The 54,626-nt window shown below is 41.8% G+C and overlaps 1 protein-coding gene across 1 annotated transcript; it reads left to right on the top strand.

Annotated features, from left to right (window-relative positions):
* Positions 1-9,078: 9,078 nt before the first annotated feature.
* On the top strand, positions 9,079-18,994 carry tnfsf11 (TNF superfamily member 11). Its single transcript, XM_084908629.1, has 4 exons — positions 9,079-9,498; positions 11,949-11,984; positions 15,141-15,264; positions 16,014-18,994. The coding sequence occupies exons 1-4, from the start codon at positions 9,295-9,297 to the stop codon at positions 16,451-16,453; spliced, it is 804 nt and encodes a 267-aa protein (XP_084764755.1). The 5' UTR covers positions 9,079-9,294; the 3' UTR covers positions 16,454-18,994.
* The last annotated feature ends 35,632 nt before the right edge of the window (positions 18,995-54,626 follow it).

Below are 54,626 nucleotides of genomic sequence, written 5' to 3'. Positions count from 1 at the left end.
TTTGCGCACATACATGGCCAATAAACGTGATTCTGATTGTGATTCCAGTGGTGACATCCTACATGGCGCCACATTCATATGGATTTGCCTGGATCCCTTTCAGCAGAAGAAGGAGAACCCACATTCATCTGTACTACAACCAGTTCTACTCACAGTAGCTTCAAGAAACCACCACTCCTATTGACACAGCTACTGACATCTACTGGTGGGATTTTACACACTGTAACTTCATATGGTAAAAGGGCTGATTCCTATGTAATGCTTTTATACCAGGAGCAATCAAAGTGCTTTATAAAACATGACTCATTCACAATGATACTCACAAGCACTTTTTTCACTTAAGTGCTATCTATCATTTTTTTGTTATATTTCTAACATTCAGATACATTCATACTCTGATGGAGGCATTGGAGAGCAAGTTGTCGTATCTTGTCCAAGGATATTTGGCATGCAGACTGGAACAGCCAGTCCACCAACCTTCTGATCAGTAGATGACCTGTTCGCTCTACCCCCTGAACTTCAGCCACCCACTCATGACTTGTGTTCTCCCAAGTCTAGGACTAGAGTGGAATCACTGACAAGAATTCACAACTATTTACATTGCCCAAACTATAGTATCAAAAGTACTTTCTGTGATGAGAGGTAAAATAATCTCTTTCTCATCACATAAGAAGAAAGAAGAAAACAAAAAAATTCAGGAACTAGAGAAAAACATCAAATCCTTAGAAAAAGCCTATGTGTCACACCAAGATCAAGAAATATTAAACAAAATACGCAAGACAAAACTAGAATTAAATGAAATTATTAATAAAAAGACTAAATTCTTAGTACAAAGACTTCGCCTGCAAAATTATGAACACGGTAACAAATCCGGACAATTTCTTGCTAACCAGTTAAAAATCAATAAAGAAAAAACAACTATATGTGCTGTTAAAGATTTATCTGGGAATACAATATATGATCCTAAAAAAATAAATAAAATTTTTAGGGATTTCTATGAAACTTTATATACACCACAAATAAACCCATCTAAAAACGAAATTGATCAATTTCTCGACAACATAACTCTTCCAAAATTATTAGACACCCAAGCAATGGCACTGGATTCGCCACTGACGCCAGGTGAACTCCAGGAAGCTCTGATAAGTATGCCCAATAATAAGGCTCCAGGTCCAGATGGTTTTCCAACAGATTTTTACAAAGAATTCTGGACAATTCTGGCACCAGTTTTTCACAGGATGTTGCAGGAAATCAAAGAAAATGGTAGACTACCACCAAATATGAACTCTGCAAATATCAGTCTCTTACAAAAACCAGGCAAAGACCCTGTATATCCCTCAAGCTATCGTCCAATATCCCTTATTAATGTAGACCTTAAAATAATCTGCAAAGCTCTCTCAAAGAGATTAGAGAAAATAACCCCCCTTTTAATTCATCCTGACCAAACTGGTTTTATAAAAGGTAGGCACTCATCAACAAATACACGTAGATTACTTAATTTAATAGACTACTCATGCAGTAAAAACACTGAAACCATAATATTTTCTTTAGATGCAGAAAAAGCATTTGACAGAGTTAACTGGAAATTTCTATTTGCAACTTTACATAAATTTGGTTTTGGACCCTGTTTCATAAACTGGTTAAAAATATTATATAACTCCCCAACAGCTTGTGTCAGAACAAATGACCAAACATCCTCCCGCTTCTCTCTTCTGAGGGGCACCAGACAGGGATGCCCACTCTCCCCTTCACTGTTTGCAATTTTTATTGAGCCATTAGCAGCAGCAATTAGACAGGCTACAACAATTAAGGGCATAAAATGTAAGAATATAGAACATAAAATCAGCCTTTATGCAGATGATGTGTTACTTTTTCTCCAAAACTCACAAACCAATATCTCTGGGGTAATTGCATTGATAAATTCCTTCTCAAGTGTCTCAGATTATTCAATTAACTGGTCGAAATCAACAGTTCTTCCGATTAATTGCTCCTTCCATAATTCTTCTCCTTCCCCACTGCAATGTGGAAATATAAAATATTTAGGTATTAATGTCTCTCCTAAACTTTCAGAATTAACTAAATTAAACCACATCCCACTTTTAAAGACAGTAGAAGGCGACCTGGCTAGATGGCAATCTTTACCCATATCACTCATGGGAAGGGTCGCCGCTATAAAAATGATGATCTTGCCAAAAATAAACTATTTATTTTCAATGATCCCAAATAAGCCATCACAAGATTGGTTCAGATCTCTAGACTCGTACATTTCTAAATTCCTTTGGAAAGATAAACCCCCACGTATCAGCTTAAAAACACTACAAAGGACCAAGGATAAAGGAGGATTAGATCTGCCTAACTTTAATCACTATTTTTTAGCCAACAGGCTTCAGTTCATCTCTAGATGGTTTAAACACACCCTCTTAGATGAACCTTGGATAGATGTAGAACAGGCACTATGTAATAACCTAGAAATTTCAGACCTACCATTTATCAGCTCAAACATCAAACGACATGAATGCTTTAAAAGCATCAATATTAGCTCTTCTCTGACAGCATGGTGGGAGTTTCTAAAAATGACAGAGTCTTCATTAATCCCATGCAAACGTACACCTATCTGGAACAACCCGGACATATTACAAAACAATAATATGATAAACTTTTCAGATTGGAGTTGCAAAGGAATTAAATACTTGGAACATATATTGGAAGGAACAGACTTTATTTCGTTTGACAGACTAGTTATACAATATGGGATAACGATTTTTGGAATATCAACAAATTAAATCCATAGTAAAAAAGAAATTTAATCCCAGTGAAGCTGAATTACAAACACCACCAAGTGTGGTACAGTTTCTTAGTCTAAAACCCCCCAAATTATTGTCTAAAATATACAGAACACTTTCTAAAATAGATGAATCAATATCCCTTCCTATTGCAAAATGGGAAGCAGATTTATCAATCAACTTAGACCCAAACCTTTGGTCTCAGATATGCTTAAAAACCTTTCAATGGATCAGAAATCCCAGTTTGCAATTAATACAATACAAAATATTACACAGAGTGCACTATACTGGTCATAGGATGTTCAAGATGGGCTATACGCCTTCCAACAACTGCTCACACTGCACAGCAAATACACCGGACAATTACATCCACGCTCTTTGGTTCTGTCCACCAGTTCAGAAATTTTGGCGTGAGATATGTGAAGACTTATCAAAGTGTCTGAAATGTAACATTCCAGCCTCCCCTTTAGTATGCTTGCTGGGCAACTTGGATGAGGTCACTGCAGAAATAAACACAGCCCACGTTGTTTTTACGGCCCTATGCATTGCCAAGAAAATGGTCCTCATTAACTGGAAAAATAAAAATAATCTTAATTCTAACCAATATAAAAACCATCTAATAGATCACATTAGTCTTGATACAACCTCTGCCATCACATTTGATCAATCCCTTTGGGCTCCTTTGATCGGCTTCATCACCTAGTGGGGGTGGGGGGTCATGATTTGGTCCTGCCTTCGCTATTGTGGTTGATGTGGGGGTAGGGACGGCCTTGGGGCGTCTGGGGAGTCCCTAGGGACGTTTCCCTGGAGGGCCTAACCTGGGGGCTGTGGCCATGACCTGGTTAGAAGCTCTGGGGCTCTTGGATGGTGTTTTCCTTGTGGCTGCGTACAGCGGAGATGGGGGAGGGTCTGTGCTGGCGGACGTTGGTTACTGGCCTGGTAGCCTGGCTGCCCCTGGGAGGGTCCGGGACGGGCGTGGAGGCTTGGGGTTCTGGGGGTGCTCCGCCCCCCGGTCTGGGGTGCTGGCCGGGCCTTGGGGGCTTGGGTCCTGGCTGTTGTGTCGCCGGAGCAGTGGGCGGGTGGGTGCAGGGGGGCTCAGCCCCAGTGCAGGGGACCTCTGGTGCATCGGCCCAACTAGGGGGCTCTCTAACTGGTGGGGAGGTTGTTACATCTTTGCAGGTGGTCTCCTCACTACAGGAGCTCACTCTGCAGGTGGGGGGAGAGATATAGGAGAGGGGGAGAATGAACTCAACCTGGGTGTCTATTGTCTTGTGTAGTTTGGGAGATGATTGGATGATGGGGTGGGTGCAGTTTTCTCTGGGGTGGAGTCGGGTGGGCTGCCCCGGACTCTGTGGGGCTGGGCAGTGCTGCTGCTGCGGGCCCCGGTCCGGATGGGCCTGGGCCCCCTTGCCCTGGTGGGTTCCAGAGCGTGGGGGTGCCTACTGGGGTCAGCGGGGGAGCTGGCCCCAAGGAGGGGCCGCTTGCCCCTCCCTTTCTTCCCTCCCCATCCTCAGCTGCCTCCCTATTCCCGCTCTACCACACCCACCCACACACGCAGGGCTTGGGGTGCAGGTATGTCACCAGGGTGCAGGGGAGGCACTCCCCCTCTGTCCCCTTCTGGCCGCCTGTGCCTCAATTTTATTCTGCAACCTAGACATCCACATTACTCACACTCTCACATAACACATACATATAGGGCCTTGGGGGTGGGCACGTTTTACAGCATCCAGAGGATGGTCGTTGTACTCCAACCCACCTCTGGCGCTGGTGCCCTACCCTCAATTTTAAATGCATTTAGACACTGAGGGTTTTCGGGAGGAGCCGTGCTGCTCTCTGAGAGGAAGCTAGTACCATGCTCTCCTGAGTTTTAAATGCACTTTAGAACAGCACACAACAACATTACATATGAGCGGGCGTAGGGAGGTTTGAGGTCTTCACTCACCCCGGTTCTGTTAGCCGTCAGGGCTGGGGGGCTGGGAGGAGGTGCTGGCCGTCAGACTGGGGTCTGGGATGCGGGGCCTCCCTGCTACTGCAGATAAGGAGGTGGTCCGCTTGCCTCCACCCCAGAGAGAAGGGTTACATCTCCTGGGTCTAGGTGCGGCTTGCCCCTCTGGGGGCGGGGGTACCTGGACCTGGGATATAGAGTATGTTTGGGGAGTGCGACTGTCTGTGCAGTGTCTATTTGTGTCTGTCTACACGTTGGGTGAGTGCCGAGTATTTGGTTGTGCATGTGGGGGTGGGAATGCACGTCTGTGTCCGCGTGTGCCTGTTTGTCTGTGTCTATATGTCAGGTTGGGTCTTAGACTCAACCTCTCTGGGTACATCTCAGGCCCTCTAAAGTACGGAGGCCTATCTCCCCTCACCACACTCCCTGCCGGTGGCTGATGCCCTCAGACGTTGGTGTGTTGGTGGTCCTTGTCGTATGGGGCTGGGCGCTCATGCATGTACCGGCTCACTCCTGGTGGCCGATTGGCGGGGCTGGGCGCCTGTGGCCCGGCTGGGCTCCTTCCGGGGGGTGGGATGCCCTCAGGCCTCTGGCCTCTGGGTCTGAAGCTCGGTCCTCTCTGGCACAGCTGGCTGCCGGCAGAGCCCGCGGGCACGCCACTGCAACCCCCTCTGGCCTCTGCTCCGTAGCTGCGGGGTGACCTCTCGTTTGGGGCTCTACTCAGCTCTTCCCAGGAGGGTGGCACGGTTCCCCCCCCCTTTGGTGGTCCTCCTCGGGTCCTTGTACTCTGGGGCCTCTGGATATCTGGGGCCTGGATCTCCTCCATACCTGCTTCATACCCTGGTGGATGGGGCTATGGCTCCCCACACTCCCTAGCAGATCATTACATGGAGAAACCTTTGGAATACAAGCGTGCTGATCCACACAGGTATGCACACAGGTGTACACACGGGTGTTCACAGACGCGGACTACACCTTTCTTGGCTGCTGCCTCAAAGCACATTGTGCGCTGTCTATCTTGCGTGCTGCACAATATCGTTTATTATTTAGTATCTACTGTTATCTACTGCTAGCTAGTTTATTGTGATGGTGCTGTTTTTATTATGTTGCTCTTTGTTGTTTTCTTTCTCTTCTGTTTTTTTTCTCCATACAGGTGATCCAGGCGTTTTGTTTGTTTGTTTGTTTGTTTGTTTTTTCCTTTCTTCCCCCCTTCTCACCGTCTTTTCTCCCCTTTGGTTTTCTTTCTCTCCCTCTCTTTCTTTCATTCTTTCTCCCTGTCCTATCCCACAGTCACGTCTGTCCCGTTTGTAGCAACCGAAAATAAAATAAATACATAATTATAATAAAGGTCAATCAAATGGACCAATATGGCAAGGCCATGATGATCCACTTGGTAAAATAAATCCACTTGGCATCTTTCTTGGCCTTAAGACAACAATTCTGATGGCTAAAGATCCAAACGGGACACAAAAAAAAAAAAAGTACTTTCTGCATGTCTCCAAAATATAGGGTTAGTTTGGGACTAAGGCTTGGACAGTCACTGATTAAGAGTTAGACCACAGAAGGTTAAAAGAGAAATAGTTGATCTGCAGTTCCAGATGAAATGGAAAAAAATGTGAAAAATGTTTTCTTACATGTTGTTTCATGTCTCCTCCATTGCAGTTTTTACACACAAGCCCAAATGGCATTGAAACCCGCGAATACACATACTCAAATTCTTGCTCCATTATGTTTCGGTCGATCTCGCATCAAGCTGATAAACTTATCTGATATCACTCTTGCATTGACGTTGCCCCCATCCATCTAAGTGGCATCTTTTTGGCATGACATGGGATTGTTTTGCAATCAGATTAATGAAGTCTTTGAAGTTCTTCATGTCAAACCAATACTGAAACTGACAGAGCATCAGGAGGATGCTAAAGCTTGATTCTAGACACCATGGGATGCCCTGCTTGCCTGTGTTGACATATCAGCACTGTCTTGCGAAAAATTTTTGGAAGAACAGACCCAACTATACCTTAAACAGCAGCTTGAAATAACTAGATTATGCAGAAAAAAATGCTTACATATGCACTAAAATAACACTTCAAACAATATTTATTACAGAGTAAGAAACACAGGGCTTGACCATAATGTAACACGTGGGAATGAGGCTGGGGAAGATGAAGCTACAGGAAGTATGAAGTCTCTAAAGATGTTAATAGTGTAAATCAGTGCACACTGGAAATTTACCAACCCTAGCTAATGTTGTCCAATGTTGTTTTGCTAAACAATAATGTGAATTTGCCTCTAATGTGTTTCAGTTTAACAAAACTGACATTTTAATAGAGTATTAAGGCATCTCTAAACAAAATTAATGAGAGGATCAGCTGTTGTCGATCAACAATACAAAGTGACATTTCTTTCTGGAAGAGAAAACAGCAGAATAACAGCTAATTTCCAATATTTTTTAAGACAATGAATCAATATCACCCCTTGCTTCAGCTGCACAGAACACCCGGGTAGGAAAAAAAGCTCTTTTCCTTTTCCTATCAGGAAAACTGTGGAATCAAAGTCCTGTAAGGCCCGGGTTTGTCCAATCTGCACATACACATAATTCACCATGATGAAACTCCGAATAAAAAACACCAACTCACTGCCTCACCAACTCATCAAATTACTACAGGGACAGAGACAACTTCCTAGTGTGATGTAATATGATGCATGTTCACAAAAAAAGCGTAAGCGCTCTGCTTCAAATGCACCTTTTCATCTAAATTTTAGCCTTTATGTTTCGCAAAACATGTCAAATCAAAAGTACATTTCCAAGAAATATTATGCATGACTCAAAAGAAAAAAAAAAAGACTTACAAGCTGCTCTTTACCATAACAAATATACTGAAAAAACACATCTGATTCACAAGAAGTGAAGGGTTGCGTTGAGTGGGCTGATTTCACAAGTTTACTGTCGTGGTGCATTTCTGTGGTGCCAACCAGGAACTTACAAAAAAACAACAAAATTCCAATGCAGAGATGTGATAAATGCATGATTAAGAGTTCCCGTGCATTTTACACAAAGGAATGTCTTCAAATGTGACCTCTTTCCTGTGTTACAAGAAACAAAACCACATCACTTTATCAGTTATGCTGGCCCAGCCAGAGACCTCTGTGCACACAGACCCTAGGTTATTACATTAGACTAAAGCAGGACTAAAGCATATGGTTAAACACCACCAACAAGTGAGGGACCAAGAAAAAAAATCAGTTAAGTAACCATGGGAAATCAGAAACTGCTAATAGAAATAAAACACCAAACTGAATCACTTTAAAAATATGCTGATAATTTAGAAAGTTCTAATCATTTTAGCAGTGGTCAGACCCCCAGCCTCCATATACATGCGTCCGAGGACATGGTTGCCCAATAGTAATGTGGCGGCAGCAATGAAGCACAGGATTCACAGAATGTTATACTTCATTCAGCCAGTAATCTGCACCACTGTTCATCACAACTCCCTCTCTGAAAGACATGACGATGGCTGAACAGGACCAAAAAGCACCACTGAATCTGTTGAGCTAATGAGATCTGACACACAAAGGCTCACTATCTCAAAGCAGAATGTGTCTTGTATATGTTTGACTTCACTGAGGTGCTGGAGCTTAGTTAACTGTTTAAGTTCAAGAACTTTTTGCCCCTCAGTCCGGACCCATTATGCAACTTCCATAAGTGGATGTGAGACCTTGAAGCCTCCCTCTACTGGATAAGGAAACATCTTATATATCCAGTAGGTCAGAATAGACTCTGCATTAAAAGCTACTCTCGGGTTCTCCCTTTTATTCCGAAGGCGTCGGCACAGCAGGCAGCTTTGCCTGTTTTGTTTTGGACAGATTTTTATGCCGGTTGCATGTCCTGTCGCTACCCCCAGGGAACCTTTGGCTCCTCTCGAGATCAACCCAGAGAGCTTTCACTTTTTAGGTGACTGTGTAAACCAGTACATGTGGAAACATAGCGGTGTAAAAACGAGGAAGATCATATCTGAATACTTTTAAAATCACTCAGACAAGTTTTTTTTTTCTAAGAAAAGCCCCCCCCCATTTTTTTTGTATTTATGTCAAAAATGAATGGATGAATGAATGAATGAATGAATGGCTGAATATGTTTGTATTTTATTTGATCTTTTTCTCGGTTTTCTTTAAAAACAAAACAGGAGTGCCCACTGATCACTGATGGGTTGGATTTTTTTCTTTTTTAAACCCATCCTCTTTGCATCCCTGCTGTGCGCCTAATTCATGGTCACGGGGTGTAGACGGGAAGGGGAGGATCACACATTAACGCGTCTCCACAAAGGGCCAGACATAAAGGGCTCGCTTTACCTGTCATGCGCTCAGGTCGATCCGGTTGACAGTCCTGCTCGAGTCTGTTTCTCTCCGGGCTACCGGAGGATCCCTCTGATTGGCTGCAGACGCAAACGCGCTCTCTCAGCCCACCCACTGCTGATTATAGGGACTCTTGCAAACTCGGTTTCCTTCCTTGCATTGAGTCTGGGACCTGGCCCCGGGGCTGAACGGCACACACACAAAGCGCGCAGCATGGCAGCTACCCACAGCGAGTACAGAGGCTACCTGCGGAACACCGTCGACATCGAGGTGGGGCAGCAGCACCGCTTCCACCCGGTGCAGAGTTCGGAACCCACTTACCGGCCGCTCCTATTCGGGACCCTCGCTGTTATGGGATTGCTTCAGGTGGCCTCCAGCGTGGCGATCTTATTACACCTGACGGGTTATCTCCAAGAGGTAAGAATCTCAGAGCAACAGCGTGGTGTGATCTACTGCATAGTTCGCTCCTGTACTGCTTTCATTGTGTGTGTAGCTTCACTCAAACTTGGGGTTTGTGTGTAAATATTTACTTCTAAAAGACTGTCAACAATTGCTGGCCGTGAGCGAGGTAGGACCGGGTCCAGGGATGTTTGCGCAACTTTACAATACCATAAAATGTCAGATAACCTTTCTAGCTCTAGATGTAAAGCAACCTGTGAAGATAAAGAGAGAGAGAGAGGGGGGGGAAGCAGCTTTCAGATCAAGCCACTTGTGCTGTTCTCCGCGCAAAGCTTTGGTGCACTTTGGTGTTCCTTTGAAGGTGCTGCGCCTCGGCGGCACGCAGTTAAACTGCTGCCTCGCTGCAGAAACACCCTGAATCGCTGATAGCATCTCACGAACCCCCCTTAAAGATTTTTTTTTTCCTTTCCACGAAGATTACCTGTTTTTGAGACGATAACATCTCAGCAACTGAGGCTCGGCTGCGAATCCAAATGTCAGTCTCGCATGATGTCTTGTTTGCAAAATACAGATGTTTTCACTTGAGGCTGCCGCTGCTGCAGCTGAAGTTCTTCGTGCAGCGTGTTTACATGCCGTCCGCGAGCTGTATTTGTAATCTGTATGTGACATTAGCTGTAAACGTTTGAGGATAAGCAGAAACGCAGTGGAGGCAGGGGAGTATGGCAAAGTTCAAGCAGGACCCTGTGGATGTTCCGACGTGCTGCCATGTGTGACAGCGCAGTGACATATGATCTGGGATCGCTCATATTCCTTGAAGACGCGTGTGTGGCATCTTGTAGGTTGCGTGTCTGCGATGATGTGAAATAATAATAATAATAATAGTATTAATAATTGTTTTTTCTACTTGATGGCGGTTTTAGAGTTGAATAATCGTCGTGTTTGAACAAGCCGAGAGGGCAGACCGCATCTCTGCTCTGTCAGGATGCACTAAGTTCACCTGGCGAGCATCTCTCTTCCTCCTTTCTCCCTTTTCCCATCTCTTCCACCTGTTTATGTGTGAATTTCGGGGGCGTTTTACAGGGCTCATAAAATCGTAATCCTATAAAAGTAATGGTACAAAAATTATGGCAGGTACTAATTATGCAAAATCATACAGTTCATCAAAGTCTATATAATTTTAATGCTGCAGCTGGAAATGATTTAAAATACTCGCACTGTTGGATAGCTTTAGCTCTAACAACACAGCTACATGTATTTGTACATTTATTGGAGAAATTGTATAAGATAATAATTCAGTTCAGTTTTAATTATATAGCGTGAAATTACAACAGTCGCTTTAAGGCACTTTATATTCTAAGGTAAAAACCCTAAAGTAATACAGAGAAAATCCTAACAATCAGATGATCCCCTATGAGCAAGCACTGGAGGACAGTGGGAAGGAAAAACTCCCTTTTAACAGGAAGAAACATCCTGCTGAACCAGGATCAGGGAGGGGCAGCCATCTGCCAAGTCCGGTTACAAGTGAGGTGAGGAAAGTAAAAGTAATAAGTAACTAAAGTTTTAAAATAAACAAGGTGGTACCTCAGAGATATAGTGGAGTATAAAGTAGCATAGCATGAAAATACTGAAAGTGGTAGTTTGAGAGCCAATCATATTTCCAGAGGGGGCCAGTGCCACCCTATGCCTCCATTCTCTAGAGACACCCCTGATTATTATTTTTGGCTTGTCAATAAAGGAACACTAAAGAAAGGCAGGGTTTTTATTATACAGATATGGATTTAATTCCATAGCTGTACAATAAAAGTGTGTGGAATTGTCTGAGAAGATGACAAGAGGGGAAGGCTGTCTTAAGTACCCAGCAGCACAAGAGGCCCTGTGGTTGGTCAGGGCTTTTTTCCGATGACAGATGCATATAGCAGCAGTCTGTGTGAGTCATCAGTATGGTGCTGGGCCATCATCTGACCACAACACCTGTAAAACTTCCTGGAGATGGTGAGGAGACCTGGGATCGGCACAGTGTCATGCAGAGATAGGAATGTGCTGAAGAGACTATTTTTAATTTTAAAAAGCTGATTGGAATGTGAAGGTTAAAGTGTGTTTGCGTGCATGGGAGACTATTGGTTGTTATTTAAATAACACACAGATAACAGAACAGCAGCAACTGAGAGCCAAAGCTCAAGTTACAAAACAGACTTTTTTTTCCCCCTGTTGCGGTGGAATGCAAAATGACATGCGGAAAATAGCCTCCCACTCTCGTACTCTCACAGACACACACACACACACTGATGTGTACTGTATGTGTGAGTCTTAATCTCATTTTACAGGACAGCCTATAGAGCCTGAGATATTTCTCCTATCTTGACCTGTCAGAGAATCATTATTGAGATAGATTGGGCTCATTAAATATGATGTTATCACTGCATTAAAAAAAAAAAAATCTCTATAACCGCTTTTGTTTCTTTCTCCAGGTAGATTTGTCCACAACTCCACATCGGCCCATGGAGGTGAGTCTGACCCCTGGGTGACCCCAGGCAACATGCCCTCTGACACATTCCACTCAGATATTGTGCATTTTCACACGTCCCTCCTGCTGCAACATTATACACATGCTACAGTTAATCAGACTTGATCATCTGTAGATTTTGATTTCCTCTAATCAACTCTGAAATTGTCATTAAAGTAAAGCTTAAGAAAGAAGTAGTTACACTTCTGCTAATTAGAGATAATGCCACAGAGGCTAAAAGTAATCTGCTTTAAGAATACGCCAACAGTTGCAAGGTATTTCCTTTTGTCACTGCAAAGGGGGAAGTACATGTATTTTTTTTTTAACAGAGAAGAGCCTAAAGCACTTGGAAAACAGGATAATCATGTGCAATTTCTGCAGTGACAGGAGTTATGATTTTCCCATGGGTATGTTTTTCAGTGCACACCACAGCTTCTGTAAAGCAAGCACAAAAACCTAGGTGGTCACACAGGCTGGAGAGAGGTCAGACCACAGCAGGAAAAACACCTCTCTGCCTTTGATATAGCATTGAATAGCTTCTTGGGGTTTTTTCCCCCCACAAGTTTGATTAATCTTCGATGTAGAATGTAGTTTACAGCATTGGCCATTACTGAGTCACCCATTGGCGTCAGTGGTCGCAGAGTGTTTGTTCGATGATCGGGAGAAGCATGAGGGAGTTGTAAAATGGAAATTCTTAATCGCTGAAGTCATATTTTCTAATCCCTCTATAGAAGTTGCCGCCCATTTTTTTTTTAAAGTAGAGCAATAGCAAAAAAACAGTCCAGGAAGTAAAATAACACTGGGTTCCCATAATGTTTTAATTTCCTTTGAAATTATGTATTTGTGTTTGGTATCCCTGGCGGAGTGCTTGCACAAACCACCCAGCCTGTCTTGTACTGAGGAGTTCATTGTGTCAGCCCTGCGGCTGTTTCCCATGTAGCACAGGAAGACATGCTGGGAGTTTTTATGAGGTGTCAGGATGACAGGTCCTCATGGCCAGTGCTGTGTTGTGTCGGGGTCAGCACCGAGACTGTTGGTGATCCCTGCAGACTATAGAAGAGAGTTGGTGCTCTCAGGCCTCAGCTGGACAGCTATCGGCTCATTTTTGATGTGAGACAGGATGTTCAGGCTTGGCCTGCACTGGGGCTGGGCCTGTGGTCAGTAAGATCTGGGGAGTGGTGAGAACACAGTGCCATGAATCAGACATAGCTCATGATCTGAATGTTTAGAGATCTGTGTTAGGAGTCAGATGCAGTACGAAATACAAAGAGACAATCTGCTTTGGTGGCCAAGTTCTGAGTGAGAGGACTTTTGTTCTAGTGTAGCATCACAGAAACCACTCATCAACATAATAGACATGGGGAAGGATGGATGCGGTGTGTTGTTAAAAGGCTGAACTGAAGCCTGCATTCACTGTGGTGTTGCAGGACCAAGCATGTGCAATCCAGTCAGCCTTAGCTGCATGAATATTTTCTAAGCACATGTCTTCATCGTGTAGCAGCTTAGCCTGGTGCAGAGTGGCTGCCATCCTGCACACTTTACTTCTAGGTCCCTGTGTCGCTCAGGTAGCTGCCAAGCTGCTGTTAACTTTGTTTAAATAATCTCTTCACTATGGTTAAAGAGGTATGACTTGGTCTCACCACAAATCAAGATAGATCCCACAATGTAGGGCCAACTGGGAGAGCATTTACAATTACTTTGTAGCCTTGGCAAGGCCTTGTTTACCCCTGTCTCATTCCAGGGCGCTGCACTATAAACATGTTTGTGCAGCAAATTGTTTTTGGGGGACAGAGACTGCTAATCTTAGCTTGAGATCCGTGCAAATTTGTCTAGACTTGGGCTGTGAATAAATACTTAAGAGCAATATTAGAGTGGTAAAGGTGTGACGTTGCCAGACTGGCTTTGTACTAGAGTTTATTTGGAATGTGCAACTGTGCTCATGTGTGGTTTCACAACTGGTATGTTTAAAACTTTCAACACTCTCCTTTTCATTCGATTTTTTATTTTTTTAATCTTGGCTCAGAGTTGAGGTGAGATAATACTGCCATTATACCTGCATTCTTCCAATCAGAGAAAACTGCTAAAAAAAGTTTAATAATCTTCACCCCAGTGATATATATATATATATATATATATATATATATTCCACCTTATCCCTGGGATCTCTTGAGTAAGAGCAGTCAGAAAACAACACTCACACCTGATATTTTAATTTCATGCCAGATGTGTAGGAGAGTTGGCAGCTCCTTTGCAACTGTTTACTTGCTTGGAAACCATGTTTTCCTTGACTGTATATGCTCTGTCTTGCCTGAGGACAGCCCGGTTCAGACAGTGGATGGCGGCGTCATCGTGGCCTTGAATAGAATCAGCAGTCAGTGACTGAATACAGTCCAGACACTATTGCTGCCAAATCCCTGAGAAGAACAATCTTTCTGAAAGTTTACACTCACCAGGAGGTCACACACATCTTCAAGTATACACACATGCTCAGCTCCATGGAAAGAAGCAGTTATTCAAACAGACAGCAGAATAAAGCTGTGGGTAAAAAAATGTCAAAATCTTTTTAAAAATATTACAGCTTTATAGTGGGCCTATAATCGGATCTTTATTATATGTCATATATATATATATATATATATATATATATATATATATATATATATATATATATATATACTGTGTACTGTTCCAGTGGTCAATGTTTATAGTAAACTTGGCTAAAGTTTCATATAGTGAGGTCATTGTATGTACAAATAGTCTCTCTTAGCCAAAAGTTCAGGCTCCAGACTGTTCTGTTTCAGTCATCTTTTTCTACTCTTAGCTTTGTATGATGTCATCAAGAGTGGATGCACTTAATACGGTTGTCACAAGCACTCATCCTCACCCACCTTTAACCTTCTGTTTACAAGAGGCAGCCAATCACAAGAAAGCTGGCTCAGCTCACATGGCTCGCTTTCAGACCGAAGATTGACTGAGAGGCTGTATACTGATAGCATCATGTAATAGGCCCTGCTTAGTTCTAACCATGCTGGTGCAAGTTAATTGTGACTGATTATATGAGAGTTCAAAACCTCACAATGATAAGCTCAGGAACACTTTCATGTTTGATCTGTAAATTTGTCAGTTTGTTATGTCAGCTTTTCCACTTTTTCTGCAGGAGGTGCAGACAGAGCCAATGCTGAATGCGCTGAAAGATCCAAAGAAAAACAGACGATGCAAGAATAAAGATGGCATGGCTTCAGCCCATCTACCAATCAGAACGCATCAGGAGTTCCCAAAGAGTGAGTCTTAATCTAAATGTCTTTTTTTTTTTTTTTTTTTTACAGTTTCACATTTATAATAAATAAAATGTAAATGAAATATGTTATTTGCCCCATATGTTTTGATATAACTATTATATATATGATTCATATTGTATGCATCCATCCAGTTTAAAAAAAAAATCGCCAAATGAAATGATTTGTTTTTAAACACTAACCAAAGTGCTCAACAAATGAAACATTAGCTTGCTACTATATGGCATATACTTGTCCTCTGCCTCATCAGAGGCTTCTCAAATAACTCTCTGAAGCCGTTACCAAGATGCCCCGTGAGTGGCGAGACTTGCTCATACTTTTCCATTATGTTTTACTTTCTACTTATTGTAAACTGTGTAAATCTTAGTTGTACAAAAATAGCTACAGCTATGGTTGAATTCATAACTTTTTACCCTTGTTCAGTAGTACAGCATTAAACGTCCTTTAGAAATTACGTTGCATTGGGATACAAAGATGACTTCCTGTTTTAAGTGTTGAGTCTCTTGATGGTGCTATAATGTTAATGCTTAACAGAGTTACAACGAATATAAGTTTTACAATAGAGAGGTTAAGTTTTAATGTTGTGACCTGATTTACTGAACCTTTAGTTTGAAACCAGGTTAGTTAAACTAGATTACTGCAGATATAGGAAGGATGTTCTTGATAAACAACAAAAGTTCTTTAAAGGTGAAGTAATTCATCCAGTTTTTCTGTTGTTCTTTGTCATCACACAGAGAGTGAGCTGACGGCCATCACCATTGAATGGGATGATACACATGCGCACCTCCATAACATGGGTTACCAGAAGGGGAAACTGCTGGTGAGGGAAGCCGGTTTCTACTACGTTTACGCCAAAACTTGCTTTCGCTATTACAATTTCAAAGCGCAAGGGCCAATTTCAGAGGACAATCCCCCAGTGGATGTTAAAAACACCCAGCTCTTCCAGTACATGTGCCATGAGAGCATCAAACACAACAGCAAGGCTGTGGTATTAAGCAAGACGGGCAGCACTATGCGGTGGAACGACACAAGCTTTAATATGTACTGTGCCCAGCAGGGACGAGGGGTCCAGCTGGATGTCGGAGATGCCTTGTTTGTCAATGTGTCCAACGCCTTCATGCTGGACCTGGCAGGAGAAGGGACGTATTTTGGGGCCATAAAGTTTGGTAACTGAAACTTAAATACATGGGGAGCGGACATGCTACTGAACATTTGATATGCCAAAGAACCACTGTTAGTGATGTTAATTTGTCAAAAGAGTTTTTGTTTTTGTTTTGTTTTTTTAAATTGTACATGTGTTTTGTTTTTTGTGTCACATTGGTTTTCATCAGATAGCCTTTTTGGACTCTTATTATGAGGAAAAACTTATGCAAAAGGTAAACACCTTTCAAAAAACAAACTTGTCTTTCCACTTTCTGTTTTTCCTTTCCCAAAAAGCAGAACTAGCACTCTCTACTTCACCCAAAATAGCACTTGAGTTTTATTGGACTTTTTTGTGGTTTGTGTTGGGAAATTTAAATACATTCAGTTTAGATTACAACATTTAGACTTAAGGATTGACATGTGTTTATGCACTAATTAAACAATTCACAAGGGAGCAACTGAGGAAGTAAGTTTGTTGGGAGGAGGTGCAGCAAGAAAGGATTTATCAGTGCTGATTGTTGGAGAAAAATGTCCAAAGAGAAAGTTGGAGTTGATAGAGCATCTGCTTGTACTTAGCAGATTATCACAGGATAAAAATAAGGCCTTGGTATAAGTGTTTTCTTGAAAGTCTTTGGAAGTCAGATCAAGGCAGGCAGTGAAGCATCCTTGCAGTTTAGCAACTTTAGCGGATAGTGACAGTAATAGGTAATTTCACCCAAAAGTTAAAATTAAAATTTAGGTTTAGTATGAGTTTGACTTGGAGCCATGGGGTTATTGCTCCAAAAACATTTATTATCCATCTTTCCGCCCCAAGTGGTCATTTGAAGGTTACAACATGACAATGTCATAAATGACATGTTTGTTTCATTTATGACAATCAGCAAGTGAAGCAGATAGCAGGACTGTCTGACCATGAATGACAGGAATAGACTCCTGTCTCTTCTTTCACTAGACGGACCAAGTTGAGTTTGGTTCATCTTTAACTTAACTTTTTTTTTGTTATTTGTTTTTTTTTTCATTTGGCTCTTCAGTGAGGTAAATGGGAATATGCACTAAATATTTATTTATTAGCTAGAAAAGTACAGAGACGGGCCACTGTTAAAGTGACCTTTCGGCTGTAAAATCATTTATATTTTATGTCTGTATGACATTCATTAAGCAGCACTTAGAGGAAATAGTAGGCACGCTTTTTGTTATTAAAACACAGGGGCTTCCTTTTAAATTCTATATTTATGTATCTCGATTTTTGACAATTCTGTGTGTACTTGCCTAGCCAAAAGCAATATGGTTATATTGTTTCTTCTACAAGATTGTAGCACACCTGTAAGACCTTCATCTGTTTTCATCTGCTAGATTTTTCTATTCAGTGTTCTTTTTATTTATGTTTGTGTATGTTTTAATAAAAAAAAAACCTACTTTTTTACAATTGTTTCAAGTGTATTGGAAAAGATCCAGGCTGTTGTTTGGTGTGGCTGAACTTCACAGGATTAGCTGCCCCAAGCTGTAAGGTGATGAACAGGCCACCCTGACTATGATATGATTGCAATGTGAAATTTGATAATCTCCAAAATCTTTGGAAAATTCAACACCGCTGTTGCCAAAGAATGATGTCACGTTGTTCCTTTACCTCTGCACACCCGGTCACAGTGGCCCACTAGAAACCGCCCACTACTGCTAACTCACAGCAGATATTTGGAGACCTGGCTCGAAACGACCTGCAAAATAAACAAGAAACAGCCTGTATGGGATGGGAGTGATGGCCAGAGTATCGTTACTTCACTGTAATATGTAGGAGTCGTTTTGATCATCGTTGTAATGGGTCTCCCATGAAGCCCTGCGGCATGCAAGAGAAAGAGAAACTTTTAATGTTAGACCCAAAGCCAAACAATTCCTCTATTGTGTGATCTTGGGTGTTCACCAGCATATGGCCAGAGAATGACTGGGGTTCACACGTTTGTTCTGCATGCTGGGACCTCACACGACTCTCAGCTCATTGTTCAAACACTACTTACTGAGGGTCTGAAATGAAATCTGGGGGTGGAATAAAAATACTTGGCTGAGGTGGGTGAGGAGCTAATTAGTTTTTGAGTTTTGACTTGATTGGCATTGCCATATTTCATTTCTGACTGCGGAAAGTATAATATAGAATTTCCCTTAATGAAAGTTCACAGAACAATAATACATCTTAAAGGCAAAAATGGGAATGCTTTTTTTTTAGAAAGCTGTTTTATACAAATAAACAATACTTGTACAAAGTTTTGCAACAACAAAGTAATTCAGCTGTGCTCAGATTTAGCTGAAGCCATAAGTGTAAACAATGGACTTCCGCTGTGTGCCACCCTTTTGATGTGACTTGATTTCTCAATTCTTGGCTCTTAGCTAAAACCATTAAAATGTGTTGTGTCAGTAAACATTATGGATAGCCTGGCATTCACTGGACCCCCACCCTGAGCATGCATCCACGCACACATACACACACACACGTGCGCGCGCACACACACACACCCATATATGTACGCTGACAAAGAAGTCTCGCCTGCTGCACTCAGAGGTTCATAAAATAGGTCATTTTTGGTACACGTGGAGAACTTATTTCATTACTCACATATTTTAAAACGCAAGGGGCCACAGCAACCAATATTAATGTCATATAGGTTTCAACGTACACTACAGGGCACAAGCTGCATCGCTTTCTTCTATTTTCCCTGGTGCCAGTCAGGGGTGTTTATAGAATTTTTTAAATGGGGAGGCACTGGGCCAAGAACCAGTCAGGATGGGGGCTGGGTGTTGAAAATTAATCAGATCACAAGGACTTTCATAGATGTGAGGCCTCCTGCCTCCATAAAGTCACATTAGGTTGCCATGTAGCAATATGGCAAAACTAGGTTCAACCACAGAGTAACAAAATACAAGGCTGTCCAGCTGTACATGAGTTTTATTGTACTGAGTGGTTGTTGGTAACCCCCCCCCACACACACACACACAAACAAAAAACTATGTCTTAGACATCACTGTGAGTCAAAGGGGGAGTCCATATTTCAACTTAACAGCTTAAGAAATGTATTTTCTAGCATCTTGCATTAGTTATATGAGCATGCAGACATAATGTTTTAGTATTTGTCATTATATAGTTACATTTACAATGATGCCCTGAAGATGACAACGCTGTTTTTCCCAGAAAGGGGATCCAGACCCCATGTGTTCCCATGTGAATAAAATTTTGCGGAGGCTCTTGGGTTCAAATCAAATTTCAGACTGTGGTGGTGTCAGCCCAGACCCTAGCCACACCCCTGCTGCCAACAGGTTTTCACATATTCCATGACAGTGTGTCGCAGATGAGCTCCAGCAAACACAAAGTGGATTTTATTTCCATCTTCTGCCGTTTTACGATGCATCTCCATCAGACGTGATTTCAGAGTTATTATTTCCCCATGGTTCAGAGAAGAGGTGGAGCTGTTGATTCAGAAAAACAAAGTCATGTGCTGGAAAATATATCAGGGTGTTTTCCCCCAATAAGCAGCACCAGAGGCATCGGTACTGAAGTTAATGCCATTAGCTAAGTATGGCTGCTTAGTTTTATGAGGCTTTGTGGTTTGGAGGAAATGGAGCTCTGAGAAGTCCGTTTTTACCGAGCAGCTGCAGGGCTTTGTTCTGTGCAGGTCGCTTGGCTCTCTTACATGCACTGAAATATCCACGCACTTACACAATTGCACTATCAGTATACAAATTTGTGCCTACTACTGCCCTTCCTGCTTCGCGCACGCATACACACACACACACACACACACACACTCTCTCTCTCTCTCTCTCTCTCACACACACACACACACACACACACACACACACACACACTCCTTTGCTGAGTCAGCACAGTCAGCTATTTTCACAAGCTGGGCCCTCGCCCTTTGTCTTCACCCCAATATAGCTCAGATGTTTCAGGCTTTTGATGTCTGACGTTTTTACCGCTTGGCTAATACTAACATTAGTGTTATTAAAACAATAACAGAGTGAGATTTACAGGCTATACTGCAGACGCATGGGCGTGAGATAGCTGGAAGGGTTATTACTGTAACCAGGCCTGTCATCTCCTGCTTAAGCTGTCGGCAAAGCATGTGTGTCTGTGTGTGCCAGACTGTCTATGTCTCTGTGTAGGTCAGCAGACCTTTGAGGGGTCTTCAATTAAAGGAAACCCCATAATAAATTAAAAAGTCAAAAGGTCTAAAGGGCATTGTAATGGGTCAGCTGGTCCAAGTAATAATGGATTGCATTTATATAGCGCTTTTCAAGGCACCCAAAGCACTTTACAATTCCACTATTCATTCACTCTCGCATTCACACACTGGTGGAGGCAAGCTACAGTTGTAGCCACAGCTGCCCTGGGGCAGACTGACAGAAGCGAGGCTGCCATATCGCGCCATCGGCCCCTCTGGCCAACACCAGTAGGCGGTAGGGTAAAGTGTCTTGCCCAAGGACACAACGACCAGGACAGAGAGCCCGGGGATCGAACCGGCAACCTTCCGGTTACCTTCATAACCGTTACAGATGAGCTTCCCAACAGACCGTGGCTTAGGGGGCGACCGTGAGCCACGTGGACAATTGGCATTGTACCGATACCGTACAATGTCAGAACAAAGAGATGAAGTCCAGGAGTCCTCTCTATCCTTCTTTCTTTTCTCCCCTGTACCAAATGCTAAATTTTGCAATTTTCTATGGAGACTCTCAAAGGTAATCCCACTTTGGCTATAACTGAGACTCCAGTGACCTTGTTAATATCCGTTTTTGACAATTTTTCAGAACCATGGAGAGCAAATCTAAAATTTGAACCCCCAAAACAAATGCCTTATTAATGCCTTAACAAGCTCAAAATAAGGGAAATGTGTTATACGGCTAAGGTCCTTCAAGAAGCAGGTCATGCAAGATGGGAGCCATTTTGGTTTCACTATTTGGCAGTCATTTTGAAGGTCCTAACTAAACGAAAGGGGAGAGAGCTTCCAACAGACCTATGGCGACATCAAAACTGCAAGTAAAGGATTACATGTTAAATTTAATCAAAAACCAAACTGAGAAAGATTTTTTCCCCCAAACACAAATTTAATACAATTCATACTTTTACTCTGCATGTGCACAGATTCACAACATGATGACTTCAGAAATGGCTCAGTCCAGAGTGCCACGATGAGCAGTATCTCTGCTCTTCCCACTGGAGCATGGAACAATTGCAATGCAGTCAGTAAGTAAGCCAATAAAAAGCACTAAAGCACTCTTGCATCTACACTGCAAAAATGAATGGAGAGACATGTGTGGCACAACACTGCAGAAAATATACCAAACCTTTTCTGTGTGCTAATACAATGAAGCAAACGCTGAAGTGCAAAGTTTATCTGCAGTTTCTCAAAAGGCCACTTACGGCTGAGCCTCTTTTCTGCTATTTTTGTGCTCGTAATGCCTTTCAGAGCATTTTTAATGGACTATCTGACAAAGACCATGACTTACTGTGTGGTACAGACTGCCAAAGAATTTTGTGCTTCAGTTATGATGAGTTAAATTCTATTATCTAAATTGTTTAATGCCTAGCACTCGCTAGCACTACATGACAACTTAGTGCACCTTCTCAACCATACAGTGTATGTGTCACATTGGATTAGGCAGGATTCAGAGCTATGCAATCAAAGGGGCATTTATTTACAACACCACGTGAGTTATGTATATATATATACAGTGATCAAGGGATGAGGGCTCCAGGGGTTCCAAAAAAGGGGTCCAGGGCAGGGGATAACACGCTCACACTCCTCTTTGTACCGGAGTGACACAAACACACTCAATCCGATCCCATGCAGTGACTCACTCTCACTCATGCTCATCCAGGTCAGGTCCAAGGGAAACAGGCAAGGACCCAGGTAGATCTGTACAGGGAGATGGAGACAGCTGTTAGGAGAGAAACAGGAAACACAAGGAAATTTGCTACACTAACAGAGATAAGTATAACAATCCAGCAAGGAACAGTCCTCCACCAGGGTCCTAAGTACTGGCTGGAACAATCAGAGGAGATTAGCAGCAGGTGAGAGTAGCGTGGATGTGGAGATCAGACAGAGACCGGAAACCAGTTGCCACCTTGGTGCGAGGAGTGAAGACAGCACACCGGGTCAAAAATGGAGGACTATGACAATATGGTCCCATCTAAGCGTAAAAAATATTATTTGCACCCAAAGAAGAGCTTTGGAATGTCCTTTAAGAAGCCTGGAGAACTATTCATGAAGACTGTTTAAATAAATTACAAGTGAGCTTGTCTGAGAGAGTTTAGGCGTTTAGGCTGTGTCAAGGAATAAAGGTGCGTGTTTTTGACTTACATACTGTATTCCCATGAATGATTTACATTTTTCTAAAAATCACTGAGACCATTTCCAAAGATTCTAGCAGGAAAAGGATTGAGGGGCAGCTCAAACTTTTGCACAATACTGTTTGTGCCCAGAAATATCTAGCAACATGTTGACTGAAAGGTGCAAGTTACTACTACTTAGGTCCTCCTTAGCAAGGAACTCAACTTCCAGCTGACAAGTAGACCAGACTGTGGTTATACTGGGCAGCTTCCAGGTGTCAGAGAGTGTGTAACTGTGCCCAGAATATGCACATCTGTGGCCGGAGGGGTCAGTCAAAATAATGAGTTTCCATATGAGCCGTAGTTTTAAGCTAACATTAATCAACTCCAAGCACTGAAAAAGGCCTGTTATTATATTGCTTGTCATAAACAAACTCATCATTGTGTTAAGAAATACCCAGTACTGAGTTCAATTTACTGCTGGCACAGTAGAAAAGCCACCAAGCAAACTGAGTCTGAAAAGCCTTCAGTTTGACCATTGGTGGTGAAACCAAAACAAATATGTCTCAATCTGAGCTCTGATTTATGGAAGCTTTTGGGAAAATTTGAAGTACTTTCATACTAACCATTCCATTGTTAAAATGAACTAATAAAATACACCAAAACATTACTATTGTAAGCAGATTAAGAAGAATTGATATAGAACTTATGTCCCTAACCCTATTATAATTTGCTTTCAGTCAGGGGCTCTCAAATATTTTTGATTATGTTACCCTTTGGAGATGAAAATGCTCACATATTTGTTGTTGACAACCAAAACAATGAGCTATAAGATAAGAAACCTAACTGCACTAAAATGATCTTGTAGAAATTCAAATTCAAAGCTACAAACAAACGCAAAGCATCTTTGAAGATCTAGATGTCCCTACAGACAAAGAATCCCAAGCAATCACAACAAATTTCTTTAAGATGAAATTCAATGACCTAAAGGGGTTATAAAATGCCTATAAAGACATAAACTGAATAAATCAATTAATAAATAAATATATTGCAAGCTTAAACCACCAAACACTCAAGCTGTTCAGCAGGGCAGGCAGGTAACCATTGCAACCTAGCTCGACAACCTGAACTGATCCAAGTGTAAGAGAAGAGTGTAACCTTCCGGTTAGTAGGTGACCTGCTCTACCCATGCTCAAAGGTACTTAAATAAAAGAAAATGTTAGAAGAACTTAAGCTATTTGAGTTTGTTCAATTTCTTATTTTTTATCAACTTCAACTATTTTGCATATTAAGTACCTACTACTTAAAAATAATTAAATTTTACTAATTTATTTAAATGATATGGCAGACATCTTTGACAGGTTTTGATTTCTGGGGTTAATTTGACCCCAAACATAAAAGATATTAGTCTTTAGTCGGAGATAACGGATTGATTTAAATTCTGAGAAAAGAGTAAAATTAAAATGTCCTTGTCCTTTATCAGTTGCTCACAGGTTTTGGTTTTTTTTTTTGCTTTGTTTTTGGTTGCTTTTATTTCTTTTTGAAACATTACATAAACATTTTAAACATATAAAAAACAATTAGACTTAAAAATAATGAATTTACTGCAATTAATTTATTGGGGCATTTAAAAAATCTGCATTGACTGCAAGCTTTAAAATCAGTCAACTGACTTTTTTTATTTAGCTTTTTAAATTTTTTCACATTTTCTTTTCTTTTAATAAAGACTCAATTTCCTGTCAAATATGGTGGTTCACCCACTCTTTGTGGTTGTTTGATTTTAAAACGTGGACGGGGGATTAAAGACTAATTGAAAGCCCAGAAACAACTGCCATAAGGTGACTGTGCATTCATCACCATTGACCATTAACAGCATTGTTTATTTCACAGTAAGTATTCTACTTTTCTTTAGATTTCTCTTTTTTCCAAACTATTTTAGTGAGCAAAGCAATCTCATTCAGTGGTACCATTCGCTAACAGTTAAAAAGCTAACAGCTAATAAGCTAATGTAGCCATTTTACTAAGTTAGCTGACTGACTGAGACTGATTTTATTTGTATAGAAGGCTCCCAAAACGGGTATGTCAACAAAAGTTTGGGCTGAAATTGAAAGCTTTCACAATGGAAAAAGACTTGTTATGAACCTCACGCTGAGATTTTGAATTCTAGCATAAGCACACTTGGTTTTACTTTTTGGTTTCCTCTTTCTTTTCTCTTGCCTTACAACTCAATCCTTAACATCTTTCATCCACCATATCCACTATCCCTCCTGTGCACATATCCAAACCATCTCAGCCTCGCTTCTCTATTTGTCACTTTGGTTCAGTGACCTCATAAATTATTGATGTCTAGATTACAAATCAGATGTTTTTACCTACCCATATGTAGTTGTTTTCAAAACAACTAAAAAAATACTCCTACACCCTAAAAGTTGCTGGAGGATACTTAGAGACATATATGAGAATTTGCAGAATCTTCTGGGTCACAGCTAATATAGGCGATTTTTCTGATAAAGATGATTATGATGATGAATGTAGGTGTAGAATTTGTGGATTCGTTTGTAATCACTCTCTCTTATTCATTCAGGAGGAGTCTGTTAAGCCAGATCTGAGATGATGCAGCAACCCTGGTTTTAGTAATCCATGATTACTAAAACCATGTTGAAAGTTTTTTCATTACCAGCCTGTAAACTCATTCAAACTGACTTTGTGGAGGTCTCCCAGAAATGCTGATGAAATTCTTGGTAATGTTTGGAGTGATCTGTGCACTACATCTGCTATCACAATTATTACCAAGGGACTGAATAACACTGAGTAAAGTAGTCTGGAAGCTGGTAAATTGTTCCCCAACTTAGAGACTCAAGAGTCTGAATCACTGTATCAGTGCACAGTGTCTTGTTTTGTTTTTTGTTGTTTTTTCATTTCATGTTTTTGTTGCAATAACTGGACTACAAGAAATTTCTTATAGTCATTGTTTTGAAAATGAATGTTAACCAAGCACGTAACATAACAGAACCATAACAGAGTTTCAAGAGTTTATCAATCTGCTATTGAGATATAGTCATGTCTGTTAACAGTGCAATGTGTTATTGGTGGAAGTCAACAAAATACTGTTGAACTGAAGAAGCGTACTTAAGATTTAAATTTAGCAGTCCTAAAAGCCATTGAGGCAGTCAGTTGCTTTAATTTTTCTACATTTTGTGTGAATGTTTTTGAGTTTTCAGTGCCCAGATCTTTACAAACAGTTGTGAAAAATGAATATTGAGTTTTGCTAAACTGAAAAAAAGTGACTCTGTTGTAGTCATTCTTTTTAAGTTATGTCAACTTATTCCCATGAGAGACATAGATGAAAACTTTAAGTTCCGGTTATTAAATATTTTTGAATTTAATTATTAAATGTTTTACTTTTATTTAAGTCAAAAGGTACATTTTGAATGTAATCAAAATATTGGAGTTCTGATAACCTTCAACTTTTAAGTTCATGAACTTAAAAAACTTAAGGCAATTGGTTGCCTTTAAGTTCTGCTAACGTCTTCAGGTTTACAGCGTACACAGTCTTGTTGGCTGCCTCTTGGGTTGTGCTTATTATGAGTTTGTTCTTAAGACATGAAACAGTTGCTGATATGATCTGCTGTGTTGGTTTCGTTTGGCTGTAATAGTTACATTTTGTAGTGCTAGCATGCCACAAGCATAGATATGAAACTTACTCAAAAGAGTCAGAGGACTGTCCTCAGTCACCGTGTCAGTTTTACAGCAAGTTTACCATTGGAACCCAATGGACCAAAAGAAATGCAAAATGAGAATTACAAAGCCGCTCAAAACAACCCTAAAGACACACACACAAAACCAAAACACAAAATAGAAAAAAAAAGGTTAAATCACCATAACCAGATGCAAAATCACAAGACATACATGCTAGAATGCAACATAACCACAAAGAACTTCCAATAAACTACAGATAAATGCAAAAGTAGATGAGAAGAGGCTATTGGGGTATTTTGCACAAATGTCGGGGACGGTTTTGAAATGTGTCCAAGCAATGATTGTTTGTGCATCTGTTCTGATAGAAAGAACTTTTGGTTAGTTTGCATTGACCGGGAAAAAACAATGTGACATAGATTATTTCAAATTAAAATAAATATAAGTTTAAATTTGACTGTAAAAGAATGTTCATAGTTTCTCAAATGCTCCCCCAGCCCCTAAGAGTTTCTAAATGTGCCCCAGACTACTTATTTTCCTTCTCCTAACTTGCCTTATGGGTATCATTGAAGTTTTACCTAATGCAATGTTTTCTTTTCAGTTTTTATTGTAGGCCCACAAATTCCCATTGCTCTGACTAAAACCCTGCACTACTCAGGATTCTAATGGCTGGTTATCCCACAGATTTGAGCATTGCACTTCAGAATACACCCAGAGGAAGAGGGAATGTCAGTACAGCTAAAAACAGGAAAGACTGTGGTTAAACTTACACTAATACACACAGACAATGAAGGCATGGCCAGGCGCACACAGATATATGCACCCATGCAACTACACTTAATAACTCACACACACATGCATACACAAAGGGACTCCCCATCCCAGTCATGGTGCTGCAATTCTCAAGAATAATCCCAGATAAAATGTCTCAGATGGTTCAGTTAGCTTCCATTAAGATGTTGTGACACCTGGGCAGTCATAAATAACACTGACTAACACTCTAATCCTCATGAGGATTAGTTTAACTTAGATCCCTTGATTAAATCAACACAGAGAATCAGTGATATAAAGATGCTATCAAAATGGGCTACTCTTTTGATACTATTCTGTAGAAGATGTGTTTGATTGTGTCCTTTCTGTCAGTCAGTCAATCAGTCGCTGAGTCGGATGTGTAATGTAGTAATGACAGGGATGAGTCAGACAAACACATTGTCAACAAAACCTAAATCTGCGGAGGCTCTCAGACTTCCCAAACCACCAGCAACAACAAGCAACACACCCAGAATCAAGACAAGTTGGAATGTCATTCATATGGTCCTCATTTGATCCCTCTCCCATCCTCTCATATTTTTTTCCATCCCACGTCTATGATGAATTCGCTGTTTGGTTGTTTGGTTGGATGACTTGTTGACCCACTGATTTGTTCAGTGGATGATTTTTGTGACACTGAAGTAAAAATCTTGACCTTTATGAACAGAGTCTCTGGTAAAGGGAACGCGTGGTGGAGTCCAGCTCAATGGAGTATTGTGGCAATGCTCTTGCACAGGTTGTACAGGGACCAAATTGCTTGACAACCTGTAACCACAAAGTCCACTCTCATAAGACGACATGAAGGACACTGTCATATTCCTTCTCCAATTGGTTGGTTTACATTAGCCTTCCTAATCCTCAAAGGTCTGCTCATCAGTGATCACTATAACCCTAATTCCTAACTTTCAGATGATATCTTTTTTTTTTCATTAGATTGTTCTCCAAAGCCTTGGCAGTTAGGGAACAAAGAAAAGAATTCTGACTGACCCACATCAAAACGTATTCACATATATTGACATTTAGTCTGTTAAAAAACTTAATATAGAAAAATGTATGTTCCATCCATCCATTTTCTTCTGCTTATCCGGGGCCGGGTCACGGGGGCAGCAGCCCAAGCAGAGAAGCCCAGACCTCCCTCTCCCAGCCACCTTCTACAGCTTATCGGGGGAAACCAAGGTGTTCCCAGGCCAGCCGAGATATATAATCTCTTCACCCTGTCCTGGGTCTGCCCTGGGGCCTCCTCCCAGTGGGACATGCCCGAAAAACCTCACCCAGGAGGCGCCCAGGAGGCATCCTTGTCAGATGCCCGAACCACCTCAACTGGCTTCTTTCGATGTGGAGGAGCAGCGGCTCTACTCTGAGCTCCTCCCGAAAATGTATGTTTTTACCATATATTAAAAAAACTATTAAAAAACCGGACCACCATACAGTTTACAAATGGAGGAAGTAATTATTTGATCCACTGCTGTTACTTTGCTCAGCTACTCCCATTGTATAAAAGATCCTCATGGGGTGAGAATGATCATGAGAAAGGTGGTGCATCAGCCAAAAACTACACAGGAGAAACCTGTTAATGATCTGAAGCAGCTGAGACCACAGTCACCAAGAACATCATTGGTAACACACACACACACTGCAAGGTCCCCCTGCTCAAGAAGGCACATGTACTGACACGTCTTGAGTTTGCCAGTGAATAGGAAAGTGGTGATATCTGTTTTTGGTGATTATAACTGAAAATGGCCTTTCGATTAGATGTTAACATTCAGACAGGGTGTCCTTTGGGTTGGGTTGTACGACTAGTTGGCTGATTGTTTGGTTATCCGGTGGGTTGTGGTGAAACAGACATGGCTGTCCCCCAGCTTGCTGTTTATGTAAATTCTAAATATTGTTATCTCTTAATCCTTTCATTGTGTAACAAATTATAAAAACAATACAATTACTGGTCATAATTTAGGTTTCAGTACAGTAGTTACATGTTTCAGGTTCGCTTTAGGATTGTGTTTAAACAAATGAACAATTGCTTTGGGTCAAACTGTGAAGAGTAGGTTATTTTTCAATCTCAGTCTACATTAAGGAGCAAAACAAGTTAGTCTAGTTGGAAAATGGTGGATTAAATTGTGACCACAGGCCACAGGCAATTTACCATGATGTTTCACTTTACATAACTCATATGACAAAACTTCCCCTTCATACTCAAATGGAAATCAGTATCATGGTTGGCAATCTTTCCTATGCTTTGACAAACTAGGCCAATGTCAGCTGCAATGCATTGCATCAGATTTGATCTTTATCTTTATCTCAGCACTAGAACACATGTATTCTGATTAGTGCAGCAGTTTTCTATATGGCTGGCCTTGATACGACCACACAGAACATCCTAACCGCTACAGTGTAGCACTACCAGGAAGGCAGTCAGCCTCAGCCACATTCTGTATCTGTCAGATCCACATGGCTTTATATCGAGAATCTCATGTCATTAAAACGTCTCCAGCTGGTTTTCCCCCTGCGCAGTGTTGTGAATTCGCAGCCTGTCAGCGAATATTTTTGGACTGCCTGCTGTTCAGGCACATTGGGAGATGAATTCTCTTATTATAGTGTGGACAACGAGAAGGGACAGTCAGCCAAAGATCTGTCTGTGGTGTGGTAGGCCATCATTACAAATGCAGTGTGACTGTGAAGCAATGCATAGTAACAGCCTTGCGAGTATGTTGAGAAATGCTACCTTAAATAAAATGAGAACTATGAGGTAAATGCCTGCAGTCTGCAAGCTGGACTGAAGTTTCAGTGTGAGTTGACTCTGAATTATAATTTCTTGAATGCACAAGGAGCATGGAAGAGGTTAATCAGGTTTATAAAAGAAAGCTGCGGGTGAGAATGGACTTGGAACAAACTCCGGAACGGTAAGAATCAGGAAACAGTATGAGAAAAAAGCTGCAGCAGTCTTAAACAAACTTGAACTAAAGCCAAGGTTTTGAGTATTTTTCTACTAATGTGATATTTGATTGGCACAGTGTACAGTTAAATGAAAAAAAGATTTTTGAACTTCATTTTTTTAAACGTACTTTTCAAAGAGTTTTTTACATGTCCACTTAGGTGGAAAACTGATGTGTATGGAGTGACACATGAGTGTCCAACACTGGCACAAATACAAGAGCTTTTGAATAGCTGTCCACTGTAGTGACTATACGTGAAAGGGTTAAATACAATCTAAACATGTCACCAATGAATCATAATACAGTAATCAGATTATTTGTGACTGAAGGATCTATTTGTGTTGACCCCAAACATCGCTCCAAACCTAACAGGTGTTAGTGTTGTCCCCTGATTGCCAAGAGTTTAGAGAACAATTTAAAAAAAGGAAAAAAAGAAGGAACCACATGGTCACTGAACACCCGAAGACCCTGACTTCATCGGAATTTATAATTAGACTAAAATCATCATTTCTGATAACCCTACCTCCCTTTGAGAAAGGCAAAACTGACTTTTTTTTTTTGTCAGGAACAAGCAAGATGTCATAACAGTCCTTGTAACTAAACACTCAAAATCCTACAGCTGAATCAGCACCAATATCAAACTACAAGCTACAGGATTTATTTCAGGGTATTACACTGATTTTAACTTAACACCATCACTGCCAGTGATCAGTTTTCACATGATGCGATAGCATTAAAGATCTAACTCGGAGGTCTTGAATTATTAGTCATTTATGAGTCACTGGTAATTTCAAAACAATACTCTGGCAGGCAAAGTGTTAATAATTTAGCTATTGAGTGTTGTATGTATTGTACTCTTGTATAAATATGAATCCTGAAAAGCCATAAAATAATTATTTTTTTTGCCTCATCACATCAGTTTGAAGCCTAATTTTAAAGGGCAGCTGTGCTGCTGAGACAGGCAGGAACCTCATACCGTGCTCAGCTCTGCTGTGTTGTTACTTTAGGTCATGTTCCTGGAAACCCACTCAGGCATTTTGTAAACTGAAACCACTGGATTGTATACAGATGATATCCATTTACTTCTGTGGTGAGTTACCTCTGTGTATCTTTTCATTACACTGCTACGTCCTCTTTTCAGCACATTCATAGGCTGCTATCATTTATAATACAGTGCATATCTTTTAATTAACATGAAGGGGTATTGTTTAGTGATCACCAAACAACAAAGGCTTAGCAAGACAACAATTAGTTCAGTCTAAATGTATGTGGCACCAAAGCTGTCCTGCACATGACACATAGATTTGACTTTAAATCACAATGGTAAACTTCTCTAGCTGTGCACAACCTGTTTTCTTTTACTCATATACACACAAAACCAGAGCAGTGCATAGTTTCCTGCACACACAGTAAAAGGGGTTAACTTCTGGGCTGTTTATGCACATTGTAAGTTTGTGACCCACATTTTACAATAATTCTAAAACAGTATGGGTAAATGCTTGTGCAGAGATTTGAAATACAGCAACAAATTTTTAAATTATTTTATGTCATGCATCCATATTCAGTAAGTGAACTTTTCTCTTTGACTTGCATAATTTTTAATAAACGTCAACCATAAGTTACTTTAAACCTTTTCTGCACAACGTTTAGCTTAAAGATAAGTTAAACTACGACTCATCTGTGTTGGCAAAGTTAAATTAATGGTCAATGGTCAATGGTAACTTTATTGTCCCTAACGGGAAATTGATTTGCAGTATGTCCATACAAACAAACAAACAGACAACCAACACATCACATACACTCACCAAAATAATATAATATAAGCCTGATAAAACAACCTAGATTTTTCATCAAAAAAGTGCAATGTGCAATGGCAACAACACTTATGGTTTAGTGTTATTAACTATGATAATAGCACTAGGTACAAAAGACAATCTATGTCTCTTTGTCTTCACCGCAGGCACTTTATAACGACGACCTGATGGAAGCAGTTGAAAATCATTAAAGAGAGGATGATCTGAACACAACAGGACAGAGGTTGCCTTCCTCAGCACCTGCCTGTTATAAAAGTCCACAAGCTGGACCTGAGACCTCCCTGAAATCTTGCCAGCCACTTTAACCAGGTTGTTAAGTCTGGTCTTATTTTTCAGGGACATATTACCGTACCAAGCAATGATACAGAAAGTTAAAACAGATTCAATAAAACTTTTATAAAAAAGAGTCATCATTTCAGATGAAACATTAAAACCTCTCAACCTCCTTAAAAAGTACAGTCTTTGTTGAACCTTTTTCACTGTAGCAGCAAGATGTGACTCAAAGGACAGAGTCTTATCAAGAACAACCCCCAAATACTTATAACTGTCCACCAGTTCAATGGCTGCACCATTTACCACTGTTAGCGCAGGATGGGGGGATGACTTCCTGAAGTCAATAACCATGTCCTTGGATTTCAAGGTGTTAATCATTAAGAAGGACTGATCACACCATGAAACAAACTCATCCACAACAGGCCCATGGGAATCCTCTTCACCATGAAGGAGGCTTACAATGACTGTGTCATTGTATTAAAGGCATTGTTATTGAATTTGCCATGTTTCTGCTGTTAGCTTTTGCTTTTTAGCTGTTCTACTTGAGCCCACAAATCTCTCTCACGTGTGTCCTCTTGGAGAATTATTTTTAAAAGGGGTTTTACCACTGTGTCTAAAAGCTAATTTTTATAGGTTGTCTGGGGAAATATTGCTCTGAAAACTAAACATGCACTCAATTCCACAAGCCCCCTACATACTCCGGGTTGCTTTCAGTTTGATCTCTGATTAGAAAGGACGATAACACTTTCTGGTCTATGGGTAGGTAGAGATGGGTACATACTGGAGATATCTATGGGATTGATCACAACTGATAATAACCCCTAGATTGAATGATAACGACGTGTCTGTGTGGTAGGTTACGATAAGAATCGGTTTTGGGGGATACATACTGTTTGTGCAAGAGTGGCATAGTGGAAATGATTTGGAAAAAATGAATGTGAGTGGCTCAGAGCAGCTGAGAAGAAATCTTTTGAAGACAGTAAGTCCGAAACTAAACATTATTTGCAAGCATAACTAATAGAAACCTTGCTAATAATCAGCAAAATGGTCAGATTACTCCCCTGGGCCGGTGAGCACAAACTATATAGGTATAAAGGATGGCTGTTGCTCCCAAGGTCTGCTGAACCTTGGGATACCTTAATGCTGAAAAAAATACTCTGTGTATACTCTGTAAACACTTTCCTGATAAGTTATTGGGTTCATTTGTTTTGGATCATACTGAAATGACCATTATGTCCAATTTATAAAGTCTGTTCATTCTAAGTTTCAGAAAGAGGATTATCAGGATAGGCTCATCAGTTAATGATATGTCATCATAAGCCAATAGATATCCTCACATCCATCTTTATAGTATTTATAGTACAAACTGGCTACATATTTTCAGTATAATGTAGATTGCATACTGTATTATTGATTATGTATGTTTTTATTCTGGGCATTAGAAATGATAATAAAGATGGTTTCTCAAAAGTGCAGCCTTATCTTTCCACCCAGGTCACTGCTGCATTCTGTAGAGTTTGGGATTGTTCCAGTATCTGATTTAAAGAGGAATCAAAGAAAATCGCAAAAGCTGGAATTCTTACTCCACACAATTTTTCAACCAAATGTCTGCAGGTTACATAGTTCATCAAGAACAGCTTCCCTCTTTCTATTATTTTTAATTTCTAAGTCTTGAAAACTTTAGATGACACCTTTTCATTCATTTTCTGTTCTATGCTACTACTGATGAGCATTTGTTGTCCCCTGAAAAACAACTACTGGCGCCATGTTTTTCCGCACTTTGTGAATTCATTTTAGGAATGTTGAAAGTTCTGAACTCAAACTTCAAGTTCTGAACTCAAACTTCCTTACTACATTAAATGTACATAAACAGTTTTATTTATTTATTTATTTATTTATTTACCACTGCTAGCACCATTTGCCAAGTAAAACTGCATTAGGTGGTTGATGTTTTAGATCTAGGATCTGAGTTCTTAACTTCCTGCGAATGTGAAACACAAAGAAATCAAGGAGTGATGAGTAAACATCGTTCTTGACCCTGCAGGTGGATGTTGGGGTGGTGGAGGGGATGAAACAACAGGCAATGATGCATGAGAGCAATGCTGGCTAAGTCACTGACATGTGGGAGAGGGAGATAGAGTGTAAATAGACCAGCACCAGCATATAATGTCAGGGCAGTGAGGCATGTTAGTTGCCTGCCTGAACTAGCTCACAGGCTTCACTATGCTTTGACAATCATTCAGCATCAGTATCGGTTTCCAATAAAAGATACAATTATGTTAAAAAGAACACCCTGTTTAAATTCAGGATGCAAAACAAATTGTGCGGTCTTTAGGGATGTGCCATATCATGTCATGCAACAACATGACAATAATACTAGTATAAAAAGTGTTATATCATGTTATCAGTGACATAGTAATGCCTTTTACAAACAAGACAAGCACAGGTAGGGCTGAGAGTTAGCGCCATCTGTCAGCCTCTGATAAAGATTTTGTACCCAAAAAGGGAGTTTCAACACAATGCTTTACAAAACGTGCAAGAACACTGTTCCTGCTTGAGGTAGGAACAGCAAATGTGTTTTATTGCTCGAGGCAAAAACAAAACAGGGCTATGAAGGAGGAAGTATTAGCAGCTGGTGATGTGTGACTCCAAAGTAAACAAAGGACTCAACTGATGGCTGCTGAAGTACCTGCTAGCTGCATTCCAAATGACAGGAAAAGCAAACTGTGGAAGGAAATTACTGATGCATTTACATGTTGGAAAAGGAGGGCTTTAAGCAACAGGTTTAAACAGGTTCAATTTTATTATGAGCCAATATTGTGCAAGTTAGTTTAATGTTTAAAGTGTTAAGCAGTTATGTTATATAACTGTGATGATATATGTGATGATTTGTAAAACTCCAGAAAAATATCTTTTTGCAATACAGCACAATGGGGTGGCTGTAGCTCAGGTGGTAGAGCAGGTTACCTACTAATTGGAAGGTCGGTGGCGCAATCCTTGTCTGCTCCAGTCTGCATGCCAAATATCCTCAGGCAAGATACTAACCCCAAGTTGCTCTATGAATGCATGTAAATATTAAATAAAAGGCACGTAGAGAGAATTAGCATTGAAAAAAGGGGCAAGCTGTATAAAGGCAGTCAATTTGCCAACATACAAAATCTTCCACACGACTGTATTTAAGCATTACTCTGACTTGTTATCAGGTTTTCTGCTAAAGGTTTTGGACAGCAACCAACACTCAGGATGCATTAAGAATTAAATGTCAGCAATCAATTAAAATGTAACAGAAAGAATAGGCCAAGGCTGGCTAAGTCAATGTCAAATCCTAAGCAAGTGCTACCTTAAAAGCTAATTATACATATAGATAGAGATACATAATTGAAACTGACCAAAATGAGTCTGTTAACATAAAGTTCATGAAACAATTGAGGAAAAGATGTTTAAGGTTGTGATTATACATGCCTGTCCTGGTATGAAGCAATTGTCAGAAACAACAGCTTTCATAATGATGTTGTACAGATGTTTGTTTGGGGTAAACCTCATTAGCTCTGATTACCCTGTTTGCTTCCTGTGACATAAGAAACATCCTGTTGCTGTCAACCATTTGCAGGAGTCAGCTTTGTAACCTATACTTGTCCCTGCATGGCATATTGTTCCAGTATGTCATAAACAATGGAATAACTCTACCCAACACACACAAAAGACTCATTTATCAAATTACTTTGACCGAATAAGTTGACAGAATAGAGACTGGCATCCTAATTACTGCATATTTTTCTCTTGCTTTGAATAGTAGGTATCTGATACTGTAAGGCATGGCATTTTCTACCTTCAAGCCAGTTTGCACTTGATTGCAGGAGCTGATTAGGTGCAGCCATCAAGAATCATCTAAAACAATAAAGTTGACATTTGTAGCTTGTCACTTTGATCAAAGTAACACGATGTGATTTTCTCCGCATGCTCCTTCGTCATTTCTTATGCAATCCTTTATGATTCAGTTTCTCTTCTTTTGAAGCTGTTTTGTTCTTGCTTTGAGATCCTCCACAAGCTTTATTTCTCTACCCAAACAGTATTTCATCACTGCTTCTTACACTCTATTCCCACTCTGACCCTAGATGACTTAAGTGTTTGTGAAATTGTACAGATAAACAAATGGCTCTAGCTCTCCAGTGAAAGCAGTCATGACATTTGTACAAAAGAGTGAGCTAATTCAAATAAGGAAACACAAGCCTGTGCACACTTACACACATGCACACACTTACAGGACACACACAGAGAGCTAGTAAAAACTTCCCCCTACTGGGTTATTGACATGAGATTGTGCACCTCTGCCAAACATCCTTTTACCAGAATCCAGCTGACCTTGGAAAGGGATCAAACTCAAATGTGCCAGCAGCAAGACCACACTGATGAGTTAGAGATACCATGTGTGTTGCTTAAAACTGTATCACCTGAGAAAAAGAACATATTTATTCTTAGTTAATCCTTCCACTGATTGGAAACAAACATGTCATGGATAGTTGTTTCCCCGCAGCGATCCGTCAGTTTGTCTGCTCCAAACCACGGCAGCAGTAGCAAATTAGAGAGACAGGAATCTAGGAATCAACAACCCTCTGTCAACAACCGTCTCACTGTCTGTAGTTAATGTCAGTCTGGGAGAGGATCTCACACACGCACACACTTGCATATACAAAGGATTACATGCCTGCATAGACACATTTAAACACATGAGCACTTGCACACACACAAACAGCTGTTTAGAATTAGATCGCCAGGGTGATGAACTCACTGACAGTGATTCGACTCATGCAACATTCAAAGACACACGAGGACGTGGGAAAACACATAATATTCATTGGGTTTTTTTGTCATCTCTCTTTGATGTTTGCGTGTGAGTGTCAAGCCCATGATACTGCAGGCAGGTATCTGTTTTTTCAGATTGAACTGGGGATAGTCCTCAAGTTGCAAAATCAACAATATCAGGGAAGCGTACAGGAAATGTGGTTTGCAGTATTAATAAAACTCGGTCAGAAACCTATCGACAATAGAAATTTTTGCCATCCTTGAATTTAAAACATTTGCTCAAACACTTGCTGTTTTGGTAATGTTCTCTCTGGTTTTTGAATTGGATGGACTGGCATCACTAATGGTAGTTTTGGGAAAGGATACTTTAGAAATGCACAACTGGAAGCAAAGCTGACATCTACCCAACTCTGACATCTACGCAACTGATGCTTAACAGTGAGTGAGGTTGTTAATCAAGGACTCGGAACAAAAACAGACCATCTCCACACTGGTTTTATGGAATTTCTTTAATGCTGAAGTGTGTAAGATATTTGTCCCATTCATACTGTTACAAACATCATGAGTCTTAAGGTTCAGCATGCTTTTAAACAGTAGACTTTAGGGTCTAATGTAAAAATTAGAGTCAGATTTGGTTCAAAACCCACATTAGGTTCATAGCTAGGTTGAAATATGATGTCGGTAATTGTTTTTTGTCACAAATGGGTTTTTTGTTGTTGTAGTTAACGCCTAGTACACCTTGTCAAAAGTTTTATGGATGGTTAGATTCAAGAACTAAAATTAACACCTGAAAACTTCCCAGCGTGGGTATATGTTTTATTTCGCGATGGAATTGCAGAGGACTATCTGCTAAACCATTGGATACATTTTCTAAAATAGTCATACAGGACAATTGAAGCTGTAAAGTCTCGACTTTTCTGGAAAAGCCTATGTTTACCTTGCCTTTAATTGGCTCTGACCATAACATATTGTTTAACCTTAACCAACTGAAGCTAGTAATGAGCACTTATCGCCATGGAATAGACATGCGGACTGTAGAAGAGGGAAGTCTAAGAGAACTAAAATGATTAAGCCGCCGACAGGTTTAAAACCTTCAACCTGACCAATAATCCTTCAGTACATTTAAAAGCAAATATGTTAAATTGAGGGTTAAAACTTAATTAGCATTCAGATGTGAACTGATTAACCTTTAATTCATCTGTGAAAATATTTTACTTTTGGTCTGTTCTTCTCTCACACCAGTGCAATCGTCACTCACCACCTGGACGAGTCCCCACAACCTCATCAATAACGGGAAAATGAAGGACCACTGCTTTGGCACACTGGAAGAGATCCAACACCCACTGAGGAGACACAAGTACAAAGTGACATAAATTAACTTCCACCAATAGATCTAAAATTAGCTGCCCAAAATTGCATGAGGAGATGATCTTGAACATGAGATCAGGCAAATTAAATGAGACACAGTAAGGTTTTTCATTCCAAGGAGCTTTTTCCTCAAAACTTCTTAACACTACAGGGGAGAAGCATTTAAAGTATACCTGAGTATTGGTGGGAGGTATATCCCTCCCCTATACATTTTAATTACTACCTTGATTGAAGGCCAAACTTCATTATTTCATTTTAGTGAGCATGGCCCACACTCACTGAGGCTTACATGCCATTGTTGGGACTGGTTTACTCCTTTCATACAAATAAATGCCAGTTTGACAACATAAGGAGCACTGATGTTGAAGCAGCCCTTTGTACTCTCTTGCTATCTGAAGGCACACTGTATTTAAATCCCACACTCCAGTATTTGGCCTTGGGTTTGATTCCGATCCAGTAAGTGTTTGTTCCAGTAGGCAGTAGCTTTACTGTAAACACAATTATGCTAACTGTGGCAAGATTCAGTGACCACATGAAGGGAGATATTCTCTCACGCAAAACACTCGCTCAGGCACTCTCACACACTATACTTACTCACTGACTTACATGCTCATAAAGCAAAACATGGCACTCATCTGCACCTGCAATCTCACGATACTGACCCATGGTCTGCTCACATGGACACACACCTACACATCATAAACAGTTTCCTCTGTGGTCAATGTGATTAGAAAGCATGCTGAGAGTGTACAACAAGGGAGGGCCGGCCCCCTCACTGCATACACACTGGAACCACAACAGACGAAGGAGGGTTTACAGACCAAACACTCCTCAGGTGGCCACGCCGATGGTGTCCAACACTATCTGCAGGAGCACTAATTCACAAACGCTTGTGCATAAAAACACACCCCAAATTACAATATTTTCATAGCTAACTGCTGCACGCGAGGTGATTCACCGACACATTGGCTTTCTATCTTTTGAACACACACACACACACACACACACGCATGCACGCATGCACACACACACACACACACACACACACACACACACACACACGCACGCATGCACACACACACACACACACACACACACACACACACACACACACACACACACACACACACAGACTCAGAATGCCCAGTGTTTCACCTCATGCAAGCATCTGTTTGGTCAATAGTGTCATTTACATCATTCTTTCCACTGTGGGAGTGGGCAGGGCTCTCTTTGGTTTCAGTCACTGAAACCAGTTCATTGGAGTCACTGTACTTCCAGAGCCAACACACACACACACGCACGCACGCACGCACGCACGCATGCATGCACGCACGCACACATGCACACATGCACACAACACCCTTGCACTACTGTTATTCCTCTTAACTGTGACTTTAAGGGAATCCTCTCTGGCCTGTTCCAGTGACATTAACACTCCTACCGCGCTTCACTGACCTCAGGCAAATGCTCTGACAAATTTATCCCAATCTCAATTCGTTTAAACAACGTGCACATTAACACTGCCAGCAGGGGAAAAGTTCAGATGTCCCTGCTATGGTGTGCATGTCACCAAAGCCTCCTTGCCTCAGGCAGTTGACGCTGACCAGACATCTATCCATATTGGCTGAATGTTTATTGAAAATCTTTGCAGGCTTGACATTTCCCACAGAGCGGGGGTGCATTAGTTTTATTATTCACCACAACGTCAAGTGAAAGGCTGCGTTAAATCAAACAAACTGCCACGAGGATTCTCTGCTACCCCACTTGTGTGAGAGAGCCACTTAAACTGGAATGCGGCTGCAGACGTCATTGGGACCCAAGATGACTTCACTTTATTTGGTACCAAAAATAAGTTGCAAAACTTTATTTAGTTTCATTAGTTTGGTTCTCTGAAGTGATCTAACAGTGGAGGCGGTGCAGACACGGGGAGCTAAAGGGTTCTTCAGGACTGCAAAATAGTTTGCCTTTGTTTATCTGCACCTTATGGCGTAGTGATAAAAATCTGTGTCAGAGACAACCGAAAAACATTGTTTGAAAGTGAAACCTCGCATCTTGGGCTCATTTGAAAAGGTCATGAGGCTCAAACCACCCACGAATAACCTAGTAGTGTCCTAGCATTTCCTCTCCTGCTTCCTGTTACAGATGCAGCCCCCGAAGATGTGGCTTTCATACAGAATGAAACAAAAGAAGAGTTGCAGTGCTTTTTCAGGAACATCGTGTTACTGTGAATTTGTGTGACTTAAATTTCATGGAACGCAACCACATACACAGCAGTGTTTGAGAACTGCACAAAAATCCATTTTTTGCTATCTTGGCACCTCTTTTGCTCATTTAAAGCTCCTCTGTGCTACAGAGTAAAATCATCTTTTTTTCCCCATTTAAGGTCTTGGCGTAAAGTGAGGCTATTTTGAAATACATCTCGAGAAAGATAATAGCAGATGTGGTTTATCCACTGCTGCTATTATGAGAAAGCAACACACAGAGATGAATTTCAATTTTAAAAAGGCAAAGAATGGTAATCTCTTACTGACAAGTTGCCTCAGCAGGCTAGAATGCAATACGACCACAAAATCAGTGGACCCAATCTCTCACCTAGCTGTCACCACTGCTATTGCACTTTGAGTGTTACATGTTTCCATCTGCTGCCCTGCTGAAAGTCACTCATGGAAACCCAGGACATCATTAGCTGAGGAAGAAGTGCAGAGGTGAAAATGGTTGCACCAAAGGAGAAGATTGAAAATGTTTCCTGGAAAAAACCATTACGACTGCATTTTATTTTTTTCTTGCACCCCAGGGTTGATTTTCTGTTAAGATAACCAGTAAGACGCTCTTTGAATAAGACTGGTTTTGAAATTTGCCATTGCCATAATCCCCACTCCAAACACTATGATGCATTCCTGTTCTCGCAAATCAGCACAGGGAACCAGATAATGATCCCCAAAACCCCAAATGCAAATCATCTCCCCGTGTCAAAATCTATTTCTCAGCTATAGCGCGAACTAGCCTTTTGCAAGTGCTTGTCACCGCGCTGCATGTCAGCGGGAAGAAAGCTGATACCCACATATCTGGCATTTCAAGACACTATAAGCCCTCATGATTTGATTTGTCTTCTTGATAATTGGAACAATTACACACAGCATTAGTAAGCCCCATCCACCCATTCTGTTCATGACTAATTTTTCATGGACCTGAAGTTGGGGGAGGACAGGCTGTAGGAAATGACGATGGAGTTGAGTGAGGTGTTAATGTCTCCAACCTCAGACAGATGTGGTGGATCTTGGATAGACATGTTTCTGGTAAGACTCCCTTACAGAGGAGCAAAAGGCCAGGAAACACTTGCTCATACAGTCATCATGTGTCTACATGTGTGCATGTGTGTGTGTGCGTGTAGGGTTTGGCGCTGTGGCTATGGCATAGATCTCATTTCTGAGAATATTAATAACCCTTTGAGGGTGTCACCTTTTTTGTTACTATATATGGTTGTGGTACACACACACACACACACACTGAAAACACATTGAAAGACTGCATCAATAGCACCAACATTTCTCACCTTATCCAAGGTGTGGCCGTGTTACACCTCAGCATCTCTGATTCATCAACCACATAGCAAATTAATTCAATCATAGCAGAAAATAAATGCATGTATACACGGTTTAGTGGTCAGGAATCCCTTTAACCACACAGGTTTGCTGTTTATCATTAAGTTACCACAAAAGCTACACTCCTGTGTGTTTTTATTTATAATATTATTGTGGATTGCTATCACAACAACAACTGTTTTACTGTAAATAATTAGAAATGCATGCAAACATATGCATGGATATGTCTTAGATTCAAACATTACTGATAATGTTTAAAGAGATTATCATGTGACTTTTAGTGGGCCAAGTGGGTAAGACATCTCAAACAATCTTGGGGGGTGGAACACTTAGACCTTTTACAACTAAAGAGGTGACGAGGGAGAATCACAATAGTCTCCAATGCAATGATGCCTTTCAGTATACTTTAGTTAATAAAAGCACATGATGTATATAAGAGATGTCAGGCCATAGCCATGGAGTTGTGGGAAAAGATAATTTATCAGAGGCAGCAAATGTTTTGTGCAAATGTTTTGGCGTTCTACATTAAATTAGAAGTTTTTGCATCAAATTTAATATTTTGACTGTAGCTATCTTTTCTAAACTGGCATTAGCGAACAATGTACTTTAATGGATTTCTCTTTTAGATGCTACATCACAACATCATAATAAACATCATAAAATTACTACATAAAGTTTAGACAAGTTAGACGACCTCCCACCCACTCTATAACATGCTGGCCAGTCACAGGAACACGTTCAGTGAGAGACTGAGATTACGCAAATGCAGCACTGGATGACACAGGAAATCACTCCTGCCTGTGTACAACTTCTCCATCCAACGCACTGTACACAGTGCAATACTTAGCCCCTTTTGGACATGCTAGGGATTAATAAAGTACTCTGATTCTGATTTTGATTCTGATGATAAGAAATCTACTGGCTGAAGTGGCATCTACTTAGCTGAAGAACTAAGTCCAGGAACAACTTTACAAAAACGCTAACCCACACCCACTGAAAAACATAAAAGACAGCAGAAGCATCAGAACATAAAACTCAGAAAGGAAAAAAAACTGAATAGGATAATATGCGTGTAAGAGTTACAAGCTAAACTGTAATTTTGGGTCTGATCTTGCAAGAAATCATCACTTTTGCCACAAGAGTTACCCCTGCTCCAAACACTGAAGGGAATGCACCCAGGGAGTTGGAAAGGACTTTCTTGATGTTCTAGTGTAGCAAAATGCTAATAGAGAATAGTACATGAGTTACTTGGTGAGCTTCCCATTTTTGAAGAAATACACACGTTCACAGTTTTCAAATATATCAGTTTTATAAAGGACATGTCTAATAGAATTTTTACAGCTTTAGATGTGCCTCTGCACATAACATGAAGTGGACAGTACACATATGCTAGTTTTTATTATGTTTAATTTTAGAACCAAGTTTTCATTGTGTTACATGCAGATATCATCAATTATATAACTTCTGGGATGTTGAAAGAGTATTTATAATACCCCCAAGGCCACCACCACCCCACAGCGTGCCACTCTTTTAAAACAAAAACCTGCTCACAGAGACAGAGAGAATTTCTGATTTAGAAAGACAATAACCACAGCTAAAACACAACAAAGAGGGAGAGAGGAGGGCAGACAGTAAATGCAATTTCAAAACTCATCAACATTCTTAACAGAAAGCATTTGCATAATGTAGCCAATCTAGCATGGTAAGATGTGACCACAACAAAATATACATCACAATTACTCTGTTAACTCTAAGATTTATTGTACAAGATGGGCCTAGTGAAATAAAGCTCTTTGTACAGAGTAGTTGGACAGACAGAGTCTTCAGAGACCTGTTATGGTAGGAAGACCATAATTGCTTTGAATTGGCCCTTGCGCAAATGTAGCCGGCTACAGCATGCTGAGAAAGCATTATGTGTGTGTCCATTGTAGTGTGCAAATGTGTTTCTGTACATGCATGGAGGACTATGGCCGTGTGTGTGTGTGTGCGTGTGTGTGTGTGTGTTGTTCTTTAGTCTCCTGACTTGATGAAGAGGGTCCACTGAGCCAAAACACTGCTGAGAGTTCAGAGTCATCAGTGAGGATCCTAGTGAGACAGCGAGCGACCACAGTTTTGGTCAGGACATGGTCAAGCTTGGGTCAGGGCAGGGTCCGAAGGGAATGGCTATATTAAGTCACTGAGTTTGTTTCAGGGAATGTTTTTAGGGAAAGGAGCTGACCTGTATTTTTGGGTTCATTGTACTGTAAGCTGTTTGTACTATTCTTTGCTCCTGAATCAAGCCTTCTTTGGGCTGCCTCCATGTCACAAATCTTTTTGATTTCAGCATGAGCAATTTGGATGTTTGGAAATGTTATCAGGCTTCTGTACAAGAGTAAATGTATCTAGCTCTGAAACTATCTGAATTGTTTCTATTTTACCACAGAAACTGGGCAAATTGGTTTCCCACAGAGGTTTTTCATATTCCATTAATCCTTCATAATGTGTAGCTTGATATGGGATCTTTCTGCTGTGCCACACCACTGTTAGACAGGGAGAAATTTGTCTCATTCTTAACATAGGGAATAACAAGAAGGTAACTTATCATTTTCCTGCATTTTATTTACTTCACTGTAAACACAATTATGCCCCTACTTAAATAAAATGAGTCCAGTTAACTTAATTTTAACATCTTAAATGCTACCTAAATATCTGAGGAGTATACTTGTGGAAATTTGTCTGTTGTTAATAATTTGTACTTGATGGATGGAGGATGGAACACTTCTTCAGCATGCAGTCATTTAACTATTACTGTTTAACTTTAAATTGTCTGTCCAGGTGTTGTACAGTGTGGTAGAGTGCATCATCCACTGATCTGTTGGAGCACTAGGGAAACTGTGGGTTAAATGCGTCTGGGCCACTGGTATGAGTGTCACTAGCCTAGAGTCATTCACGATGGATGGGTATAGTTTTATGGGCCCAGGATGATGATGGATGCTTTGAATGTGCATGGAACTGCATTTCTTAGAGACCTGCTGAAGATGCCAGTGTACATGCCTGCTAATTGTTCAGTGCAGGCCTTTAGAATCCTCTCCATCAGGGCCCATTGCCTTGTGGGGTTCACCCACAGGTGCTTTATGTTGTAAGGTAGGCTCTACAATAATAGATACAGAGAAAACCCCAACAATCAGATGATCCCCTATGAGCGAGCACTTTGGCAACAGTGGGAAGGAAAAACTCCCTTTTAACAGGAAGAAACCTCCACCAGAACCAGGCTCAGGAAGGAGCACCCATCTACTGCGACCAGTTGAGGTGAGGAGAGGAAGACAGGATAAAAGACATGCTTTGGAAGAGAGCCAGAGATGAATATCAAGTATCATTCAATGCAGAAAGGTCTATTAACACATAGTGAGCATAACTAAGGGAGGATTCAGGGTCACCTAATCCAGCCCTAACTATACGCTTTAGTAAAATGGAAACAACAGTAGCAATAACTAATCAAGGACAGTGAATTAAGGGAAGTCTGAATAAATACAAGGCTCATAAGATAAATGGCTACCAAAATAACACAGGAAGTAACATGAGAGAAAAATCTAACACAAATATGCAAAAAGATACAAGGTGGGTTGTGGGTAGAAGTAAAATCTGGAACACATAAAACACAAACTATATTTCTAACAACAACAGTCTTACTTTCAAGAGATACCAAAACTGACTAAGAACTTTTCCCATTAAAGTGTAGTTTTTCCTTCCCACTGTCACCAAGTGTTTGCTAATAAGGGGTCTTCTGACTGTTAGGATTTTTGCTGTATTATTGTATTATTGAGGCAACTGTTTTTGTGACATGGCATTATATAAATAAAATTGAATTAAGTGAACTTGAAATTAAATTAAATTACTGTGAATGTTCCTTCTTTAGTACTGAACAGCTTAGGAAAACCCAGTTTTTACTTTACAACAATTTTCAAGTTACTAATTTTTGAGTTGTTTTATTTAAACTAACAAGTGGAGGGAATTGTTATCTCTATAAATATGCAATGTCTCAGTGCACCAACCAGATGTGTGCTTCATGTGCACATTTTAAACCCCGTGGGATTTTCCCAAAGTTCTTTCCCAGACTCAGGGACACTTCACATACATTACCCACTGCACTACATTAGGTAAAATGCTCATCCATTCATGAGGAAGACCTCCAGTGTTGTCATAACCTTCCATTACACGCCATCAATCTGTCACAGTCACAGCCTTGTTACTGTAAGGTCTGTTTCACTTTATACAAGCCTCTAATTATCCTCCTAGTCAACTCCCACTGGACCACATACTGTACGCTGCACTAACCAGCCACACTGCACTGTAGGTCTGCATCACAAGTTAGTTTGTAAACTTTGTCATCTCCCTATCCATCTGTCTGTCTGTCTATGTTTGTCTTGCCCAGTCAATTCCCAAATCTTCTCTCAGAATAGTGTAGAGCACTAGCCACAAAACAGATTAACACCCTGCTCAACAATGATGATGGCATAACTGTGGACATGCCAAATGAAAAGATCAACGCAAACATTATTTCTATGTATGGGTGTGGGGGTTAGGATGTGAAGCTGAAACCAGGTTCAACAGAACAAATAACTCTCTCTCCGTATTTCTCTTTACATCTCTCTCCTTAAAGTTGAGTGGGAATTGACACAGTGGTCCTGAAATGATTAGTGGTTTCAGTCATTTTCATCCCACTGCTTTTGTGTTAGCATGTGTTTGTTTGTGCCAGGGTATAAGCAATAAAATAGAAACGGGGCCCCGGGCAAACCATTCTGTGGGTGGAGGAAACTTAGAACCAGTCTGATAATAACATGGCCTCTGGTCATGCTGTTGACGGTTGTTAAGCTGGCAATATGTTATTTTGGCTTTTTTGCACGAGGGATAAATTGATAGAACATGTGTTTCTCCAGTAGAGCATTTTAACCTCTCTGCATATATATTTGAACCGTTCTTGCATCATATTGGTGTGTGTGTGTGTGTGTGTGTGTGTGTGTGTATGCATGCACATCTGCGTGAGCTCTGAACCCAGATGCCTTTCACCTTAGCCTCACCCAAGTATCTGGATCTTTTAAGGAAATGAACTTGTAACCTGCCATAATACTCAAGATTAGAGTGGAGTCAGCCATTCTAAACACGGGTGAGTCATGTTCATTAGACGTGAATAGATGAACAAATCAGTCTGAGGTCAGAGTGCTTCCTCATCTTTGCCAGTGTTATTCTTGATCCATGCACATCCTCCATCTACAGTTTGTGGGAACTTTGCTAACTCTGACTGACATTTCTTTTGCTTTGATAGCATTAAAATTTGTGCAAAGGTTCTCGTTTTAGTTACATTTTTTTTCCCTATGGATTTTTTTGTGCAAGTAAAAAGCACTCAGGCAGTAAAACTGTGTCACTGACTTGGATGTATCCAAAAGCCAAAAGATTTAGTGAAACCCCACGAATGTATATTATCTTACTGCTTTGTGTTTTCTAGGATGTCAGAGAGCTTTGAATTAGCCTATAAATCATCATTAGCGAGTAATATCTGTGCTTATACCCTGGCTATGTCTGTGTAATAGGTGCCGGATTAAATGAGCCCTGTGTAACACTAGACACAAAATGCAGACCACACAGGGAACTACTGGGGATGAAGAGCTACTAACTCTGCATACTTTTGTGGCAGGATCCTTCGTATCCCTCCCAACATAACAACCTTGTCTCTTTTTGTGTGTTTACAGTAAATTAGTTTTTTCATGTCCTGTCAGGCTAGGTTTTGAATCCCGACTTTCTTCTGTCATACTTCTGTTGTTTTTTGTACTTAAAAATAAAACCTGGGCCCTTAAATGCAAGACAATGTGAAGCTTGTATAAATGGTAGAATTTGGTGAGTGGGTACAATCAACATAATCACACTGAATTTAAAATAATGTGAAAACAGCTGTGTTGAAGGTTAGATGTCACGAAAAATCAGAATCTGATTGGTATCATCAACTTTAAATTGATCTCAGCTACCCTTGATGTAACCTAACTTTTGGCGGCTGTAACTTTCTAGCAGACCCATTGTGTCACAAACTGCACAAAAACAGTTTACATGTTTGCTGCATAACCCAAGTGAGCGTCATACACAAATTGAAATTCTCCTTTAGGATTTTCTAGTAGAGAGCAAAAGTCATGGTTCGGTCAATTACAATAAGTTGTCCAGGTCCTGAAGCAGCAAAGCAACCTCAGCATATCACACTACAACTACCATGTCTGACTGTTGGTTCAATGTTCTTTTTTTTTTTTTTAATAAATAGCTGTGTTAGTTTTACGTCAGATGGAATGGGACTCAAATCTTCCAAAACTTTTTGTCTTGTTAGTCCACGATGTTATCCCAAAAGTCTTGGAGAACATGAAAATGTTTTGTTTTTGTTTTTTTGTGAAATGAGTCTTTGCGTCCTTTTTGGCCAGCAGTGGTTTTGGCTTTGAAACTCTGCCATGGATGCCAATTTTTCCGTTTGTTTCTTATTGTTAAACCAAGAATATTAAAATTAACTGAGGCAAATGAGGTTTGTGGTTTTTAAGATATTGTTTTTGTTTGATAGCCCAGCCACTCCTTAGAAGGTTCACCACTGTCCCTAGTTTTCTCCATTTGTGTAATGGATCTCACCGGGGTTTGCTAGAGCCCCTAAGTTGTAGAAATGGCTTTTCTTTTAAGACTGATACATGTCAATTACTTTTTTCTGGACTAAGATGTTACCAACCAGAGATTTTTTTGACCCTATGCGACCCATATCCGATCATGGTGTGACAGTGTGAACGGCACAAATCCGATATTTTCAAATTCGATCTGTGTCACTTTCGTATGTGGTACTGAATCCGATACATATCCGATGTTTTAGAAAGTGACTGCTGGTCATGTCGCATTAAATCCATCTTTTACGTCACTGACACAAGACAGACGCCAATTATCAGCTCCGGAGAAGCGCCCGATAAGACATTGCGAACGCTTCCTGGCCATCCAACGTAGATGTCAGTGAAACTGTTGGGAAGACAACGTTGGAGAAACGTGAACATTTTATTTGTACTGTATAATCTGCAGATTCTGACAGAAATCTGCAACTATCCTTTGAAGCACCGCTCCTCTCTAAAACAGCAATAAGGATCATTATTAGGTTATTTACATTATTATGTAAATAACAAAATAACTTAAAGCAAAAATTGGGAAACGTAAAGTCCGAAGTCTTTATATTAAGGGCCATCAGTCAAACAATATTGTTTGCTCTGGGTCTAAACAGAGCACGTTGTGTGTGATGTCTTCTTTTGCGCATGCGGGCCGCTTTGAGAGTTCACACTAGAGCGCGTTTGCTGTCGCATTTTATTTGTAGTGTGAACAAGCAGAAAAAAAAAATCGGATTTGATCAAAAAATCGAATTGAGCATTAAGACCTGCAGTGTGAACGTAGCCTAAGTGAGAGACTATTTCTCCACACAGTTACATATTTCATATGTACGGGGTACGACCCTCCTTGGTCGTGGCACGTGGATACTTCTTTAAGACACCCTGGCTCACCCGTCCCCGCCCCACAGCTCACGTATAAACCAGCTGTGCAGACGTGACATTGGTGATAGTTTGATCGGAACGCGTCTCCGAGCAGCCTGACGGTGGAGAGATAGTCTCTCACTAAGAGAACCCAGGTTACACAGTAACCGTACGTTCTCTTACATATCGAGACTATCTCTCCACACCGTTACATATTCCATATGTACGGGGTAACTCTGTAAGACACCCTGCGAGGAGACAGTGCAACCGAACCGCCGAGAGTGAAGTTGCCAATGAACCATTGACAAATGTACCGACATACACACGCCACAGAAAGACAGGCTGGAGAACTTTCACTCACCACAGCGCAGTCCGACTGGCGTGTAAGCCGGCAAAGCGGGCAACACGCCAGGGGAACACAGTCTGCAGTAGCAGGTCAAACGCGGTTAGCATGCCAGAAAGCACGGGCGGTCAGCTAGGATGAGCCCACTTGCATGCTTCCCAAGGATCTCCAGCTGTGGAACCCAGAGTCCCAGGAGCAGAGTGAGGAGAGGAAGCATAGCTCACTGAGCCGCTGAGTGGGGACCCCACTGGCCGCGCAACCCTGCAAGAAGCGGGCAATGCCAGACAGGGAGACAGCGCTGCGGACTGGAGAACACTCACTCGCTGGCTGAGGTATCAGACAAAGCAAGGCCCAACTGGTGCGTAAGCCGGCGAATCCGGGCAACACACCAGGGGAACACAGCCTGCAGCTGCAGTGCACCCGCTGGAGTGGAGGGCCAAGCTAGGGATGCGACTTGAAGGTTGCCCCAAGGCCAAGCGGCCGCTAAGCACTGTCCACAGACAGGGGAGCTGCAAGAGTGAACTCGGGGACGATACACTCGTGCACAGCCGGTAACGCAGGCTGGAACACACACGCTCGCAGGTTGACGTATCAGACACAGTGAGGTCTGACTGGCAAATAAACCGGCGAAGCGTGGGCAATACGCCAGGGGAACACAGCCTGCAGCTGCAGCAGCAGCAGTAGCAGCAGTCAGAGCCGGGAAGTCGCCCCGCTCATGCAATGACAGGAGCCCCGCTGGTTGTGTGAACAGCGCACTGCGGGCAACATTCCAGACAGAAAACTGACCACACTAGGCTGGAGAATTCTCACTGGCCACAACGAGGTCCGACTGGCGTGTAAGCCGGCGAACGTGAGCAATACGCCACGGGAGCACAGCCTACCAAGCCACTCGAGCACGGCAGCTGGCTATCGCCGTGACAGAAACCCGCAACATGCCACCAGCTGGAGAAGCCAAGTCGTGACAGATCTTCGCCTGGCACTAAGCAGTGACACAGTGCCAGGGAGAGAGAGTCTCGCCAGAGGAACACAGCCTGCAGCAGCAGCGCAGCCGCTGAGAGAAGAGCCTAGCCAAGGATGAAAACCCAAGGTCCGTACCCAGCCCAGCAGCCGCCCCACGCTGTTCACAGACAGGGGAGCAGCTTGAATGAGACACTGGAGCAAACACAAGGCTCAGCTCATGCACCTGAGGGGCCCATGCCGGGGGCCCCATGCTGGGCAAGGAGTCGGTGCTGTGGGCTGGAGAACACTCACTCGTTGGCTGATGTGTTGGACACAGCGAGGTCCAAGTGGTGCGTAAGCTGGCAAACCGCGGGCAATATGCCAGAGGAATACAGCCGGTAGCAGCAGCCTCAGCAGCAGCAGGGATGTGACCCGAGGGCCCATCCCCAGCACTGAGCAGCCGCTCCGCACTGTCTTCTTCAACAATCGCCTCCTGATTGTCAACCTCCACCAGCCCAGGCCTCACAAAGGCGGAGCCATGGGAGGGACGCTGAGGGAGGGGCCAGCAGTGAATCAGCAGACAGGTGTGGGAAGGGACCCAGCCCATGGCCTGCCTATCTGGTCTCCTCTCCAGTGGCAGCGATTTTTACCCATAGTAGCCTGAGAGGCATGAGACGGGGGAAGCCATTTAAATGCTTTTAGAAAAACCAAGCACGGTCTCCCTAGAACGTGCGGAGTCCCGCTGGCTGCGGCGGACCGCCAGACAGGCTAACAGACTGAAAAATGCTCACTTGCCGGCCGAAGCACAGCGAGGTCCCAGCGGAGCGAAGCCTGCGAAGCGGGCAAGACGCTGAGGGAACACAGCCTGATCACCACACACACAGATGCCAGCTCAATCGGCGAAGGAACCGGGCCACGGGAGACCAACTAGGGGAGACTGGGGCCGCGGGAAAGCTAAGGGGAACCAAGCTAAGGGGAATCGGGGCTGAGGGAAACCAGCTAAGGGAGACTAAGCTAAGGGAAATGACAGGGGAGAGGCTAGCGCCCAGGGAGGCTGCCAAAACAGGCTCCTGACGGACGGACGCAGACACACACAGCACTATTGAAGAAAAGTCACTCACACGCACAACACAGCTGTTTTATACGAGAGCTCTGGGGCGTGGCCGGGCGAGCTGGAGTGTCTTAAAGAAGTATCCACGCGCCACAACCAAGGGGGGTCATACCCCGTACATATGGAATATGTAATGGTGTGGAGAGATAGTCTCGATATGCTAGAGAACCCCGGATCCCCCCACTGACATGACCGCTGAGGCACTAGGCAAACCTCCACCGGCCCCACTCCTGCTAAACAGGTGAAAATATATCAAGAGTGACAGGACTTAGTGAATCTTTGATTTTATTTATTTTTTGCTGTGTTTTTACATCTATTTAAAGGAGTGAGTGTAAACACAAAACATTATTGTATTTTATATGCAGAAAATAGGTTTAAATGTTAAACAAATTTCTTCAAGTCAAAGACAGTTGCATATAATTTAATTTTTGCTTAAAGCAATGTGCATGAAATTAAAATATTAAAACTCATAAAACAATTTTTAAAAAGGTTTCCATTTGATTCAATTTTATGTGATGGATTATGCATAAAAAATAGAATTGGGCTGACATTCTATTCAGTAATTAGTAACTAATTACTTTTTTCAAGTAACTTGACCAACACTGTTGGCAACAGTGTGAATAGGGAGTAGTAGTAAGCAAGTGGAAGAGAGCCTAAAGACGTAGAAGTATACACTGCAAAGAAGAGGGAGTGTGTCACGCCACTGGCGGGAAGAGCTGCAAGACCGGACCGGGCGTCATCTGGCACTGATTGAGTAGCTGGCCGCTCGGATCTGGTCCAGGCCGTCACCGCTGCCGCTCCCACCGGCGTTCCCCAACGGTGTTGGCAGTGAAGGGGCACCCGTGCCAGCCCCCAGGGTGCGATCAGCCAAGTCGCAGTCTGCAGCCGCACACGTCTCCGCTCCTTGGGTGGGAGTGGCTAGTGCCCGGCAGGTGCCTGCGCCTGTCCCGGCTCCATGGAGGAGGGCAGCAACTACCGTGTCCGCGAACTGCTCAGCCGGGAGTGGTGGAGGAGGTGTGCGAGGGTCCACGCTTGCCGTAGGTGGAGGAGCTGCACAAGGGTCAGCACCTACCGGCGGTGGTGGAGAAGGCACGCGTGGGTCCACGCCTCCAGTGGTGAAGGAGGCGCGCGAGGCACCTCGCCAGCCGGGAGCCGTGGAGGAGCCACATGAGGGGCTGCTTCAGCCCCGAACAGTGGAGGAGTCGCACGAGGACATGGAGGTTCCCGTGCCAGCGGAGCCTGCATGTAAGCCCGAGGTCGGCATGAGGGCCAGACCAGCCTCACCTCCACCTGAGGCCGGAGCGCCTCGTGGTCCCGCGCGCCGGATGCACACCTGGCTGCCCGTGAGCCACGCCGCCCCGATGCCACGCCGCTACTGCTTGCCACGCGGCCGACCGATGGACCAGCTTCGCTGTCACCGTTGGAGAAGTGGCTGCTGCAGCCGTTCATATGTACATTCAGCAACCGTGTGCAAATAAAGTATGCTGCAAAGCACAAATATGGCTTCAGGTCTGCTATGGTGTTTCACAGAAGATTTTAAAGGTGGTAAAGACACTTGCTACAATGTATGGTTTGGAGACAGTGATACCAAAAAAGAGACAGGAGGTCAGATTCGAGGTGGCAGAGCTGAAGTGACAACTACAATAATAAAGAGAAAAACCCCTTAAAGATCTTAAGCCTAAAGTAGCAAGCCTGTTTTGACAATGTAAGTAGTAGAAAGTAGAGAAATTCTTGTAAAATAGAAGAATTAACAGTTAGAAATACTCAAGTACAAGTACAGATACCCAAAGATTCTACTTGAGACATTTTCGTCACGCGGTTCTATCAGAAGGAAAACCCTTCTAAAACAGGAAGAGCAGTGGAGGAGCCAAGGCAGTAGAGAAATAAAACTAAAATACAATTTATTTAACATAAAAGCAAGCAATAAAACAACCCTGGCCAGGGAAAACAAAAATGTAAATATATAAAAACAATAAAACAAGAAAGTTCCAATCGTGTCAACTGATCAATCAAAACTGCTAAAAGTCCAATAAAAGTCCATTAAAATACAGGAGCCTAAAGGAAAAGGAGGACAGCGGCAGTCACTTTCTTTTATTTACTGAAGTTCCTTCATCAAATTACTGCGTCGGAACCCTGCCACTGTTCTCTGCATGACACGCATGGCTAGTGTCTGGCCGTCCAATGAGATAGGACGCTCTCCTGTCACCTATTTACTCTCCACCAACGGTGTTTCATGTAGTCCTTTCATCCATTATGTGCTGCTCTACATGGCAATCCCCATGCCGCCATTCACCACCCAATGACTCCGCTCTCATCCTCCTGCCAGACCCTCTTATTGGCCTTCGGTGAACAAAAGGCTCACCCTGATTTGTCAATGGCAGAGTCTTTCCAGGGCATGAACTCTCACAGTTGTGTAAAATTAGTGATAAGGGGGATGAGGAGTCTCCCGGAAACAAGTCAAACAAATGTCACAATAAAAGCATGCAAAAGCATAAAACTGTAAGAATAAAAGACTTAACATTATTAAGATTGTAGCCACCTACTGCACATGCTCCGCTCAGGTGATGATGTCATCCAAAAAAGCGGCAGCATAAGCAGCTTACCAGTGCAGCACCTGTTCCATGAGGCGTTGAAAGGTGGCTAGGGCTACAAACAAGCCGAACACAAATGTGACAAATTGCTTCAAAC

This window comes from Perissodus microlepis, chromosome 16 (genome assembly GCF_051167445.1).
Source record: "Perissodus microlepis isolate ML-2025 ecotype Zambia chromosome 16, ASM5116744v1, whole genome shotgun sequence".
Taxonomy (NCBI): Eukaryota; Metazoa; Chordata; class Actinopteri; order Cichliformes; family Cichlidae; genus Perissodus; species Perissodus microlepis.
Note: the sequence above shows the minus strand (reverse complement) of the source record. Positions and strands in the feature narration are given on the sequence as shown.

What these genes read in the sequence shown, in the direction of transcription:
- tnfsf11 (XM_084908629.1), top strand. Translation starts at nt 9,295, where the DNA reads ATGGCAGCTACCCACAGCGAGTACAGAGGCTACCTGCGGAACACCGTC. An exon ending in CTCCACATCGGCCCATGGAG is followed by an intron (nt 11,985 to 15,140) that starts GTGAGTCTGACC and finishes CTTTTTCTGCAG; the next exon opens with GAGGTGCAGACAGAGCCAAT. An exon ending in GCATCAGGAGTTCCCAAAGA is followed by an intron (nt 15,265 to 16,013) that starts GTGAGTCTTAAT and finishes GTCATCACACAG; the next exon opens with AGAGTGAGCTGACGGCCATC.